Raw genomic sequence first — 72,089 nt, forward strand, 5'->3', positions numbered from 1 at the left:
GCACTCTGCTAGCTTGTGAGAAACTCAGGTTCAATCCCTCCCTCTGACTGATGAGGAGAAGGGGTTTGATTTCTCACTTTACTGTAGGGTACCTGAGCCATTAGGCCAGGGGTAGGCAACCTATGGCATTCATGCCGAAGGTGGCATGCAAACTGATTTTCAGTGGCACTCACGGTGCCTGGGTCCTGGCCACCGGTCCAGGGAGCTCTGCATTTTAATTTAATTTTAAATGAAGCTTCTTAAAAATTTTGAAAACCTTATTTACTTTACAGACAACAATAGTTTAGTTATATATTATAGACTTATAGAAAAAGACCTTCTAAAAACTTTAAAATGTATTACTGGCATGCGAAACCTTAAATTAGAGTGAATAAATGAAGGTTCAGCACAGCACTTCTGAAAGCTGCTGACCCCTGCGCTAGGCTATGGCCTGTTCTGAAATCAGACTGTCTTAGTCTCTCCTGTTGAAGCTTCTCCACTTTTTATAAATAATTAGTCACTGGAGCAGGAACTTAAACTCTTCCAGACAACAGGTGAGTGCCCCAAGTACCATGCTGGAGAATCAGTCTCACTAGCGTTTGTTAGCCCAATGACTCTCTATTGTCACTCGCAGCAGTCATTGCTGATGGCAATGGAGAGTCACTGGGACAGAGGATGAGATACAGTCTGATGAAGTCATTAGAGGAGGGGACTGGGAGTCATTACACATCACTTTTGTTCCCAGCTCTGGGAGTGAGTTGAGTCCAGTGGGTAGAGCCAGAACTCCTGGCCAGGATTTTCAGCTCCGGGAGGGGTGTTGGATTTACTGGGTTAGTACAGGGAGCGAACTGGGAGTCAGGACTCCGGGATTCTTTTCCAAGCTCTGGGAGGGAGTTTAGTTGAGTGGTTAGAGAAGCAGAAAGGAACAAGAACGTCTGTCTCTCACAGTGAGCGTGGAAATCTGGCTGGAACAGGGGGTGGAGCATAAGAGCTCCTGGGCTGTATTCCTAACTCGAGTTTACCATATAATTATGACTGGGTTGGGTCACCTCCATGTGAAATGCTGCTCCAGTTTAGAGGAGTATAAAGTGGGAGTAATTCCATGGCATGCAATGAAATTATTCACATTTGCAGCAGTGCCCCTGACAGCAGAATATGGCCAGCCAGACCCCCAATTCCCCTCGATAAACTGAGGGTAGTAACATTTATATATTGTTATCTGGAGTTCGCCCACCTCTGAGTGACAGAGGTATACAAATACCTTGAAAGCAATTGTTCCTAATTTTTCTCTCTATCACCCTCGTGTAAATTAGGAGTAACTGCATTGAAGTCCATTGAGCTGATTCTACTTTCTCTGACCCCAGTGTAAATCAGGAGTAACTCCACTGGAGTCAGCGGGGCTGTTTTCCCCATCCTGAGAAAGAAAATGTCCAACCAAACCACCGTGACTGAGTTCCTTCTCCTGGGATTCTCTGAAGTTTGGGAGCTGCAGATTTTGCACTTTGTGGTGTTTCTAGTGATTTATCTGACAGCCCTGGTGGGGAATCGTCTCATCTTCATGGTTATAGTCTTTAACCACAACCTTCACACCCCCATGTACTTCTTCCTGATGAATCTGTCCATCGTAGACCTTGGCTCCATCTCTGTCACCATCCCCAAATCCATGACCAATTCCCACATGAACACCAAGTCCATTTCCTATGCTGGATGTGTTACTCAAGTCTTTTTCCTCATCTTCTTGCTCATTGCAGATTATTCCCTTCTTACCATCATGGCGTATGACCGGTATGTCACCATCTGCCAACCACTGCACTATGAGACAATGATGAACAGCAGAGCTTGTGTCCAAATGGCAGTTGGTGCCTGGATCAGTGGGATTCTCTACTCTATGCTACACACTGGGAACATGTTTGCATTGACCTTCTGTGGAGGCAACATGGTGGACAGTTCTTCTGTGAAATCCTGCAACTCATATATGAGTGAAGTTGGGGTTATTGCCTTTAGTATATGTTTAGTCTTAGGCTGTTTTATTTTTATCACTGTGTCGTATGTTCAGATCTTCAAATCAGTGTTGAGAATCCCCTTTGAGCAAGGCTGGCATAAAGCCTTCCTCACATCACTGTGGTCTCCTTTCTTGTTTGTAGTGTCGTCTTTGCCTACCTAAAACCCACCTCCAGCTTCCTATCTGCTCTGGGTCTTGTGATGGCTATTCTTTATTCTGTATTGCAACCAATCATGAATCCAATTATCTACAGCATGAGGAACAAGGAGATGAAAGCTGCCCTGAGGAGACTGACTGGGTGTAGATAATTCACCAATAATTAATTTTCTGTCTTTATCTAATAAAAGTTTGCTTATGTTGTATTTGTTCATTAATGTAGGTTATTTCCATGACCAAACAGCTTGCACACAATCAGATCTGATTCTGATCTCAGTTGCACCAATGCAAATCCATATTAACTTTGCTGATATCACTGCTGCTGGGGTGATTTTCACCAGTAGAAAATCTGGTCCAGTTGTGGAGTTAAATGGGTGTAAATTGTGTGCGCAAAAGGAATCAGACTTTCATTGTGTGTGAAAACAATACCCGTTACACTGCTTGGCCACTAGCATGTGTTCCATGGTCACTGAAAACAATGATTGGAGTTGTCTTGCTTGTGTGTAGAAATCAGGAGTGGCTTCATTGGAACCTGAGGAGTCAGACTGGTGTAACACTGGGGTAGGTGAGAGAAGACATTTGGGGTAGATCCTCAACACATCCGTGTAATTCCATTGACTTTGGTGGACGTAAAGCAATTTTCAGCATCCGTTGGTCTGAGCTACTGCTTCCAATGGAGCTGTATATCCATTCCCACCAGCTGGCAATTGGGCCCACTGTCTTATAAACCACCATTTGTGGCCTAACCATTAAAGGGGGACAAAGAGCCAGACTGTATCAGCCTGGCTTACATGTATATTTGGTCGTGTGAGTGATGGAGAGACTGGCTAGAAATTACAGGAAGGTTTCTATCCACCAGTGGGGCGAGGTTCTGGAGCAGCCTCCAAATAGAAGTTGTAGGGGGCAAGTGACCAAATTCATTTTAAGAGAGAGCTGGACACATGTCTGAGTGAGATTGTATGATGGGTCTGCTTGTGATGGTGGAGGGCAGAGCTCAGCAACCCTGGGTTCCACTTGCAGCATATGTCTTATCAGGAAGGGATTCCTCCCTCCAACCCAGTGTATTCTGGGAGCTTTTTTTTTTAACTCTCTGAAGCATTGTGTGGGATGTGCCAGGGCTCTGAGATGGCTCTGAGCCATTATCTCTCTCTCTCGGGTGGTTGGCTGGCTGGTTCATGCCAACATGATCAGCATCTAACTGATCATCATGTGTTGGTCAGGAAGAAATTTTTCCCTCGGTTAGATTGACAGGGACCTTGGAGGGGTTCGCTTTCCTCTCCAGCATGTGGTGCGGATAACCTGCCATGATTTTCTGGGTGTATTTCAATCATTTCCCTGCCATTGACAGATGCTGCTATGTTTTTAGCTGAGTTAAACAATCTGCCAATGGCTTGGAAAAATGTTACCCAACTCTGCCCACAACTAGGTTGGCCACTGATGCATTTCTAGAATACCGGACATTCTAGTACTTCTTGGAAAGCTGTGGCCCCATCCACCAGTGTGACCATGCATGACTCCCTAGTCCATGATACTGGACAAAACCACATCTGGTTTTCTCTCAGTACCAGACAGGGGACAAGCCCACAAAGAGGGGACTTGCGAAGGCCTGATGTAGATGAAAATGGAGGTGCTGTAGCCAATGGTAACCACAGTGAAATGAGATGCACAGGTGGAGATAGCTTTCTTCCTGCCCTTGGTAGATGGGATACGGATGATGGTGCCGATAATATACATGTAGGAGATGACCAGCAGCAGTAGGGAGTCTAGCTACACAAACAGCGAGATGATGAAGTCGATGAATTTCACCAGCCAGATGACTGCACAGGTGAGGTATAAAAAGTGGGCATGGTAGCAGAAGAAATGGTTAATGATGTTGAGGCCACAGCAGGGCAATTCAAGTTTGATTATGGTAGGGACCAAGATGGAGAAGAATCCCCGCATCCATGATCCCATCACCAACCAGATGCAGACCTTTCTATTCATGATAGTGCTATAGCTCAGTGGGTAACATATGGCCACCTATTGATTGCAGGACATCATGGCCAACTAGACATTCTCTGAAACGCCCAGCAGGAAATAGAAGTAAGACTGAGCCAGGCAGCCATAAAAGGAGATGGTATTCCTCTGATAGGAAGTTCTCCAGCCTAGGTTTCTTGGCTAGAACATTCTCCTTTCAGCAACTATGGGGCTGGGCGAGTCAGAAACTGCTCTGAACCAGCTCCTCCTTTTGCCATGCACATTCACAGTGTACTCTGTTTGGTGTGACTCCAAACGCTTCAAAGGCTGATGCGCCTAACTGAGAACCAAACACTGTGGTTGATAATGCTGTCACTTTATTTCCCCCAAGGGCGAGTAGGTGGACTGAACTCTACCGAGCTTTGGAGTCCCTGGTGTGAGGATCTGAGCCCCGGTTTGATCTCTTGCCATGCACAATAAATCAGCACCCAAATGTACCAACGGTAAGAAAAGTTAGAAATACTTCACTGCAGTCAACTGATTTCCCTTTCACTCATCCTGGTGTAAATCAGGAACAACTCCACTGGAGTCAATAGGGCTGTTTTCCCAGTCATTCATCTCAAGGTAAGTCCATGGTGTTACAGTGGTGTATGTTTGGTTTCAGAGAGAGGAGATTCAGGCCCTTTGACTCCAACCTCTGCCACATCCTCAACCCCTGAATGTTCTTACACTAGTCCCCAGGTGTCTCCTTCTCTCTGCCTCACACAGCTCAGACCTCCAAACAAAACCCCCAGCCCCTAATCTCCTTTCTCCCCTCTCACAGCCCTCAACCTCACAAATGCTCCTGGGCCCTGTTCTCTGAAATTCCCCCTCCCATGGCCCAGAACCAATTCTCCACCCAGAGTTCCTGACTCAGCTTCCTCAGAGAGGTAACTGGTCCTAACCTTTTTCTGCCTATCTGTTACTATCAACTGCTTTAACAGTGGCTGTTAACCTCAAGAAATGCTTTTGATTCAAATAAAGGTTTTATCCGACCCAAGTATGTTGGCCACAATGTGCTATAGAAAACCCAACAGTTCCCCCCGTACCTCATGTGGAGAAGATCTGTGAAGCTGGGTCTTCCACACTACAAAAGAGAGCCCTAATCTTTGGATTATGGGATGGTCTGGTGTAGGGCTCTTTCTCAGTCTTTGATGTTGAAGCTGCTCCACTATGTATAAATAATAAACAGAGACATGAACTTAGCTCTTCTACATCCTAGGTGAATGCTCAAAACACTAGATTTTAGAGTCATCCTCATGATCTTGTCCCTGGCCCAACGATTATTCATTGTCATTCATAGTGGCAATTCTTAGCCTATCTCACTTGCAGAGTCTGATCCAGTAGGAGTGCTCTGAAGTAGCCCAAATCCACAAAGGGGACAGCAGGGGACCTTTAGCTCAATTGTTAGGGTGCTCACCTGGGATGTGAGATGCCCTGGTTCAGATTCCCTCTCCGGGTCTCTAACGTCCCAGGTGAGTGTCCTAACAAGTGGGCTAAAAGCTATAAAGCCTTACTCCATCTCCCCCGGGGCATGTCTTGCAAAAAATGACATAGGTGCCTACCTCCAGCCCAGATTTAGGAGGTGAACTCCCTGAGAGGGGCAGGCTTAAGATACATCCCTCTCATCGGCATCTGGCTTTGGCTAATTTAAGCATCTCCCTGCCTAGCAAGATGGCTTTTGTGTATCCCATTCTTAGGTGCCTGTGTCTTCCCATTCATTGTCTAGGGAGCCTGGGTGCCTAATCAGGACTTGTGGATTCCATTGGCTGTCTTGGTGTCTTAAAATTAGGTGTTGCCACACATTGCAATGCCTTAGTCTGTTTGTGGGTCTGGGCCTTGGCCACCCAGTGAAAATCAGAAATAAGAGGTTAGGAACATAGGATCCCTCATCCCCCATGTGTGTCGTTACCCAGGGTTACAAGTTATGAGTAGAGTTGGCAGAATTGATTTATTAAAAAAGAGTAATTTTGAGCAATATTATTGATGTTTATTTTTAAGCCCTGCTCCCCCAATTTTTATTGATTTAAGATTTTAGAGTTTTGCAAAATCAGCGGTTTTAAGCTCCCCCCATCACCAAAATGTTTATCTTTTTAAATTTTCACAGTTGCAGGAAATTATGGTGGAGGGGATCATACAATAATTATTTAATGACAGTAGATGCTGACTTTCAAAAGGTTAAAGCTTTATAAAATGTTATAATACACATTGTCAACATCACATGTGAAAATATACAAAGTAAGTGTCCTTAAATCAAACTGTAATAAGTTCTCAGGTAGCATTTTTCTTACTTTGTCTATCTGTCAGTTTTGATTATCGATGGCAATATTTTTTCATTGGTTTGTGAGTGTTTGGTGAAATCGACATTTACTAATATTCACCAAGAAAAATTGAATCCCTCCTAGCCTATTTATGAGGGAAATCCTCCTTCCTCCTTCCACTGTTTTGTGTGGATTTCGGCATGCTCAGAACCCACCTACCAGATCAAGTTCCACAGGAGAAAGAAGTGCAGCAATGCCTATGTTCACTTGGTTTGAGGATCCAGCTCGGACTCAGACTTGAGAGGCAACCAGGCATCTCAAGTGAGGCAGCAGTGTGCATTCCTAGAAGCAGAAACATAAGCACTTAGGGGACTTTTGCAGCAAAACTTTTTTAGGCATTGAGTGAATTAAGGTACTTACAGGGTTAGGCAACAGCTAAGTGGGGGCTTTGAGGATCTCAGTGCTGCCTAAATTTTGAACGTAGGTGTCGAAAGTAGTAGTGTTGTATTAATTAAGATGGAATATGTGGGCCCAAAAAGTCAAAGGTGTTACCATAATCCTGTCACTGTCCAACATCAAACAATGTTAAACAAGGTTCAGGGTATGACACACAGGCCTCAGCCTGCTTAATCCCATGACAAACACACCATTAACATCCTTTTAACCTTTTATTAAAGATAAAGAAAAGAAGAAAGCACAGTTAAAGCATTTGAAAGGTAAGGAATTAAATAAGGTTTTCATGTTAACAACTTCCTTCGCTCCCTGTCCCTTTAGCTGAAAAGAGTTTTAGAAGGGAAAAAAAAACAACTACACTCATCTGTCAGTCTCTTAGATGGCATCAAAGATGGTAAAAACTATCCTTTGGAGGGAAAGTGAAGAAATTAGTTGAGATGGGCTGGAGCTGTTATTGTTAAAGTCCCTCCAATCCTATTTCATTTGAGGCAGTGGTTGGGAATTAACCTGTTTATAACATTTATTAGTGAATTTTCCATAGTTAATTCACAAGCAGGCAAAAATGATGGGCCCAATTCTCACAGCAGTAGTTAGGCACCTAAATGCTTTTCTGGATCTGAGTCTTAGTGCTAAAGCATCTGCCTTGAGCAAATACAATACATATAATTAGAAGTGAGCATCTCCTGTTTCCCAGACCAGTGCATAACCCACTGGACTATGCTGTGTACCAAAGAAGTGTAAGGAACACAATAATTATATGGTAGGAGGCACATGAAATGAATTAAGTTGCACATTAAAGGTCTCTGCCATCACAAGTGAGTCTATGACATATGGGCAAAGGCTAAAATATTCTGAAAGGTACCAGTAGTTGGGTTCACAGATGGTAACCTAGTTAAAATTTCTTGGAAAGTGTCATGATTTTTTATCTTTCCATGTACATCTCAAAAAGTGGCTCTGAGTTTCTCCAGTGAGTGGATCCCCTGGGGTACCTGTGATCATTAAAACTAATCAGCCTCACCCAGTTGAGGCAGACCTACTTCATAGAGAATGGCAAGTAGATTGTGAGACCAGAAGAACTAGAGTCAACATATGAAAGTACAATTCGCTTAGATGTGACAACACCGTTGGACAAGTCAAAAGACCCTGATGTTGCAGATGCTATTTGAGGGCTTCTCACGGCTTGACATGAAGGGAAAAATCAGAATGATTACTACTTTTCAGTCTTTGAAGCAGTTCAGAATAAACTACTTAGTATTTAATCCAAAAAAGAAGGGACTAGAATTTAAAAAATTACTCTACAAGAATTTGTTTTACAGTAGTTGGTGAGGACTGAGGCACAGGGCACAATCTGTGTGTAGCCGGCTTGGCCTTATGGTATCTTCCTAACATCACAAACCTAGACTAACGTGAGTAGCTGTTCTGCTCCCATTTCTGTTTATTTATTTCCTTTTCTTGTTTTTCTTTTCCCTCTTCTCTTTCCTTTTTTAAATATCTTTTACCTCCGTTTTGAGAACTTCTTTTCTTATATTTTCCTTTTCCCTTTCTCTTTTCTCTCCTTTCTTTTCTTTCATTCATCTTCTTTAACTCTTTTTTGTTTTTTCTTTTTTTCTTTTTTTTTTTAGTTCCTACATTTTTCTCCTTTCCTTTTTATTCTCTTTCTTCATTTCTCTCATTTCATTTTCACCCTCTCCTTTCCTTTATTGCTTTTCTCTGTTCCTTTATTTTAATTTTACTTCTTCCTTCTTTTAGACTCATAGACTTAAGGTCAGACGGGACCATTATGGTCATCTAGTCTGACCTTCTGCACAACGCAAGCCACAGAATCTCACCCACTCACTCCTATTACTTTTTTTTTCTTTCCTTATTTTTAAGGCTAGTCCAAATATTTCTATCAAAACTGTTTTTTGACAAAAAAATTAATGGGTTTTCAATTAAACTAAAACCTTTGTAGTAAGTGTCTGCTTTCTGTGGACAATTTTTGACTTTTCATTAAGAAAATAAAAACCAGAAATTTTGAAGTTTTCAGCTGAAAACTTTTCTTTTTTCTTTTTTCTTCCTCTCTCTCCCCTACATCCCAAAAAATAAAAAAAAATTGCCCAGGGAAACAATTCCATCCAGCTCTGCTCTTCTTTATTTTTGGGGCTTTTCTCTCCTCCACTTTTCTTTCCACTTCTGTTTGTCATATGTTTCCTCTTCTCATTGTCTTCCCTTCCCTGCTCACATTGACTTGTTGTTCTTCCCATCTCACCCATTGCCCACAGGGTAAATTTTTATATGAGGTATTGTTCTTTTGTCTTCTTCACTTTTCTTGTTTCAGCCTTGCTTTCCTCCTCTACAGTTTATCATTTTTTTCTTCTTTATTTCTCTTCCTTTTCCTTTTATGTTCTCCTCTGATCTTTTCTTTCCTCTTGTCTACTCTTCTGTTTTTCTACTTTTCTTTTCTCCTGTTCATCTGACACATTATTCCCTATTCCCTCGGTTCTCTCTCTACCCCTGACAGATAGATCCAATGTAGCCATGCGGAACCAAACCACCATAACCAAATTCATCCTCATTGGCTTCCTCTACCTCCGTCATCTGGAATGCCTCATTGCTGAAGGCCTTCCTGGCCTCTTACTTGCTGAATTTGTCTGCCAATACCATGATCATCACCATCATCCTCTTAGACAGTCACCTCCATAACCCCATGAACTTCTTCCTCTGGAACCTCTCCTGTTTGGAGATCCTTTTTACATCTTCTGTCCTACCCAAGGTGATAGCCAGCTTTCTGACGGATGACAGGTCCATTTCCTACCTGGCTTGTATCACTCAGTGCTACTTCTACTCCCTTCTGGACTGCAGTGAGTTTGTCCTGCTGGCCATTATGTCCTATAACTGCTATGTGGCCATCTGCAACCCACTGCGCTAAACCATGGTCATGAATGCTCAGCTCTGCTTCCAGCTCGTGGTGGGGTCGTAGGCAACGGGGTTCCTGGCCACCATCATCCTCACCATCCTGGTCATCACCCTGCCCTTCTGCAATGCCAGCCAGATTGACCACTTCTTCTGCAACGGCTTGGCCTTGGTCAAGCTGTCCTGTGTGGACACGAGCTTTGTGGAGCTGCTGAGTTTCATGACCTCCTCCGCCATCCTGCTGGGCTTCTTGATCCTGACAGTGGTGTCCTACACTTATATTGTTGCCACCATCTTCAGGATAACATCCCACTCAGGACGCAACAAGGCTTTCTCCACCTGCTCCTCCCACTTCATCATCATCACAGCTGCATCTTCATGTATGTCCAGCCTTCGGGCAGTAACATCTCGCTCAACAAGCTGGTGGCCCTGCTCAACACAGTGGTGACCCCTCTCATGAGCCCCTTCATCTTCAGCATGAGGAACCAGCAGATGAAAGATTCCCTGACGGCAGCCTTGAAGAGCAGCATGAACTTCTCAAGGAAGCATATTAACTTCTGAATGGGTTTTGTGAGGGGAAAAGAAGGGGAAATTAAACAAGAGTAATAGTTATAGTACTCTTCTAAGTTATAGTACTCTCCTAAGAAGTGGTAGTTCCCTGTTCAAATCCCTCTTCTCCTAAGGCAGAGGGGGAAATTGAAGCTGGATCTTTCGCCTCCTAGTTGAGTACCCAAATGGCTGAGCTCAGAGTGATGAATGAGGCATCCTTCTCACTCCCCAGGCCTCTTGCGAAAAACACCTTTGGTGCCTTACCCCAGGAAAGTGTTCATAACTGACAGATAAGCACCTCCTTGGAATCTCCCATTGGCTAGCCTACATGAGGAACCCCTGAGCATGCTGGCTTTTGTGAATCCCATTTTTAGGTGCCTATCTTACCCAGAAACTGTGAGGTTAATTTATTTGCATTGATTTTTGAGCTACTTTTTTAAATTTATATAATAAACACAGATAAATTTCCAGGAAATGTTTAACAATATATATTTTTTTAAATGAAAACAAAGGGCCTTGCACGTACACCACCAAATAAAACAATCATTCCCTGGTTCACACACCTCACTTCACCTGTCCTTCCACTGAAACATGTGAGGTCATTTATTTCCCCACCCATATATTCCCATTAATTCACATATGTAATTTTACGATTTAATTTTCCATTCAATTTAATTTAAAGACTGTCAAGTGTAAACGTATGTGCATCAACGGAATTCCTCCTGATTTATGTCAAGCAGTCTCAGTTCCCATATTTTCAATGTATCTCACCAGAACTTGAGCAGGTGTAAACCAGAATAAATTAATTCACTTCCCCATTCCTCACCCACTGCTGGCCTTAATGCCCATTATATGATATAGCCCCTCTTTTCTCATCCACTAGGACTCACTGCTCCATTCCCACTGCTGAGGAGGTGCCTTTACATGACAGCAGCACCCATGGTACAAATATCACATGTCACACAGCTGTATGAAGGTTCAGGGCCCTCAGACCGGTAAATGATATGTTTTCTTGGGCAAAGAAGTGTCACTTGCATTCCTCCCTTATTTCAGGGCCATAGGGGCAGAGTGTGCTGTCATCCGCTAGGCAAGGCTTGGGGTGGGCTCCACTCTGCTTGTTTATAAAGCCATTGGGCACTTACTGCAACTTCCAACACATGACAATGGCTTGAGATCAGATCCCTGTCTATAGGTCTGCCTATTTAGCTAACTCTGTTATTGTGGTGTCTGTTTCATTCTTACCTGATATGAGGTAGCCTTTATTCTGAAGTTCAAAGAACAGAGTAGGCATCAAGACAGATTCTCAAGGAGACCTGTAGCAGGATGCAGTCCTGCAGCACACCCTCTCATGGCGTGGCACTGAAGTCAACCTGCCTCAGTTTCCCTTCTGGGTTTTCAATGATTCTCTCGTCTTTTAGCACAGTTCAGTTACAGAGGTGACTCAGCCCTCAAGCTAAACCTTCTGTCCCATCGCTTCTGATGCAATCAAAGTCCAAAGAAAACACTAATCTTCCATCCTAAATCTGTGATGGGCCCACAACAGCCTTTGGCCCATCTCTTCCTGGTCTCAGCTTCCAACCCTCCTGGGTTCTGGTTAACCCCCTTTTCCTGCCCTTAATATCAGGGGCTGCTGCACCCTCTACAAGGGTGGTAGTATGAGGGAACCCACACCCACATGATAGGGGCACTGGCTGGACTCTGTTCAGGCTCTGAAAGCTTAAATCACTCAGGGATCTAGGCACACTGGCAGTGAGTGGCTGAAAGGGAGTGCTTGGCCCAATCTTCAACACTACCCTCTGCTATGGGCCCTGGTCCTGGGAAAGGAACTGTCTCCCACTGTAGCCACAAGCTGACCCAATTCTCCTCCCCAAGGCCTCTTCCTATATCTGCTGCCCTCCTTCTGGGTCCCTTGGGATAGGATGATCCCAATCTTATGTCCTAGGACTATGCTTCGCTTCTGTCAGACCTTACCCCAGTGCCCAGCTTCCCTTGGGAGAGGACTCCACAGCCCTCCTTCATAGTCCTGTGCCATGGTCCTCACCGACTTCCTGAGCTAACCCTCCAACAGCTTTCAGGTTCTGCCCCAGACAGCCTCCCTCCCAGCTTCCCCAGACTATAAGCTCCCCTTCACTGAGCTCCACACAGTGTTATGTGGTGGGATTTGTAGTCACCTAGCTAAAATACCCTAGTGCACATCCTCCGTTGTGTTGGGGAACAATTATATCAAAGAATCATGGAATCATAGAATATAATGGTTGGAAGGGACCTCAGGAGGTCATCTAGTCCAACCCCTGGCTCAAAAGCAGGACCAACCCCCAACTAAATCATCCCAGCCAAGGCTTTGTCAAGCCTGACCTTAAAAACCTCTAAGGAAGGCAATTCCACCACCTCCCTAAGGAACCCATTCCAGTGCTTCACAACTCTCTGAGTGAAAAAAGTTTTTTCATAATATCCAACCTAAACCTCCCCCACTGCAACTTGAGACCATTACTCCTTTTTCTGTCATCTGGTACCATTGAAAATAGTCTAGATCCATCCTCTTTGTAATCCCCTTTCAGGTAGTTGAAAGCAGCTCTCAAATCCCCCATCATTCTTCTCTTCTGCAGATTAAAAAACCTAGTTCCCTTAGCCTCTCCTCATAAGTCATGTGCTCCAGCCCTCTAATCATTTTTGTTGCCCTCTGCTGGCCTCTTTCCAATTTTTCCATGTCCTTCTTGTAGTCTGGTGTCCAAAACTGGACACAGGACTCCAGATGAAGCCTCAACAATGCCAATCAGAGGGGAATGATCACTTCCCTCAATCTGCTGGCAATGGCCCTACTTATACAGCCCAAAATGCTGTTAGCCTTCTTGGCAACAAGGGCACACTGTTGACTCATATCCAGATTCTCATCCACTGTAACCCCAGGTCCTTTTCTGCAGAACTACTGCCTAGCCATTCAGTCCCTAGTCTGTAGCAGTGCCTGGGATTCTTCTGTCCTAAGTGCAGGACTCTGCACTTGTCCTTTTTGAACCTCATCAGACTTCTTTTGGCCCAATCCTCTAATTTGTCTAGGTTCCTCTGTATCCTATCCCTATCTTCCAGGGTATCTACCACTCCTCCCAGTTTATTGTCATCTGCAAACTTGCTGAAGGTGCAGTCCATGCCATCCTCTAGATCATTAATGAATATATTGAACAAAACTGGCCCCAAGACTGACCCTTGGGGCAGTCTGCTTGATATGGGCTCCCAACAAGACATGGAACTATTGATCACTACCCGCTGAGCCCGATGATCTAGCCAGCTTTCTATCCACCTTATAGTCCTTTCATACAGTCCATACTTCTTTAATTGGCTAGCAAGAATACCATGGGAGACTGTATCAAAGGCTTTGCTAAAGTCAAGGAATAACATGTCCACTGCTCTCACCTCATCCACAGAGCCAGTTATCTTGTCATATAAGGCAATTAGATTAGTCAGGCAAGACTTGCCCGTGGTGAATCCATGCTGACTGTTCCTGATCACTTTTCTCTCCTCTAAGTGTCTTCAGAATTGATTCTTTGAGGACCTGCTTCATGATTTTTCCAGGGACTGAGGTGAGGCTGACTGGCCTGTAGTTCCCCAGATCTTCCATATTCCCTTTTTTAAAGATGGGCACTACATTAGCCTTTTTCCAGTCATCTGGAAACTCCCCCAATTGCTATAAGTTTTCAAAGATAATGGTCAATGGATCTGCAATCACATCTGCCAACTCTTTTAGCATCCTCGGATGCAGTGTATCCGGCCCCATTGACTTGTGCTCATCCAGCTTTTCTAAATAGGCCTGAACCACTTCTTTCTCCACAGAGGCTGGTGACCTCCTCCCCATGCTGTGTTACCCATTGCAGTAGTCTGGGACCTGACTTTGTTCGTGAAGACAGAGGCAAAAAAATCATTGAGTACATTAGCTTTTTCCATATCTTCTGTCATTAGGTTGCCTCCTTCATTCAGTAAGGGGCCCACACTTTCCTTGACTTTCTTCTTGTTGCTAACATACCTATAGAAATTCTTCTTGTTACTCTTAATATCCCTTGCTAGCTGCAACTCCAATTGTGATGTGGCCTTCCTGATTTCATTCCTGCATGTCTGAGCAATACTTTTATGCTTCTCCCTGGTCATTTGTCCAATCTTCCACTTCTTGTAAGCTTTCTTTTTGTGTTTAAGATCAGCAAGGATTTCACTGTTAAGCCAAGCTGGTCACCTGCCATATTTACTATTCTTTCTACACATCAGGATGGTTTGTTCCTGCAACCTCAATAAGAATTCTTTAAAATACAGCCAGCTCTCCTGGAATCCTTTCCCCCTCATATTATTCTCCCAGGGGATTCTGCCCATCAGTTCCCTGAGGGAGTCAAAGTCCATCCACTTTTGCTTCCCCTACTAATTCTTTCTGGTTTGTGAGCAGCAGATCAAGAAGAACTCTGCCCCTAGTTGGTTCTTCCAGCACTTGCACTAGGAAATTGTCCCCTACACTTTCCAATTTTAACACAGTTTCCAGTGCCTCACTGTGACCCCATTGAAATCAAAGGCCCTGATGCGGCTCTCACTCAGTTGGTGTAAGTGAGGAGGTGAATGGTGTTTTGGATGTGCTGGATCAGGCTGGCCAGATAAAATACACTTGCTTGACTTAAACTTTATATTCATCCACAGGACATATATAGTGTGAGCAGCCTCTTAGATATGTTCTAGGAATTATTTTGGAGAAGTTATGTGGCCTCTGTTATACAGGGGGTCAGACTAGATTAGCACAGTGGTCCTTTCTGGCATTAGAATCTATTAATCAAAGCACTGCATTCTTGCCCAGATCTTTATCCAGGTGGAAAAAAGAGGGTTAATGGGTTACAGATTGTTGTAATAAGCCATACATCCAGTATCTTTACTAAGTCCATGATTTTTAGTTTCTAGCAAAGTTATGAATTTAATCTCCCAAACTCATCATTTGAGGGTGTTATTCAGGTTTCCTTTGAGGACAAGGACTATGAGGTCAGATATGGAGTGACTGTTTTGTGACAAGTATTCACCTATGAGTGATAGGGTGTTTTTTCTGTCTTTGTCATGCAGCTGCTGGACCAGTAGGTGTAGAGCAAGCTCCATCTTCATCCACCAGAGCTTTGATCTATCACATGAAAGGTAAATATTCCCAGTTGGAAATAGAGTTGTGGTGCAATGATTCAATGTTGTTTACACTGTGCAGACATTGGGCTGCTGCTAGAAATTCCCTGATGGATAATAGTTAATAAAACAAACCAGCTAAATAGGGCCTGTCCACAGTCTTCAGTTCTGCTACTCCCTGCAGATAAAGGCAACCGCTGACACTGACGTTCTTTACTTTGTGCATCTACACAGTATGAAATCACTGCAAAAAGCATGAGGTCATTTGTTGAAATAACTGTATATGCACATAGAAAACAGTGAGTAGTGTTAGATCCGCATAAGACAATTTTGGCTGCTGAATTTCTGAGAAGAGTTAAATGATGCATTCTGGTCACAGCACTTTTGAAGGTACAATATGATCATTTTTAGTTAAGAGTAAACCACTTCATTTTCTATTCTTTTCATACCACACCAATTGCCATAATACTTAGCGTCTCTGTGTAACTGGGTTAAGCATTTATAGGTATAGAAAATATGGGATTTGTGAATTGAAATACTGTTTTTATTATTAAGATACTTAGTAATGAAAGCAAAGTTCTAGATTCTTATATTACATAACAGATCTATAAATCTGAAATAACTCCCTCTAAAGTCCACAGTATAGCTGGTCAAAATATTTTAAACATATTTTTCCCCCTTTGCCCAAAAAACGGCTTTGTATCAAAATTGAAATTTTACCATGGGAAATTGAAAAAAATATGCAAAATTATATTGAAACAAAAATATATTTTAAAAAATCAGTACAAATATTGAAAATAGGGAAAAAATGAGTGAAATAAAGACAACTTCAGAATTTTGTTTCCAGAAAATAGGTTGTTTTTTTTTTATTAAAAGTCAATGAGATCTAGATTTTGTCTAGACAGGGGAAATTGACTGGCATAACTATTCTGGACTAATTTAGCTATCATGGAATAACACCCCCATGTAGACACTGTATTCAGAATAAAAGTGATTTTAGTCTTGAAAAATCTCTCTGCTTTGTAAGCAGAGTAATTATTCTGTAATAAAGTATTTTTTATTCTGGAATAGAGTGTTTACATGAGGAGTGATTCTGGAATAGCTGTTGCAGACAGCTTATTCCACAATAGCTATGCTGGTTGATTTAAGTCCCATTTAGGCAAGGATTTCAACCCCTAAGAGCCTAAGTTACTTTTAAAAATAGGACTTAGTCTCCTAAAGAACCTCTTGTCTTGATTATGAAATGAATCAGCTGTGTATGTCTCAAAACCTTGCATCAGGCAGCATTTCAAAGTTTTCCCTTTTTGTATTAAGCTGTGTTGTCCCTGTCGTTTGCACAGAAAGGTTTGCCATTTTTTGCGTGTTGAATTGGTTTTCTTAAACATATGCAAGACAAGATCCTTAACACTTTCAAATTGGCCAAACTCCATTGAAGACACTATGTAAGATTTGCACGAGTTTGACTTTGCAGTCTTAACTAACAGAAGTTCCCACTGAATGTGATGAGACTTTTCAGTGGATATGGACTTGAAAATTAGCCCCTAAGATTTCTACAATTAAAAACATGCTTACTGCTTACTATGGGGAGCATCCATTCACATGAATTCCACATCTTCAGCTGGTGCAAATTGGCATAATTCTATTGAAGTTTTTTGTAGTTATTGAAGGATTTCTGGTCGTTTTTTAACTTTGCCTACCTATACATTTCAATTAGTATAGATGGAAATATTTCCCCTCAATCTGTATGTGTACTGTGACATCGACATTTACCAACATTTGCCAATAAAATTTAATTCTTCAAAGCTGACCTATATGTCATAGGGTTTGCAGAATCAGTAGAGTTCCTCAAAAAATGGAATTTGCATCTGGTAGGAAATTTTGTTACTGCAACATTTGTTTTCATACCAAATTGGGGCAAATTATTGAAATATTTTAGAAATTGTCAAACAAAAATTTCTGTATTTTAAATTGAAAAAATATTTTTGATCTACATGAAACATTTTATTTTGAAATGATGTCAAAATGAAAAAAATGAAATGTCAAAATGAAATGAAAAATGTATTTTGACATTGATATTTTGACTTAAGTGACATTTTAAGTTGAAATGTAAGTCTAACACTATTTTTCATGAAAATAAAAAAAAATCTTGCAGTTGTTGTTTTCCTTTCAATTTCTATTAAATTACATTTTAAAATGGGAAAATTTTTGTTCAACCAATTTTGACCATGTCTAAGAATTACTCGCTATTGTGTGCAATCATATACAGATATTAGCAATGCTGGTTTACATTTATCATGTCTACCACCACCTTTTTCCCTTAAAAAAGAAGATGGTCTGTGTGGACCAGAGGAGTTCATTTAAAATAAAAATATTTCTCAGGTTTGGTCAATATGAACTATAACCATGTTTCCTTACTCTGTACACTTGACACCATGATGGGTGAAAAAAAGGAAAATATCAAACGTGTCTTTACAAATCAGTGTAAGCTAATATGGGTCTGCAAAGCTTCAATTTTGCCCTTTAGTTTCAACATGCCAAAACTGTATAATTAAAATTAAGTTTTCTACTAGAGGAAAAACTCTTATGTATGAAGAATAAGGAGGGGAGAGGGGAACAGCAATAATTAGGACCAGTCAAAAAATTCCATCAAAACATTTTTTCTTCAGAAAACTGAGCTTTTGACAAAATGAAAATTATAGAGGAAAGTGTCTGCTCCTCTAAACAAACAACATCCCCCAAAGAAAAAAAATAATAATCCTGACCCATTATTTTTAATTTGAAAATCAAGCACTATCAGTTTTTGGTCAAAATGTTTAAATTTTTAGCAGTTTTCAGCAGAAAATATTCAGGTTTTCACTAAAAAAAAAATCGGCTTCAGCTAAAAATCTGCAGTTTTTCAATGAAAGTTCTCAAAAATGTTGCAGAGAAAAAAAGATATGACCAGGTTTACTAATAATTCATAAAAGTAAAACCGGTAACTTTATGCTTTCTCCAGTGCTGTCCCACAAACCTACTTCATTATCCACCTTCTATTCCCTCCTCAAGACACTTCCTCATCATGATATCTACAAAAAACTTGACAATGGTTAGGCTGTTGGTATGCAGAGACCAATGCCCATCAACTGAACATGAGCTTCCAGTGTGAGGCTGTGGTCAAAAGGGTTAATGCAATCCTGGTATGCATAAACAGTAGGCACAGAGAGGTTATTTTACCTCCGTATTTGGCACTGGTGTGACTATTGATGGAATTCAGTGTCCAGTGCTGGTGTCCACAGGTCAAGAAGAATGTTGATAAATTGGAGAGGGTTCATAGAAGAGCCATGAGAATGATTAAAGGAATTGAGAACATGTGTTATAATAAAAGACTCAAGGAGTTCAACCTATTTGCCTAACAAAGAAAAGAATAAGGGATGACTTGACAACAGTCTATAAGTACCTTCATGGGGAACAAATATTTGATAATGGGTTCTCCAGTCTAGCAGAGATAGGCCTAACATGGTCCAGTGGCTGGAAGTTGAAGCTAGACAAATTCAGACTGGAAATAAGGTGTCAATTTTTAACAATGAGAGCAATTAATCATTGGAACCATTTAACAAGGGTCATGTTGGATTCTTCATCACTGACCATTTTTAAATCCAGACTGGATGTTTTTTTCTAACAGATCTGCTTTAGGAAATATTTTGAAGAACTTCTCTGGCCTGTGTTATACCGTAGGTCAGACTAGATGATCACAATGGTCCCTTCCAGCCTTGGAATCAAAGAATATAATCTCAGTGTTTCCTTGTACTCTCCCGTATGTATGTCTCCATCTGTTGTCCCTAGTCTGATAATTAGACTGTAAAATCCTTGGACAGAAACTGCCCTTTTATTCTGTGTTTGCACAGCATCTGGTACAATTGGGTCCTGGTCCAGTACTGATACTTTTAAGTAATATGGTAATAAAATAAATAGTAATTAATAATTATTATTAATAAAGCCCTGTTCTCAGAGCTAACAATATTCTTCTGACTTTCTTTTTCTCTCTGTGAAGACATGCCTGATGTAGAGGGGGAAAACCAAATGACCATCACAGAGTTCATTCTCCTGGGATTCGGTGACCTTCATGAGCTGAAGATCCCTGTATTCATGGTGTTCCTGGCTATCTACATAGTAATACTCAGTAGGAATATCCTGATCATTGTGATGGTATCATACAACTACAGCCTGCACAACCCCATGTACTTTTTCCTGGGTAACCTGTCTATCCTGGAAGTCTTCTACACGACCAGCATCGCCCCCAAGATGCTGAAAACCCTTCTAGTGGTGCAAGAAGACATTTTCTTCTCTGCTTGTCTCCTGCAGTTCTACATCTTCGGATCTCTGGTGGTTCCTGCTTGCTGTCATATCCTATGGCCGTTACTTGGACATATGCAAACCACTGCATTATGCCTCCACCATGAGCTTCCAGCTTTACTTTTAGTTGGCAGTGGGGTCATGGGTCATTGGGTTCCTTTCACTGGTGGTCACCATGCCCATGGTTTCTAAGTTACCTTTCTGTGCTTCCAAGGAGATCGACCATTTCTTCTGTGACCTGACACCCATCATTAAACTCTCCTGTGGGGATACCTATATGGTCAGGATACCGGCTTTCATCATAGCCCCCCTTGTGTCCTTCTTGCCTTTCCTTCTAACCCTACTGTCCTACTACAAAATAATTTCCACCATCCTGAAGATCCCTTCCACCTCTGGGAAGCAGAAAGCCTTCTCCACCTGCTCATCTCACCACATTGTGATGTCTGTGTTCTATGGCACACTTATGGTGGTCTACGTGGCTCCCATAGCTAACCAGTGGCCAAACTTAAACAAGATCTTTTCCATGCTATACACAGTGGTGACACCACTGATCAACCCCATCATATACAGCCTGAGGAACACGGAGGTCAAAGAGACATTGAGAAAGCTTTTCAGTAAAAATCCATGCTAAGTGCATGACTGGGGGCTCTGTCTTATCTTGATTGCTAAATCCTTTCTCACCTAATGCACACAAGTAGCCCAAAGTCCAAGCTTTGTCAAAGCTGATAAAGGGATTTGGATGCCCTATACCTATACTACTTAATATCAAATGAAGGATGTGCCAGTAGCTAGGACACTAGCTTGGAAGTTGGGAAAATTACTTTCAGTTCCCTGCTCAAGTACATGTTTCCTGCGTGAGCTTGGCTAAATTCTCAGACTGCAAGGCCAGAAGGGACCATTGTGATCATCTAGTCCAATCTCCTGTATAACACAGGCCATAGAATAATCCCCAATATAATTCCTAGTTCAGATCTTTAGGAAAAAAACAAAATCCAGGCTTGATTTTAAAATGGTCAGTGATGGAGAATCCACTACAACCCTTGGTAAACTGTTCAGAACAGAGGAGAGAGCTATGCTGTGCTTACACCTGGATTGGCACCCAGGAGGCAAATTATGTATTTAGCAGCAGAGGGGAGATGCAGATATTGTATGTCCTGCCCCTTGTGGGCAGTGCCGGTAGTGATTAGACATGGGGAATACTACATCCAAATATTGCCAGCAGAGCCTCAGCCATGTGCCCACATGCCTCGCCACTGACCTCAGCTAGGTTCCATATGAATGCAGGTGTACACATAAACAAAGCAATTTATAGAACAAGGGCCTTAGTTTCCTATTTGCCACAAACAGTAGCCTTACTTTCCTACACTCCAATATTTGATATTACATTCAGCAGCCACAGATAAACACATATGCAAAAATGACCAGCAATGACATTAACATTGTGATCATTATGTTTTAGATTTAACACCCCAAGGAGATGAGATAAACCCACAGAGTTTGATGTTTCTGCAAAAATGACATTGCTGGTATGTAATTCGAGATCATGAGGTCTCAGAGATTACACCTCATTAAGATGAATGAGGGAAGAGCACACTATTCTTAGAGATATTGGTCTTGATTATGCCTGGCCTTCCCCCTTGTGCATTGTCCCTTTGTAATGTCAATACAATGTAAAACTCTAGCAAAACAGAACTAGGGATTGCCATTTTATGTTTCTTTGTACAGCATCTAGCACAATGGGAATGTGTTGTTGTTGGCTTCTAGGAGCTTTGACAATATCAATGTTTAATTCATGGGTTTTAAGGTAAGAAGGGACCATTACAATCATCTCAGCTCTCTCTCGTGTAATACAAACCAGAGAGAGCAGCAAAGAGTCCTGTGGCACCTTATAGACTAACAGACGTATTGGAGCATGAGCTTTCGTGGGTGAATACCCACTTCGTCGGTACCCACGAAAGTCCATGCTCCAATATGTCTGTTAGTCTATAAGGTGCCACAAGACTCTTTGCTGCTTTTACAGATCCAGACTAACATGGCTACCCCTCTGATACTTGAAACCAGAGAGAGCCACCCAGTCATTCCTACATCAATCCCATACACTGTGGTTGAGCTAGAGTTTATCTTTTTAGAAAGAGATGTGCAATCATGATTTAAATGTTTCTAACCATCAGAGGAGTGAAGTTCTGGAACAGCCTTCCATGGGGAGCTGTGAGGACTCTTATTGTATATATGTGGGGTTTCTGTTTTTTTGTTTTCAGAAAACCAGTGTCATTTTCACTGAAAATACTGGATAACACACTCAGCTCAGCCTACATCAGCAATGAACAGGGCCGGCTCTAGGCACCAGCAAAACAAGCAGGTGCTTTGGGCAGCACATTTCCAGGGGGCAGCATTTTGGCCATCCTTTTATTTTTTTAACTCACTTCCTCCCCTCTCACAACCCTGGAGAAGTGGAGCCATGGAGCAGCTGGGGACTCAGCATGGGAGCTGAGAATGCACGGGACCCTGGGAGCTGTAGTTCGTTGCCTTGCTCCCTGCCTATTGAGCCAGCCCTGGAGCATGGAAAGAACTATATTTCCCAGTAATCCCTTGGCTGCTATCAACAGGAAAGGGAGGGGTAGGGAGTGAAGTAGCTGAGCCATGCTGCGAGTCAAAAGGAGTGGCACTGTGAGTGGGGAAGAAGTGTGCTCAAGGAGTAAAAGGCTTTGCTACAGATATCCCCTTCAGAAGACTTCCCCAGACTGCATTAGGGATACTGGTGTGACCTCAGATTGCAGCCCACAAAGAAAGCAGTGGGTGGTCTAAATGGACGGTGCACCTATCTGAAGCCGAGCAAGGGAGGTATATGGATCCCACCTGAACCGGGGTAGGCAACCTATGGCACACGTGCTGAAGGCGGCACGTGAGCTTATTTTCAGTGGAACTCACGCTGCCCAGGTCCTGGCCACTGGTCTGAGGGGCTCTGCATTTTAATTTAATTTGAAATGAAGCTTCTTAAACATTTTAAAATCCTTATTTACTTTACATACAACAATATTTTGGTTATATATTATAGACTTATAGAAAGAGACCTTCTTAAAATGTTATAATGTGTTACTGGCACGCAAAACCTTAAATTAGAGTGAATAAGTGAAGACTCGGGACAGCACTTCTGAAAGGTTGCCAAACCCTGCACTAGAATTTAAAATGAAAAGTAAGGGAGGGGAGGCTCTGCTAGGGGACTTCGGCAGCTTTAGACACAGTACCAGGCACGTAGGAGTATTTCCACTTTTGAGCCATGGAAGCAGAAATTGACTTTTCTTTTCCAGATTTAGCTAATATTCAGAAAGGGAATCTAGCACCTACCTTCCAGATTTGAACACCCTGAAAATTCAGGAGTGCTCAAGCTCAATTTGGGCAGGTGTTACTTCGTTTCTCCCAAATCAAATATACTGATCCACTGTAATTTGCTGTAGAAAAAGTAGGATAAGAAATGAAGAAGCAAGAAATGCTTCCCAGTGGTTTTTAGGACCAAATTCCCCATAGAAACAAAGAGTGGAACAAAAGAATAATAAAGGCATCTCAGCTTTTTGTAGGGCAGTCTTATAATATGCATCCAGATATCCTCCAATCACACAAGCTGAAAATTGTTCCCCTTTACTGCAGTCCTGTAACCATATGGGAACCAGTCCTATGTGTGTTCTGTGCACATCCAAAATTCCTGCTGAATGACCCACCCTGGGAGGGAGTTACCAGTGACACAGGGTTGGGACGGCAGGAGGGTGCAGGTTGCATGGGAGAGCCCAGGGCTGGGGTGGCAGGGGATTGTGGGTGTGTGGGGAGAGTCTAGGGCTGGAGCAGCAGGGGAGTGCAGGGGGGAGCCCAAGGCTCGAGTGAGGGGCAGCCAAAAAATTTTTTGCATAGCGCGGCAAAAAACCTATATCCGGCCCTGGCAATGAAGATTTATCCTTGTTGTTAGAGAGCTCAAGTTTGGGATTTTAAAGGTTTGGAAGGGAGCTAGGTGCTTAAATCCTATTAATTCTCCAATTGACTTTAAAACCCTAAACTAGAACAAGTCTACTAGTTCTCTTTACTTGAATGTAAACCCCCAGATGTTCAGAACCCAGATCTGCAGAGCTACCAAGCAGTTAATAGCTCCAGGGTGCCTCTCAACAGCAACTATAACCAGCTTGCATTCCACTTCCCATGACCCTCTGTCTACACAGATCATAGGAAGTTCCATCTCCAGGGTTTGACAGATGGCAGCCCAATGATTCCTCATTGGCTCTCTGCCCTACGTAAACCCAAGGGGCACTCCAGGAAGCGTCCAAACAACAATGTGGATCTCTGTAGCTGTTATGACTGTTTTTGTTCTATGCTCTTGAACTTCTGTCTTGAGCTTGGACTTTATCTCCTGACTCGGACCCTGAAACCTGACTTGGATTTTAACACTCAATACCGACCCAGGCCTGGAACTGACCACAAACTCCTTGGCTACTCCTAGCCTCAGGTTTGCCCTGCTTTTACCCTTGGCCCTGACTGCCCTTGTTGAGATCCTGACATTGATAGTTTTTCAAATATCACTGTGGACCGGGCAGGTTGTGTAGAGTGATCTGGGTGTATTCTGTGAGGTGTAGTCAAAATTTATATGTGATGAAGTGGAGGTTTTCTGTAATAGTTTGAAAAATGACATGCATGGCAGTGACTTACTTGCTTAGGCATTGCTAGCAGGTGGATGTAAAAGGGTTAAAAGGCTCTTGGGGCTTAACTCTAGTCACTCTCTTGGAGGGGGAGGTCATTAAGGAACATCTGGAACTGACCTATTTCAGTGGAGGATCCAGAAAGACAATGAGAGCCCCAAGGACTGAACAATTTACACCTGCCCATGAACAACTCTGGGCAGGCGGGACATGTTAAATCAGCATGGGTCTGCAGGAGGAGGAGGATGGGCCAAGAGGTGTCAGGTGGCTGGGTTAAGGGCGGCTCAGCAACCCTCACCTAGCACTGACAGAGAAAGAGAGAGAGGAATGGATTCCATGGCATCTTGGCTGGGTGGAGCGCTGGCTTAGCCAGGATGGACTGCTAGCTGTGCTTCTCTATGCCAACACAAGGATTCCCCGGTGCTGTGTTCCAGTTGAAAAGGCTTCCTGGTGTCACTGTGAATGTTTGCTGAGGCGCATGGGTCCCTGAAGAGTGTAACAGCCTGTGTGACCAGGAGTCTCTCTCAACTGGACGTGCTGTGTAGAACTCATGGGGTGAAAGGTCACAAGGACTTAAAGAAAAGTGGGACCCTGTGGGGTTCTGGAACACTGAAGGGGTTCCATAAAGGTGAACATTAAAATAGGTGGCAGCCTACTTTAACTTACCCCATTTTATACCCTCCTGGTAGGCCGACCTACCTTCCCACTCACCCTGTTGATATCTACCAGTCTAAATACATAGACACTGGCTGGGATTTTTCAAGAAGCCTAAGGGAGTTAGTTGACAGTCAATGGGATTTGAGTACTTAACTCCCTTAAGCTCCATTTAAAATATAAGACCACATCCAACTTGTCTCCCTTAGACTCAGACTTTAAATAGTCTCCTTAATTTCTTTGCATTGCTCTCTGTAAAGTTTTCTCAAATAGAATCATGCCTTCCTCCCCCTGAGCCTTCTAACCTATAGGCCAGTTGTCTTCCAACATTTTTTCATCTCCACTTTGAGAGAGAGAGAGACTTCTTCAAATACTTCAGTCTCCCCAGTTCTTGGTTTTCAAAATATGAATCTTCATGAACAAGATTCCTGTCCAATGTACTTTTTAATACCAAAATCCTTAGACTCATAGACTCATAGACTCTAGGACTCGAAGGTAATTATCTGTGTCTTCAGTCACCTAAATTCCTTTTAAAAATCTGGCCCATGGAGCTTTGGAGGACAATGAATCACTGTTTGAGATCAGCTGTGCAGGACTATAGATTCTGATCTCTTCCTTGACTGATGAATCTTCATGAACAAGATTCCTATCCGATGTACTTTTTAATACCGAAATCCTTAGGTTTGATCTCACTTTTTTACTCAGGCCTTATTCCCTGTAAAACTCCCACTGATGGAGTGAAAATTGCATTTCAATGCAAGTTGTGTGCCTAAATCCCATCGGCTCTTTTGAAAAATCCCAGCCTCCATTGCTTTACACACACAAATCACAATCACACTCTTCTCAGGAGGACCTTAAGGCAAACAACAAAACAAGGAAAAACGAAGTCAAGTTGCCTGAGAGCACCATGAGTGTTTCCCCAATACAACAAACTACAGCATTTTCCCTCATGAAATGGAAACTGCGAGTGGCATTGCCAGAAGCACCTGAATTATGTAGAGCACAAGTCAATGGGTCTTGGTTGACCAAAATGTCTGAAAGAGGAGGTGGTGCTCCTTCTTCCAACCATAGCCCAGTGTTAATTACTGGTGTTCTGGAAGATGTGGGTTCACTTCCTCATTCTACCACCTGTAGAGCAGGGAACGAAACTTCTACCTCTGAGCTGAAGGCTCTAACCACCAGTATATAGGTACACTGGAGTGGAGTTTTCTCAAGATTTCCTATCGAAGCTGTCATTGGGCTAGAAGGCTTGAGGAAAATTACACTGAAGCTCAGTGTTAGGGGACTCCTTTGGTAGGTTCAACTCTGTGATCCACTGAGTATTTTATTAAATTATTTATACAGTATGGAACAGCTTCGATACTCTAGAATACCTTATAGCCCAGAAATTAAGGCACTTTCCTCAGAGATGGGAGATCTCTGCCCCCCAAACAGGTAGCCATGGGAAGAGAACCATGGTCCCCCACATGCCAAGAGAGTAACCTAACCAATGGACTGAAGTTACAAGAAAAGCAGCAGCAGAAGGACTCCGCTTCCTTCTGCTATTTTGTGAATTTAGCCCAATATTTATTTTTTCTGGTTGAAACAATTCAGTAAAATTTCTGGTAAAACCATGAATAATTTGGGGTTGACCAAAACTTCCTTTTTGGTGAATAAATGATTCATCTAAAAAACGTACAATTTATCTCCTCTGTTTCAACAGCTGATTACTGTCATCATATAGTCTATTTACTCCTTTTCCCCATTCCCTAGCCTGTGTCTATTTATTAGGGAAGTTTAAGGCTATCTGTCTATGTTATCGTCTTGTGGTAATTATATATTATGGTTGGAGCTTCAAAGGAGTATAGGGGAGATGAAATGATTTGCTATTAGGATGTCTAGCTCCTTAGACTCTTTTGAAAATAGGAGCCTAAATACCTGTCTTTTTTATTGACTGTTGCTGAGATTGGGTACCTAAATCCTTTGATAATCCAAGCCTAATTACTCTCATTTTTAGGCACTACAGAGCATTGCTTAAGTACTGACCCAACCCAGTGTTACTGGGAGCTTGTTACAGAGATTGAACTTCAGGGAACTTTCCCAGGGGGAACAAAACAGCATTTAAATAGTTCTCAGGAAATTAGCTTTTAGTCTTGGAGTCAGCTCAGGAAAGGCTGTTTGCTCCACTCCCACAGATAACCCTACACACCTTCAGTGCTTTCACTCCTCCGAGTGAAAGGCCACAGGACCACGTCCATAGAACTAATGGATGTCTTGAGATGCTGTATTCCAGACACAGACAGACAGACGAGATAGCCAAATCAATAAGTAGCTAGGTAGACTAAGAAAACAGAAAGAGAAAATCACAGGTCAGAAGGATCTCACCATATTTATGATCCATGTTTAATAGGCAGATGAGTTGACTCATAATTTTAATCCTTTTAATCTCTTTATTCTTTCAATTTGAAAGGACCAGATTCTGCCCCACTTATCTAGGGGTGGGTCTCTCTGTGGAGTCCCACTGACTTCTGCCTGGATGCAGCAGTCTGCTCACATAGAGTCAGTTACAGCACAGGGGCCATGGCTGGCAACCCAGCTACTATTTGAATCACCAGCTCTCTCTCTCTCATGCAGGACTGCACTGAGATAAATGAGGTGTGTGTGTGTGTGTGTGTTATGGACATTCTCTGGAGAAGGAGTTTAGCTCTGGAATTCACTTTGCACAGAATTTGCCTATGTTGACATTCAGATTCTAGTACAAGATCTCTTCACTTGGGCATTTGTCTGATTAGCTGCGGGGGAAAGGATTTAATTTCTCTCTCGGGAGACATACAGGATTAAACATAGATTTGACATTGGACAGAAAGCTAGCTTTGTTCCCATTGCCACTAAAAATCAATGTGATAATAGCCACTCACTTCCAAGAGGGCAAGAGAGATTCTCTTATGTATGAGCAGCTTGATATTCAGATGTTCAGGACACTGAGTCTAAAGTCCCACTAGATCAGATTTTCAAAGGAACTTTAAAGTGATTTTTAGGCATGAAAGTCCTGTTCATTTTCAGTTAGACCCCTTATTTTCAAATCATGTCAGTGTGCCTTGAGTTTTCTGGGAACATTAATTTATTATGAGCATTATTAATGTCCCTCAGTATTACACAAGGTAGATTTTTAAAAAAAAGAAATAGCTTTCACAACATATTAAATCTTTAAGCTTAAAAAGAAGAAAGCTGCTGTCTAAAATGTATCCCCATGAGTCACCAATAAATCCTGGCTCACGGAACTCTGTAGGTTTGTGTGGTCAGGAGTTTTGTTAAAACCTTTACAGAATTCCTTTGTATTTTAGTACTCAAATTCATTCATTGTCATTGTCATTTGACTTTCCTGCACATTCTCACAGTGCCTAAGAGAGCTGTCTGCTGGAAGTCACTGACCATGATATCTTGCAGTCCTAGAATTTGTTATCCCTAGGGATTGTACCACGTGCTTCAATTACTGCTGGGATTGTCTTTGTTTTAGTTTTCCATAATTGCTTCCCTTCAAGGCAACATTCTTCATACATCCTCATTCTCTCTCCTTGTTTTTTGTTTTGTTTGTTTTTTTGTTATGTTTCTGTCTGCTGGCACGGCAACATCAATTAACATGGGCTTGTTTGTTGTCTTTTCTACAACTATGTCTGACCGCACCATTCGGTCTGTGACAATTGCCAGAGCCCATAAATCTTAACCTCTTCATTCTCTAGAGCACATAGATTGTGGCACACTTGGACACTTGGCAACCTCACTGTGTCTGTTCATATATTCTCTCCCAGATAGGCTCTAGCAGTTGCTCAACACATGCTCCATCATCTCTTCCTTTCTTGAACACATTCTGCAGCTCAGGGAACAGTTGTCGGTCAATTTTACTTCTTAAATAATTAAGCCCCATAAGGAATTTTCTTGTCCACTCATACTGAGGCTCTGTCTCTTTTTTTGAGGGATCCTTCTACAAGTCATGAGTTTGTCAATCTTCTATCACCAGTAGGTTTGATCTCTTTCCACCACTGTCCGTGTATTGATCTCTATGTAAATCTATTAAATCTTTTTTGGCAGTTTGCTTTTTCTTTTCTTTCATTCTTTCTTAGCTTGCATGCAGCTCAGTCATTGCTTGTTATCGTGAACAGACACTCTTTATATATTTTGATATTATAGTCTTCATTATCAATTTCTTCCTCCACAGATAGCGGAGGTTTTCCTTCATCATGTCATGGGATGTACGTCCTGTCTATGACTTGATTGCTATCTAATACTCTATGCTTCACCAGCAGCTGTCTGTCTTCTTTGGATGTCAATTTTTTTCCTTCTCCTCTTCATTCCACTTGATCACTCCAGCAATATTCTGTACTACCGGCATCCGCCACATATTAATGGTCAGATCAAATTCTTAGACTTGAGTTTTGTCCATAGAGTAGTTCTTGTACATCTGTAATATTCTTTCCTCAAGTATCAGAGGGTAGCCGTGTTAGTCTGGATCTGTAAAAGCAGCAAAGAATCCTGTGGCACCTTATAGACTAACAGACGTTTTGGAACATGAGCTTTCGTGGGTGAATACCCACTTCCTCAGATGCATGTAATGGAAATATCCAGGGGCAGGTATATATATGTGTGCTAGCAAGCAAGCTAGAGATAACGAGGTCAATTCAATCAGGGAGGATGAGGCCCTGTTCTAGCAGTTGAGGTGTGAAAACCAAGAGAGGAGAAACTGGTTCTGTAATTGGCAAGCCATTCACAGTCTTTGTTCAATCCTGAGCTGATGGTGTCAAATTTGCAGATGAACTGAAGCTCAGCAGTTTCTTTTTGAAGTCTGGTCCTGAAGTTTTTTTGCTGCAGGATGGCCACCTTAAGGTCTGCTATAGTGTGGCCAGGGAGGTTGAAGTGCTCTCCTACAGGTTTTTGTATATTGCCATTCCTAATGTCTGATTTGTGTCCATTTATCCTTTTCCGTAGAGACTGTCCAGTTTGGCCGATGTACATAGCAGAGGGGCATTGCTGGCATATGATGGCGTATATTACATCCCACACACAGATGGAATACAAGCTGTCAGGAACACTATCCCTGATGATGCCACAGCACAACTGGCTGCTGAGCTCTGTGCCTTTATACTTACACACAACTATTTCAAATTTGATGACAATATAAATCTCCAGATCAGTGGCACTGCTATGGGCACCCGCATGGCCCCACAATATGCCAATATCTTCATGGCCGACCTGGAACAACGCTTCCTCAGCTCTCGTCCACTCACACCACTTCTCTATCTACGCTACATTGATGACATCTTCATCATCTGGACCCATGGGAAGGAGACTCTGGAAAAATTCCACCATGATTTCAACAGCTTCCACCCCACCATCAACCTCAGCCTGGACCAATCTACACAGGAGGTCCACTTTCTTGACACCACGGTGCAAATAAGTGATGGTCACATTAACACCACCCTATATCGAAAACCCACCGACCGCTATGCCTACCTTCATGCCTCCAGCTTCCATCCCGGGCACATCACACGATCCATTGTCTACAGCCAAGCACTGAGGTACAACCGCATCTGCTCTAACCCCTCAGACAGAGACCAACACCTACAAAATCTCCACCAAGCATTCTCAAAACTACAATACCCGCATGAGGAAATAAGGAAACAGATCAACAGAGCCAGACGTGTACCCAGAAGCCTCCTACTGCAAGACAAACCCAAGAGAGAAACCAGCAGGACTCCACTGGCCATCACATACAGCCCCCAGCTAAAACCCCTCCAACGCATCATCAAGGATCTACAACCCATCCTGGACGATGATCCCACACTTTCACAGGCCTTGGGTGGCAGGCCAATCCTTGCCCACAGACAACCTGCCAACCTGAAACATATTCTCACCAGTAACTACACACCACACCATAATAACTCTAACTCAGGAACCAATCCATGCAACAAACCTCGATGCCAACTCTGCCCACATATCTACACCAGCGACACCATCACAGGACCTAACCAGATCAGACACACCATCACTGGTTCATTCACCTGCACATCCACCAATGTAATATACGCCATCATATGCCAGCAATGCCCCTCTGCTATGTACATCGGCCAAACTGGACAGTCTCTACGGAAAAGGATAAATGGACACAAATCAGACATTAGGAATGGCAATATACAAAAACCTGTAGGAGAGCACTTCAACCTCCCTGGCCACACTATAGCAGACCTTAAGGTGGCCATCCTGCAGCAAAAAAACTTCAGGACCAGACTTCAAAGAGAAACTGCTGAGCTTCAGTTCATCTGCAAATTTGACACCATCAGCTCAGGATTGAACAAAGACTGTGAATGGCTTGCCAATTACAGAACCAGTTTCTCCTCTCTTGGTTTTCACACCTCAACTGCTAGAACAGGGCCTCATCCTCCCTGATTGAATTGACCTCGTTATCTCTAGCTTGCTTGCTAGCACACATATATATACCTGCCCCTGGATATTTCCATTACATGCATCTGAGGAAGTGGGTATTCACCCACGAAAGCTCATGCTCCAAAACGTCTGTTAATCTATAAGGTGCCACAGGATTCTTTGATTCTTTCCTCAATTCTTCTTTCGATTTCTTATTTTGTAGCTCTGACAGTTCCCTGATTCCAAGATATTTGTATGGGTCATGCTGAGATATGATGGATAGTTCCTTCATTAATTTGTATGTTATTAGATTGTACCAATCTGGCCATCTTTAGAGATGCTGACACACAGTTAGCCAAGCCAACGCATAGCTTTATATCTTCACCAAACTTTTCCACACGTCATCGATCTCTGTAGCTCCTTTTTTGTGACTGTTCATGTAGTTTCAGATTGCTGATGACTAACAAATTGTTAACTGGTTGTTGCTCTTTGCTGATATGGTAAATTGTGGTTATCTCAACAAGCATCCATGTCAGTGGCAGCATGGTTACCACAAACAGCACTGGTGTTAAGGAATCCCCTTGAAAGATTTCTCTTTTAATTTGAACCTCATCAATGAGTCCCTTCCTGGTTGAGTCGAGTGCTCCAGTTAAACATAGATTGCTGAAGAAAGGAAATGATCTGTGGATGAACCTTGGACATTTTCAATGTATCAGTGATACTTGATTGTGAAACGCTGTTGGATGCTCTCTGGTAGTCTGCCCACACAATCGCTAACTTTTTTCTTTGTTTGTTTTGCATCTTCTGTGATCCTCCTGTTTAGCCAGAGGTGGAATTTTGTTCCTTTCAGGTTTACTGTGCTGCCTTTTTGGTCAGGAACCAGCATTCCATTTGTGAGCTAGCCCTATCCAGATCTTCTTTGCCAGAATGATTGTTAGAAGTGTCCATATAGTTGGTAAACACGTGGTCAGTCTATAATTCATAGGATCACTGCAACCTGCTTCTTTCATTCTTTTTTTTCCACTGAATGAGAAGAGTTGTCCCTGTCACCATCCATTTTGGAAATCCATTCTTCAAACATTTATTAAGTTGTTCAAATAAACAATTATGGAGTATTGTAAGGTGTTTCAGCTAGAATCCACGCATCCAGTCTGGTCCAGCTGATTTCCATTTTTTCATATATCTTAGTACCTCATTTCTTTCTTTGGTCTTTCTGTGTATTCCTCTGTGGTGTGTTTTGTGAACTTTTTCTTTTATTTCTAATCCGGTTCGCTCTCTGCTCATGTTGTACAGCCTCAGACCAGATTTCCTTCCAGGAACAGTGTAACTCTCCAACATCATTTATTGGCTCTCTATTTTTGCCTATTCTTTTTTTCAATATCAATCAGATGAAAGAATCTCCTACAGTCTCTGGTGAAGTGGCTGTTCTCTTGATACTAATAACTTTGTGTCAAGTCCATGACACTAAGCAATCAGCTTCTTTTTATGTTGTTACTTCATAGCTCTCACATCCTTTATTCAGCTGATATTTCATTTCCAAGGCTGTTTGCTGCTTTTTTCTCTTCACATGATTTTTCTCATATTCAACCAGTAGGCTGGTATCTCAATGAAAAACCATACTCTTCTGTTTTAACATTCATTTTCATGGAGGTTCTTGAAGATAGGAAGTTTTCCAATGGTTCATATGTTCAGATGTCTTTATGCTAAACCAAAGAGCTGCTATTGTAACTGTAGCATAAATTATGTAATTGTACTGGCTAATCCTTGTTGTTTTTTCTCCAGTTTCCTTGACCATTTCATTAAGTGCTTTCATTGTATCTTCCAGTGTGTGATGGCCATACAAATTTCACAGCTGGTAGGGCTGATGCTCAGTGCCTCTTAGGCTTTGCATGATCTTGATCAACAAATCCTTCAGATTTTCTGAACTTTCTTCAGGTGCTTTTTCACTCATATTTGTCCTCACATTTACTTCCATTTCTGGCTTCTGTTTATCCTATGTCACTGCTCCCACCAAAATGTTTGTACATAGTTCTACGTGACTAATCTCCGTTTTCAGGCTTTCAATCTTCATTTGTGTAAATTCTCCTCTTTGGAATAAAGCTCTCAGTTGTGCAGTGAGTCTATGCTCGGTCATTTCTTTCTCGGTGTTGTTGTTTCTCTCCTTCCAGTGTTGGAGCATTTGTTTGCTCCAGACTCTCTCTTCTGGTTTTGTCAAAAAACAACCACAGATCACTTCTTGGTTTATAAGACAAATCCTTTTCACTCTGTTGTCACAAATGATCTCTGGTTGTTTGGACAGTTGCATGATACATGAGGTTGCCCACCTCCACAGAAAACACTCTGCTGGGGAGGACGCTGTCATCCAGATACGGTCTTCTGAGGCCCACTTTATAAGTAATTGATAATTATTATGAATGCCATATTTTCCATACTGGTTTGAGTTGACAGGCTATATACTATGTTGGATAGAAAACCAAGAATTTCTAGACCTCACAGATTTCTTCCTCTTCTTCTGGAATTCTAGAGATTTTAATAGGGATCAATCCAATAAGATACTACAAATACTATATTCTGTAGTTTCTGTACAATATTTTTAGAATTGAGCGGAGTTTCTGTGAGTACCAGTGGGGACTGATCCTGGGATTTAGAGGACTAAAGTGGTAGTTTGGCACCAAAGTCCTTTTCTGCATCTAGTCCATTTTTGTCTATTTTAAACACACATTTTATAGGATGTAGTAGGCCTCTTTACATTCATCCTACTGATCAGATGATCTCCACAGGACATTTCAATTTACTTGTGTGTTAATTTTATTTTTTCCAGTCTGACAGGTCTGTTTTCCTGATTAAGGATCCATGGGAAATCAAACCGAAGTGACTGAATTTATTATCCTGTGACTTTCCAATGACCCACAGATGCACATTTTCCTCTTCCTGGTGTTTTTAGTTGTCTACCTAATCACGCTTTTGGCAAATATGGTGATCATGCTGGTGATAAGGGCTGATCCTCACCTTCACACCCCAATGTACTTCTTCCTGTCTCATTTATCCTTTGTTGATATCTCATTTATCCTATTCCTCAGCCATTGTCCCTAAGATGTTGGTGCATTTCTTAGCAGAGCACAAAACCATATATGTTAATAGCTGCATTATATCGATGTTCTTCATTTTCCTGCTAGCTGTTACAGAAGGTTGTATTCTCTTAGCAATGGCTTATGACCGCTACGCTGCCATCTGTGACCCATTACATTACTTAGATACAATGAGCAAAGGGATCTGTTTTCAGCTGGTGAGTGGTGCATGGGCGATAGGCTTCATAGATGCCCTGTTTAACACTGTTTTTGCCCTCAAGCTGCATTTCTGTGGGGCCCAATCAAATCGACCATTTCAGCTGTGAGCTCCCTAGTCTATTACGTCTGTCCTGCACTGAGACCCTCATCAATCAAGTGATGCTTTTTACTCCTGTTGTCATACTTGGATCAAGCTCCTTTCTCTTCACCCTGATCTCCTACATTCATATCATCTCCACCATCCTGAGGATACGCTCTGCAGAGGGCAGGCGTAAAGCCTTCTCCACCTGCAGCTCCCACCTTATTGTGGTTGGTTTGTTGTACTTGACAGCTTTTTTCCAACACACCAAACCCAACTCAGTCTCATCTGTGGTTCTGGATGAAATGTTCTCCATCCAGTACAGCATCTTGACTCCCATGTTAAACCCCCTCATCTACAGCCTGAAAAACAAGGATGTGAAAACAGCTATAGGGAAAATGTTGGGGGAATACAAATTTTTCAAGTAGTGTCGATCTTATTTAAAAACAAACAAACAACCAAAACAAAGAGCATAGAAATGTGGATAACTTGTGTTTGGCATCTGGCACTGGCATCTGACACTTTGGGCCAAAGCCTCAGTTGGTCTGAATCAGTGTGTCTCCATTAAACTTAGGAGGCCATATCCCCATTGGGTAGAAGAGACACTGGAGCCAAGGGAATGAGATTCTGGGTCTCCATCTAGGGTGAGTGACAGAATCACCAGGATCTAGAGCCATTCATGTGCTCTCTTTCTCTCTTTGGGCCAATATCTCTTTCAGTCTGACCCACTGTCTTCAATGGAGCTATGGCCAATTTATATCACATGAGGATCTGGCCAGTTCTATGAAAAGAACTTCTTTGTCTATTGCATTCTGTAGTTCTTCCAGAGTATTTTGTTGAAAACCCTATTTAATATCTGTAGTATTTTATAGGATTCCTCCCTATTAATATCTCTGTCTCCAACAATAATTAATAATGAGTGTAATCCCCTAGCTGGGCCAAGATGCACAAAGGAATTAACGCTCTGTTAGGAGACATTGAGACATAGATTAGGTATCCCATATCGCAGTGGTTAGGGCACCCACATGGGAGGAAGCAGATCCCTTTTTAAAACCTTTCTCCTTACCAAGCATTTGAAGAGGGTCTGTTACATCCCTAACTACTAGGATAAAAGCTGAGGGGTTTTCTCCATCTAATTCCTCCTTCTTCTCTCCCCGCTCTCTCACCATGGTTTCTTGCCACCTTAGGTGGGGTTAGAGACTTCCCAGCTGAGAATCCCAAGGCGAAGGAGGTGTGCTCCCGCTGAGAAGATAGGAACTGAACTCCTGTGACAGCTGAGGGATTTAGAATACAACCCTCTGCTTGGCCTTTCCCATTGGCTAAGGAACCCTCTATCATGTTTTAAAATCTCATACTTAGGTGCCTATATCTCCCCTTTCACTGTCTGGTTTTTCCCATGTTTGGAAAACAAAATCTGAAAATGTTGTTTGAATGTGAATTTGGAAGAAAAATATTTATTTATTTATTTGTTGCAAGGGGGAAGATTCCATTTCAATTTGAGATCTCAAAATGAAATGAAAGTTTTTTGTTTCAAAATGTCCAATTGAAATGAGAACATGCATTTTGAATTGATATTTTCACTTAAATTGACTCATCTCAAGCTCATTGTAAATAAGAATATTCATTCAACATGAAAGATTTCATTGAAATGGACACTTCAAGAGGAAATGTTTTGTTACAGTCAAATTTTAAAATGAAATGTTTAGACATTTCTGCATCTGTTTAGATATTCTGCAAGAGATTTCATCTTTTTGGCCCCTGTTGAGATTAAATGAAATGTCAAAATATGGAGCTTCCTGTGTGATGGAAATTTCTGTATTTCTAATATTCGTACACTGCCAAGCATAACAGGGAAGTGATTTCACAACTTAAAAGGCCAGAAGGGACCACTGTAATCCCCTAGTTTGACCTAGGCCAGATTATATATTTATATATAGATAACAAAAACGTGGTTTCTCCAGTGTCTCAGTCTATAATATTTAGGGCTCTCTGGGTTATAGAAACTCTTTTATTTCATTTTAAGCACACCTACTAGTATTTTGTTGGTGTTTAACAGATGATTGATGGTAATAACCTTCTGTAATTTGGGGAAAAGAACCTCACAGATGGACTGCAGATTGTTGTAGTAATTCAACCTATAAATTGACTCTCATTGTGAGTTCAAGTCTAAAAAGTATGTGACAGGTCATAAGATGTCACAGTAGCCTACAATAGCAAATGGTGGTGGAAAAAAATCACTAAAAGGAGGGAGAAAGAGAGACTGAATTAGTCCAGAGGAAAAGGTCTTCTGATAGAATTTACAAACATTATGCCTCATAAAAAAATGTGAGACTGAAAAATCGGTGAACCAAAATCAGCGTATCAAACTAGTCCTAATTGGTGAGCAAAGTAATTAGGGAATGGGCTATTGCACCCAGCAGTCCTTTTAAGGGTTCTTAAGGACAGAGACTTATTGTAGAAAAGTTGGCTACTGGAGTGAGAGTCACCATCATGGCTGACACCTCAACAATTTCCTGAGGCCCCAGAACTTCTTCATCCTAATCCTGAGAGCTGTCCTGATCAGACTGGTCCAGAGGAGGGGGAGGAAGATGACACCATCACTGCCTCCTGCTAAATCTCAAATACCACCTGAAATGTGAGACTTTCTCTTACTCTGCCTTCCTCCTCTTCACCCCGCGTCCTTTTCCTTCACCACTTTATTTCTTCTCTTTCCTACCCCTCCCCTTTTCCCTTCTGTCTAATGGCTTAGCAGGACAAGGCTGTATACTTAGCAGCACTGCTGTGACCCTGTGACCAGAAAGAGGCCACTGAAAGGAATTCCCTAAACAGCTGGATGCTGGTACAAGGTTGCCAGGTCTCTAAATGGCTTATAAGACTGTGGGCAGTGCCTGTATTTCTCCAGCCATGAGGTTGCAAATGAGAGTCAACCCCAGGGACTGAAGCTGCATTTTCTATCTTTGCTGTTCCTTTCTCTCCCGTTGTGTGTGTGTGTGTTTCTCTTGTTTTGTCTTCTAGGAAATGAGATCAGATTTAAACAAGAACAGCACTGATAGCTCCCGCCCAGCACTACTAACTTCTTCTCTTTCCTCCAAAAGAACAGTCATTACCATCTTTAATGCCATCTAAAAGTCTGACAAACAAGATTTTTTTTTCCTTCAGAAAACTTGCGTCAGCTAAAGCGGGGGGGAATAATGGATGATGTTAAAATGAAAGTCTTGTTTAACACTTTCCTTTTCAAAGGTTTTAATTGTTTCTCCTTCTGTTCTGTGTCTTTAATAAAAGCTAAAAAGGATGTTTAATGGTGTGTTTGTCATGGTAACAAGTAGGCTGAACTCTCTGTATACCAAATTTTGAAGCTTGTTTAACACTGTTTATTGCTGGACAGTGATGGGGTTATGTTAATACCTTTGGGGCCACATATTCCATCTAAATTAATAGAACATATGATATGCATGACGTTCTTTGAGATCTTTGGATAAAGGAAGCTGCAGAAGAAAATTGCTCACCTCTTGTACTGCCATTGTCTGTATCAGGGAACATAAGAATTGCCCTGTTGAGTGAGACCTGCCATCTAGTCTCGAATCCTCTTTCTGGCAGTGACCAGAACCATCTGTTCAGAAGAAGAGTCAATAACCTGACAGTACATAGATGTGGGATAATCTGCCCCCTATAGCAGAGCCTCTAATTGTTGGAGTTTGGATTAAGCCCTGAAGCTTGATATTTAATATTCCTTCCAAAAATCTTATCATAAAGAATTATGAAAGCTCTGAGTATTCTTCTGCAATCCCTTACTGATTCTTCCTACATTTCTGGTCTCTATATCTCTCTGTGCAAGGAGTTCCACAGTTTATTTTGGTGTTTTATTTGTCCATAGAACATCCTCCCAACAGTGGTTCACCAAACAGACACCCTCACCTTATGTGAATCCTATGGAAAGAAAGAAAGTATAACTTGGCTGAATGGGCTTTTTCATTCATCTATAAAGTTTATGTGCATCTCTTCTTCCCTATAGACATGATGTTGCATGCACTTGAGTGTTCAGACTAAATGGTTGTATCCCTACAGCCTAATATAAATGGAGGCTAACAGGACTTCCTCTTTTAGACTTTCTGAGGGATTGAGCCCAATCCTGTGTATGATCCCAATCCTGCAGACAGATTATGAATAATAGTAGTGGTCAATAGTCACACTTAACTGAAATATGATTATTCATGTGTTCATCCTATGCACTGGATGGTAATTAGATCTGCCTTTTTGCAGGGCTCTGAATTCTGGGCACTGAGGAAGAAACAGGAGGAAATCTTGAATACAGTGGAAATGAAAATATTAAATGGGTGGTTGGCATTAGAAAGATGGCCCATGTTCAGAAAAAAACAAAGTAGGGGAACTGTGACGGTGGTACCAATTAAGAACAAAAAACACTGAAGGAATCCAGCTTTAGATGGTTTGGCTATGAAAAAAGAAAATTGGGAGAACATATAGGAAAGAGGGAGTTAAATTTAGAAGTTCAGGGTAAGAGAAATGTTGGAAGACCCAAAATTAGATGGATGGATGTCATAGTAAAGGATTTAGTTAGCTTCTCAGTTTCAGAGGAAATATATACAAGATGGACTACAATGGATAGGAAGAACTTGAAGACCCAACCGCATACAGATGAGAGTAAGGCTAGAAGATTTGAATTGAGTAAGTGCAGCCAGGGGTTCAGACACTATATTGCAAGATTGTCATCGTGACAGAAATGACAATATCCTGGAAAAAACCTTACTGAATTAAGTCTAACATCTTTGGACTTTGTTATATTAAAATACAAATGTTTATGTACTGTTGTAGGACTGCATGGAGATTCTTTAAGAGGAAGTCATGAATAATGAAATCTCTGGGAGCTATTAGGAACTTCAAAGGATTATTGGGTACAATACGAATGAAGTGGATGTCCTAGGACATTTTGTAGGGAGGAAGGGAATGCAAATGCATGCCCAGATTTAGGGGCACATGACCCAGGGCTTGGGCGGGGGGGCGCAGCACTCAGGGTATTGTTTTGTTGTTTGCGACAAAATACAGTTTTAAAAATCATAGTGTGCAAATTTATTTTCTTCTATGACAGGGATAAATCATGCACGCAAATTGTGCACCAAAGTCATGAAATGTGATACAAATGCAATAAAAAATAAGATAGTCAAACATTTAGCAAATGTCAAACATTTAGCAACCATTAAGATGCTTCTCGCCTGGCGTGCCATTTGGTCTAGGGCCAACCCTGTGCAAATGACTCACCTGGAAACCCTTCTTTTGAAGCTGCACTTTGGGCGGAGATTGTCTGGCTGTTTACATGTGCAAGGTCTCTTCAAGAGACAAACTCGATAAATGAGTCACTCACAGAGTCAGGCATTGTTCTTGTTCTGAGGTGAGGGTGTGAAGGACATGAATCCACAGGAAAATCCCTGAGTGGGGTTGAAGGACAGCTCTTACCAAAGCCCACGTTGCAGTCGGGGAGATCTCTGCTAAGCTTGTTGTATAGGTTTCTTTTATTTATTTATTTTTATTTTTTTTTCCTGGATAGCGATTTAACTTAAGACTGAAAGACACTTGCTTAGAAAGAGCCGTGTGGTAACTTACAAGCATAGCAATTACACTGTGTACTGTCTCGAAAACAAGTCTTTTTCAGTAATAAAAGTGGTCCAATTTGTCAGAGAGAGAGAGAGATGCTGATGGAACGATAAACGATACACTGAGGTATAAAGAGAAATAATGCTGATAGTCTATCATGATGTAACACATTACACAATTAATAAAAATGCATACTATTCACATCAGAAAATGTTCAGAAATGTAGGGGACTGTATCTGATCTCTTGGAAAAAGCATAGATACATATCAGTGGTTTTCATTAGTCAGTCAAATGTTAGCTGCGAATGTTGGCCTTGGTTTGTAACCTTGATTTATTTGTGAACTCATTCTGATTTCGCTGAATGCTATGACAAATAATTTGGATATGCAATTTCTTTTGCCCGAGGTTATTTATGACCTGCTGACGGAGCATGTAACTGGGAACATTATTGCATGGGTGAATAGTTTTATGTATCTGGGTAGTCAGTTGACAGCAGGAGGTTCTATATCTGAAGAAGACACAGGTCTGATGGGTCTTGTGTCAATGGCATTTCCATATCATTCAAAGGCCCCTGTTTGAGTAGCAGGATGTCTATGTGACAACTAAGAAACAAGTTTTAGATCTTGTGATGACATCTCTCTTATATGCAGAAGAATCATATCCATTAAAAACAGCTGAGGAGAGGAAGCTAAACAGTTTTCAGTGTCAAAGTTACAGTGTATTCTTCACTTCTATTTGTTTGATTTGTCACAAATGAGGAGATACTTACAAGATCCCAGCAAGTTGCAGTCTGGCATCAGTTGAGAAGATGACTACAATGGTGGAGTCATGTTCAACTTGCAGAAGTTGTTATGCTTTTACTGAAGCTTTTTATATCTGGGGTCAAAGGAAATAGAGCACGAGGCTGACTAAGAAAAAGACTGGAAGATGCAATTTTGGGGATTGAGGAAATCTTTATGCTTCCATAGGTCGTGTACGAGTGTCTCCCACATTCCAGGTGATGAGTCCCCTAACCAATGTGTTAAAGGTACCAGAAGTAAATGAGGTTGCCTGTGCCTCTTTAGCCATTTTTTCCCCTTTGCCTAGGATGAAACTATTTGGCAAGCTTGTTTCAAATTCACAAACATATCAGGTCAATCAAAACAACATTTTTCCATGAATCAGCTGTTTGTCTGAAAAATGTCGCCCAGCTCTATACAATATAGCTTTTCCTTTGTCTCATCTCCTATTCTTTCCTGCCATCTTACAGTCTATTTGCTCCCTTTTCATTCCTTAAACTACCTATCGATCTAATGGTGATGTTTAAGGATGACTGGCCAATTCCCATGCTTTCACGTCTACTGCCCTCTTCTGGTAATTATAAATTATGGCTCTCATCTTGAAAGGAGTCTAGGAAGATGAAAAAGCAGCAAAGAATCCTGTGGCACCTTATAGACTTACAGATGTTTTGGAGCATGAGCTTTTGTGGGTGAATATTCACCCATGAAAGCTCATGCTCCAAAATGTCTGTTAGTCTATAAGGTGCCACAGGATTCTTTGCTACTTTTATAGATCTAGACTAACACAGCTACCCCTCTGATACTAGGAAGATGAAATGATTTGCTATGTGGATGTCTAACTCCTTAGCTTTCTTTTGAGAATCTGAGCCTAAATACATGCCTTTTTAATTGATCGTCCCTGAGATTGAAAATGTAGAGCACCTAAACCTATGATCTCACCATATTTATGATCCACATTAAAAAGGCAGGTTAGTTGACTCATATTTTTATTCATTATAATCTTTTATTTTCCTTTTAATTTCAACAGACCAAGTTCTGCCCCCATTATCTAGGGTTGGGTCTCTCTGCAGAGTCCCTTTGATTTCAGCCTGGATACAGCAGTCTGCTCACATACAGTCAGTAGCAGTGTAGGGATCATGGCTGGCAACCCAGCCATCTCTCTTTTTGTGTATTTCTCCAGGCAGCACTGAGAAAACTGAGATCAGCTGGTACAGGATAACAGTAGTTTCTGCTTCTGGAGTCTGTGTGTTGGGGGCGGGGGTGTCATAAACAGATAGCTAAGGGTTAATGTCTCTTTCACCTGAAGCACCTGACCAGAGGACCAATCAGGAAACCGGATTTTTTCAACTTTGGGTGGAGGGAATTTTGTGTCTGAGGTCTTTGTCTGTCTGCCTGCTTTCTCTGAGCTTTGGAGAAGTAGTTTCTGCTTTCTAATCTTCTGTTTCTAAGTGTAAGGACAAAGAGATCAGATAGTAAGTTATATGGTTTCTTTTCTTTGGTATTTGCATGAATATAAGTGCTGGAGTGCTTTGATTTGTATTCTTTTTGAATAAGGCTGTTTATTCAATATTCTTTTAAGCAATTGACCCTGTATTTTGTCACCTTAATACAGAGAGACCATTTGTATGTATTTTTTCTTTCTTTTTTATATAAAGCTTTCTTTTAAGACCTGTTGGAGTTTTCTTTTCTGGGAAATTTCAGGGAAATTGAGTCTGTACTCACCAGGGAATTGATGGGAGGAAGAAATCAGGGGGAGATCTGTGTGAGTTGGATTTGCTAGCCTGATTTTGCATTCCCTCTGGGTGAAGAGGAAAGTGCTTTTGTTTCCAGGACTGGGAACGGAGAGGGGGAGTCACTCTGTTTGGATTCACAGAGCTTGTGTCTGTGTATCTCTCCAGGAGCACCTGGAGGGGGGAAGGGAAAAAGGATTATTTCCCTTTGTTGTGAGACTCAAGGAATTTGGGTCTTGGGGTCCCAGGGAAGGTTTTTCAGGGGGACCAGAGTGCCCCAAAACACTCTAATTTTTTGGGTGGTGGCAGCAAGTACCAGGTCCAAGCTGGTAACTAAGCTTGGAGGTTTTCATGCTAACCCCCATATTTTGGACGCTAAGGTTCAAATCTGGGACTAAAGGTATGACATGGTGGCAGCGGTTACGGGATAGACAGAATCCAGAAGCCAGTAGAAATATTTTATTTTTCTTTTCTCTGCTAGGGGCTTGATACAGCAGTCTGCTCACATACAGTCAGTAGCAGTGTAGGGGTCATGGCTGGCAACCCAGCCATCTCTCTCTTTGTGTATTTCTCCAGGCAACACTGAGAAAACTGAGATCAGCTGGTATAGGATAACAGTAGTTTCTGCTTCCGGAGTCTGTGTGTTGGGGGCAGGAGGTGAGTAGATTAGGGGCAGAGCATTCTCTAGAGAAGTCACTTAGCTTTTGGTATCACTGTGCACAGTGCCTTTGTTACCATTCAGGCAAGGTCCATCTCTTTGCTTTGGTATTTGTCTGATTAGCAGATAATTGGGAAAAGATGTATTTTCTCTCTGGCATACATATGGGATAAACATAGATTTAACACTGGAGAGAACGTTGGCTTCCTTCCCATTTCCACTACAAATCAATGTCAATTCCCTGAGGGCAGGAGAGATTCTCTTATGTAGGAACAGCCTGATATTCAGATGTGCAGGATCCTGAGTCAAAAGTCCCATTGGGTTGAATTTTCAGAGCGGTTACATGATTTAGGAATAAAACTCCCATTAACTTACAATCAGACCTCTTTTTTTTAAATCATGTCATCATGCCTAGAGAGTGTTTGTTGGGTACATTCATTTATTATGATCATTATTATTGTCCCTTAGTATTACAGAATGGGGATTTTTTAAAACAAATAGCTTTCACAATATACAAGATCTTTATGCGTAAAAAGGGTAAAGTTAATGTCTAAAATTTATCCCCATGAGTCACCAGTAAATCCTGCCCTGGACTGACTCTGTAGGTTTGGGTACTCAGGAGTTTTAATCCTAAGCCTTTGCACATTCCTACATTTTCGATGCTCAAATACTCTTTCCTTTGACTTTCCTTAAAGTTTTCTCAGTGTCTGAGATCTCTGTCTGCCTGAAGTCACTGACCATGATGTCTTAGCCTCTTTACGTGTTGTTCAGCTGCTCAGTCAGACCCTTAGAGATCACTCTTAAGTATTCCAATAATTGCTGCAATCATCTTTGTTCTATTTTTCCATAACCGATCTACTTTGTGGAAGTGTTCTTCATACTTTGCAATCTTGTCTTCTTGTTTGTTTTTTATTTTTTGACCCTGTCTGCTGGTAGGGTGACATCTAGTAACATTTGGCATGTTTCTTCTGCACTGCTCAGTCTGTCACAATTGCCAGATCCCATAAAATCTTAGTCCCTTCATTCTCGAGAGTGCTTTTGATTTGGTGGTTGTGTTAACACATGATTTGTTTAAATCTGCACTTCTACAGAGACTCCAGTGCAGGAACTTGGTGGCCTCATGTGTGTGTTCTCACCTAGCAAGGGTCAGCAGGCGCTCCACAGTCTCTTCCTTTTCAGAACACAATGTGCCGTTCAGGGAGCAGGTTTGTTGGCTGATATTAATTTTATGTAAATAATCCTTAAGGACTCCTCTTGTGCACTCATACTGAGGCTCTCTGTCTCTTTTCTAATATCCTTCTAGATGCTATTAGTTTATGCATCTTCTATCCCTAATGGGTTTGATCTCTCTCCACCACTGTCTATGCACTCATTTCTGTGTAAAACATTGGAGTCGTTCTGCGGGGATTTCCTTTCTATTATCTTTCATTATTTCTTGGGCTGGAATGCACTCTCGGTCATTGCTATTTATCAACACCAGATGATCTTTTTGTCTCTCATTTTTAATATGTTTTCATGTTGTATTCTTGATTATCAACTTCCTCCTCCACAGATAGACCTTTTCCTTTATCACACTCTCGGACGTCCTGTCTGTGTTTTGATTGCTATTCAAAACTTGTTGCATCACTAGCAGCTGTTTTGTTTGGATATCAAATTTTTACTTATTCTCTTGATTCCACTTGATCACCCCGGCAGTGTGTCACTCTACTGTTGATCCTGTGTCATTACTTCTACCAAAATGTTTGCATGTGAGTCAACATGACTAATCTCCCTTTTCAGGCTTTCAGGCTCCATTTGAGTAAATCCACTTTCCTATGAAACTCTCAGTTGCCCAGTGAGTCTATGCTCAGTTGTTTCTTTCTCGGTGTTGTCATTTCTCTCCTTCACGTCTTGGAGCATTCATGTCCTCCAACCTCTCTCTTCCAGTTTTGCCAAAATCCAGCCTTAGGTCACTTCTTGGTTTGCACTATGAGTCCTTTCCACTGTTTGGCTGAAAATGATCTCTGGGTTTCTTGAATTGTTTGGACAGTTTCATGAGATCAACCTGGGGCTACCCACTTCGACACACACATCTTGGCAGTGGAGGAACCTGTCATACAGCTAAGCACTTCTGAGGCCCTCTTTACGGCAGTTGTAATATTTATTAATTTGCCTGTATTCTCTGTATTTGATTGGGTTGTTTATCTATGCCCAAACCAGTATTTCTAGGTCTTGGGGGTTTATTTTTGTTATTATTTTATTATTATAGAAATCCTAGATATTTTAATAGGGACAAATCCAATAATATATTATAGATATTAAATACTCTACAACAGTGGTTTTGAACGTCTGGACCACAAACCACTGGGGGGCCTTAGACCATGTCTAAGATTTGCAAAGGGATCTGCACTTCCATTCAAAATGTTTTAGGGGTCTGCAAATGAAAAGGCCAAAAACCACTGGCTACAAAAATTATAAAATGTAATAGATGAAGAGGTACTTATAGAATTGGCCAGATTCCCAGTGGGTGTGACTCAACCATAGCGCCACTGGAGTAAAGGAGCCAGATCCCCAGCTGGTGTTAGAGGGACAGATGAAAGCGTTATTAGTCCAGAGAGAAACAGCAAGTGAGTCAATGACTTTATAGTCTGGTGGTTAGGGCCCTTATCTTGGATGCAGGAGATCCAGTATCTAGTCCCCTTTCTCCAATGCCTCTTTAATTATTTAACCACAGTGGAACAGATTCAACAGAAGAGGAGAAACAATGCCCACATCAGACTGTCCCATAGTCACAGCTGGGCAGAGATTCTGTGAATACCTGTGGGGCCTGATTCTGCGATTTTGGTGCTTAAAGTGACACTTGAGGCCTAAGTCTTGTTGTGTATCTGGCCCATTTTGTCTTTGTAGAACACACAAATTCCAACCAGCTTATTATTTTAAAGGATAGAATAGAGCTCCCTTTATAATCATCCTACTGAAGAGATGATCTCTACATGTCATGTCAATTCATTTTTATGATATGTGTTAATTTTATTAATTTGTCTTACAGGTCACGCTCTTGCTGAAAAAATATCAATGGAAAATCAAACCATGGGGACCAAGTTTATTATCCTGGGACTTTCCACTGACCCACAGATGCAGATTTTCCTCTTCTCAGTGTTTTTTTTTAATTTATCTAATCATTCTGGGTGGTAACACAGTGATCATGGTGGTGATAAGAGCTGATTCTCACCTTCACACCCCTATTTACTGATTGGGAAAGCAGCCACTGCTGTAGGTGGCTTAATAAGGGCCCAACTGGCCCTTATAAGAGGGCAGTGGGCCAGGAGCAGGCAGGCTCTGTCTAGCTGAGGAGGGAGATGGACCCAGCTGCCTGAGTGCTAAAGGGTAGTGGAGTGAAGCGGGGCTGGGGAAAGGCCAGAGGAGCTGGGAAGCTCTGGGCCAGCAACTCCCCAGGCTGCACGGCCTTGTACAAGACTCCTGGAGGTACTGGGTTGCAGGGAAAGGCAACAGGTCAACCCCCTCCTTACCTATGAGGAGTGGCTTTTACACGGCAGTCTGGCCAGTGAACAGGGGCTAGATAGTGACTGGCCATAACCCATGACTGAGCCAAGGTGGGGATAGAGGGTTGGGGGTTCCACTGGGTGGGGAGACCCTGAGACTGCGGGGGTATTGCCAAGGGGAAGCACTCCAAAGACAAGGGGCACCAGATCCTGGGAGGGACACGGGCCAGGAGCAGCAGGACACCGGCCTGCAGAGGGTGCTCTGGAGGCTGGAAATGCTAATTCCCGGAGAAAACCAGCAGGTGGCACCGCAGGAGTGAGTCCCACACCACGACAGATTTCTAAATCCTTTAGGCTCTTTTGAAAATCCAAGTATCATTGCTCTCATTCTTACACATGATAGAGCGGTGCTTAAGGGCTGAACCAACACAGTGTTACTGGTAGCTTGTTACAGAGAGCGAACTTCAGGGATCTTGTCCCAGAGGAACAAGCCAACTCTTTTAAACAGCTGTCAAGAATCAGATCTTAGTCTTGGAGTCAGCTAAGGAACAGCTCTTTGCTCAATTCCTACTACACATCTTGAGGAGTTTCACTGCTCTGGATAAAGAACATTGGATCTCCTTAGATGCTGTATTCCAAAGGTAGATAGAGAGATTAGTAGACAAATCAGTAAGTAGGTATATAAACAGACTAAGAAAACAGAAAGCGAAAACTACAGGTCAGAATGATCTCACCATATTTAAGATCCATATTAAGAAGTCAGGTGAGTTGATCTAAATTTTTATTTTTTTATATATTTTTATCCTTTCCATTTCAAAGGACCGATTCTAACCCCCCCATACACCTCATCTTGGGATGGGTCTCTCTGTCGCCTCCCATTGAATTCTGCTGGGAATCAGCAGTCTGCTCACACAGAGTCAGTCGCAGCATAGGGGCCATAATTAGCAGCCCAGCAACTACTTGAATCAAACAGCTCGCTTTCTCACTATTTCTCAAGGCAGGGCAACTAAGACAGTTGGTGAATGTTAGCAGTAATTTCTATTTTTGGAGTGCGTGTGTGGGAGGGGGGCATTGGTATAGGTTGGGAGTAGGACATTTACATTTCTAATTTCGCTTTGCACACAATCTGCCTGTGTTGACATTCAAATCCTAGTACAAGGTTCACCTCTTTGCTTAGGTATTTGTCTCATAAGTTGATAATGAAAGAAAAGTTTTTTTTTCTCAGTGTTGTCGTTTCTCTTCTTCAAGTCTTGGAGCATTCATGGACTCCAGCCTCTTTCTTCTGCTTTTGCCAAAATCCAATCTTTATTCACTTCTTGGTTTGCACTATGAGTCCTTTTCACTCTTTGGCTGAAAATGATCACTGGTTTTCTTGAATTGTTTGCACAGTTGCATGATATCAACCTGGGGTTACCCACTTCCACACAGACACTTTGGCAGTGGAGAAGCCTGTCATACAGATAAGACTCTCTTCATGGCAATTGTCATATTTATCAATTTGCCTATATTGTCTGTATTTGATTGGGTTGTCAGCCTGTGCCAAAACCAGTACTTCTAATTTTCGGGAGTTTGTTATTATTTTGTTATAGAAATCCTAGATATTTTAATAGGGATGAATCCAATAAGGTACTATAGTTATTAAATACTCTACAACAGTGGTTTTCCTCTTGTGGTTTGCAGATCCCTGGGGGTCCGTACACCATGTCTAAGATTTCCAAAGGGGTCTGCATCTCCATTTAATTTTTTTTTAGGGGTCCACAAATGAGAAAAAGGTTGAAAACCAGTAGCCTACAGAAATTATAAAATGTAATAGAAAAATATACTTCTTATAGCATTGGCCAAATTTCTCTTTGCACACAATCTGCCTGTGTTTACATTCAGAATCTAGTACAAGGTCCACCTCTATGCTTAGGTATTTGTCTCATGAGTTGATAATGAAAGAGAGGTTATTTTTTCTCTGATATCATATGAGGATGGATATAGATTGGACATTGGAGAGAACATTGGCTTCATTCCCATTCCTCCTGAAAACTGATGTCAAAATAACCACTGACTTCCATGGGGGCAGGATGGATTCTCTACTATATGTAGAGCCTCATATTCTGATGTGCAGACCAAGGAAACAAAAGCCTCATTCAGTTAGAGTTTAAATGACTTAGGAACAGAAGTCCCATTAATTTTCTATAAGGCCCCTCTTTTCAAAATTATGTCACTGTGCCGAGGGAATGTTTGCTTGTCACATTCATTTCTCCTTCTTCTTGAAAAATCCTAATGATTTTAATAGGTAAGAATCCAATTATATACTACAGGGATTAAATCGTGTTTCCAACAAAATAGTCAAGAACAAGTGACAGAAAGTAATAGAGAAAGAGATGTTTTTTATACTTTTGTCCACATGCCCAGCTATTGTAAATTGGCCATAGTTGTTTCGTTGGAGTGAATCTGTCAATTCCCAGGCTGGTGTACCTCAGTTGTAGCTCTGCTGAAGTCATAAAGCCGGATTAAAGAAACATTAGAGGAGAGAGAGAGAGAGAGAGAGACTGTATAGCCTGGTGGTTAGAGACCTATCCCGGATGCAGAAGACCAAGTATCCAGTAACCCTGCTGTGCTTCCTCTCTAATATTTGAGCTAGATTGCATCAGATTAAAGAGGAGAGACTTGAGGAGCCTGACATCAGTCTGTCTGCAAGTCCCAGCTGAACACGGCTTTTGTGAACACCAAATTCTGTGGTTTAGGCAGCTAAAGTGGCAGTTAGGTGCCCAAGTCCTTTTGTGTATCCAGCATGTTTTGTCTATTTAAAATACGCAAAATCTATCCAGCTTCTCTCTTTCTCTGTCACTGAATTTACTATACTTAAAATACACATTGTACAGCTTGGAATAGGGCTCTCTTTACGTTCATGCTACTGATCAGATTAACTTCACATGCCATTTAAATTTACTTTAATCATAAGTATTAATTTGTTTTCTCTCGTCTTCCAGGTCAACAGATTTCCTGAATAAATTTCAATGAAAAATCAAACCACAGTGACTGAATTTATTCTCCTGGGACTTTCCAGTGACCCACAGATGCAGATTTTCCTCTTCTTGGTGTTTTTAGTTATATACCTAATCACTCTGAGTGGTAACATAGTGATCATGGTGGTGATAAGAGCTAATTCTCACCTTCACACTCCTATGTACTTCTTCCTCTTCCATTTATCCTTTGTTGATATCTGCTATTCCTCGGTCACGGTGCCTAACGCACTGAGGAACTTCCTAGTGGTGCACAAAACTATTTCTGTCAATGGCTGCATTGCTCAGATGTTCTTCATCCTCCTCTCAGCTGGTGCTGAAGTTCTCATTCTCTCAGCCATGGCTTATGACCGCTACGCTGCCATATGTGACCCATTGCATTACGTGGAGAGAATGAGCAAAGGGATCTGTGTTCAGCTGGTGAGTGGGGCATGGGCAATAAGTTTCTTCCATGCCCTGCTTAACACTGTTTTTACTTTCAATTTGCATTTCTGTGGGCCCAGTCAAATCAGCCATTTCAGCTGTGAACTCTCTCCTCTATTACAACTGTCCTGCACTGACAACCTCACCAATCAAGTGGTGCTTATTACTTCTGTTGTGATATTTGCATCAAGTGCCTTCCTCCTCACCCTGATCTCCTACATTAATATCATCTCCACCATCCTGAAGATTCGCTCTGCGGAGGGCAGGCGTAAAGCCTTCTCCACCTGCAGCTCCCACCTTATCGTGGTTGGCTTATTCTACACGACAGGTTTTCTCCAGTACACAAAACCCAGGTCGGTCTCCTCTGTGGTGCTGGATGAAATATTCTCAATTGAGTACAGTATCTTGACCCCTGTGTTAAATCCCATCATCTACAGCCTGAAAAACAAGGAGGTGAAAACAGCTGTAGGGAAAATGTTAGGGAAATTCAAATTTCTCAAGTAGTGTCAATCTTATTTAAAACAACAACAGCAACAAAAGTACACAGAACTGTGGATAACTTGTGTTTGAGAGATTCTCTGTTCAGTTATCTGACACTTTGGGCCAAAGCCTTAATTGTTCTAAATTAGTGTGACTCCATTAAACTCAGCAGGCCATATCCTCACTGGGTAGGAGAGACACTGGATCAAAGGGGACGGGATCCTGGGTCTCTATCTAGGGTGAGTGCAGGAAGCACCAGGCTCTAGATCCATTCATATGCTTTCTCACTGTCTTTGTCTTTGAGCCCATATCTCTTTTAATCTGACCCACTGACTTCAATAGATCTATGGCCAATTAATCCCACTTGAGGATCTGGTCAGTTCTATGGAAAGAATATCTTTGTGTATTGCATTATGTAGTTCTAGAGTATTTTGTTGAAAACCCTATTTAATATTTGTAGTATCTTATAGGATTCATCGCTATTAATGTATCTGTCTCCAATAATAATAATTAATGAGTGTTATCCCCACCTAGGCCAAGATGCACAAAGGAATTAAGGCTGTATTAGGAGAGATTGAGACACAGATCAGGTATCTCATATCCCATTGGTTAGCGCACTCACATGGGAGAAAGCAGATCCCTTTTTAAAATCTTTCTCCTTACCAGGCATTTGAAGAGGGTCTGAAACATCCCTAACTACTAAGATAAAAGTTGAGGGTTTCTTCCACCTAATTCCTTCTTCTTCTCTCCCCTCTCTCATCATGGTTTCTTGCTACCTTAGGGGGGGTTAGAGACTTCCCAGCTGAGAATCCCAAGGCAAAGGAGGTGCATTCCTGCAGAGGAGATGAGGACTGAACTCCTGTGATAGCTGCGGGATTTATAACACAACCCTCTGCTTGGCCTTTCCCAAAGTGGTTTCTCCAGTGTCTCAGTCTGGATCATAGACTCTTTTTTATTTCATTTTAAGCACAGAGACCAGTATTTTGTTGGTGCTTAACAGGTGATTGATGATAATAAGCTTCTGTAATTTGGGGAAAAGAACCTTACAGATGGACTGCAGAGTTTAATACATGTTGTTATAATTTGGCCTACAAACTTATCCTCATTTTGAGCTCACCTGTAAAAAGTATGTGACAGTTCATCAGATGTCACCTTAGCCTCAAATAGCAAAAGTCGGTTACTGAAGTTAGCATCACCATCATGGCTGACATGCCCACCGTTTCCTGGGACCCCAGAACTTCTTCATCCTAATCCTGAGAGATGTCCTGACCAGACTGGTCCAGAGAGAGGGAGGAAGATGACACCAACACTGCCTCCGTTTAAATCCCAAATACCGCCTGAGATGTGAGACTTTCTCTCACTTCATCTTCGTCCCTTTATCCTGCCTTCTTTTCCTTCGCCACTTTATTTCTTTTCTTTCCTATCCCTCTCCTTTTCCCTTCTGTCTAATGAGAGTCTGACTTAGCAAGACAAGGCTGTATACTCAGCAACACTGCTGCGAGCCTGTGACCAGAAAGAGGCCACTGAAAGTAATGCCCAAAACAGCTGGAGCTGGTAAAAGCTTGCCAGGTCTCTAAGTGGCTAATAAGACTGTGGGCTGTGCCTGTGTTTCTCCGGCCGTGAGGCTGCAAAAGAGAGACAATCCCAGAGACTGAAACTACATTTTCTATCTTTGCTGTTCCTTTCTCTGCTCTTGTGTGTGTTTTTCTGTTGTTTTGCTACCACCCAGCTCTACTATTTCTCTTCTCAAAAGAACAGTTATTACCATCTTTAATGCCATCTAAAAGTCTGTCAAACAAGGTTCCCCCCCCTTCATAAAACTTGCTTCAGCTAAAGCAGAGGGAAATAACAGATGTTGTTAAAATAAAAGCCTTATTTAACACTTTCCTTTTCAAAGGTTATAATTGTTTCTCCTTCTTTTGTGTCTTTAATAAAAGCTAAAAATGATGTTTAATGGTGTGATTGCCATGGTAATAAGTAGGCTGAGTTTTCTGTATACGAAATTCTGAAGCTTGTTTAACACAGTTTAATGCTGGACAGTTACTGTGTTATGTTAACAACTTTGGGGCCATATATTCCATCTAAATTAGTAGAACATACAGTGATTCACATGACGTTCTTTGAGATCTTTGGATAAAGGAAGCTGCAGAAGAAAATAGCTCGCCTCTTTTACTACCATTGTCTGTGTCATGGGAACATAAGAATTGACATATTGAGTGATGCCTGCCATCTAGTCTAGAATCCTCTTTCTGGCAGTGACCAAAACCATCTATTTAGTGGAAGACTCAATAATCTGACAGTACATAGTTGTGGGATAATCTGCCCTCATAGCAAAGTCTCTAATTGTTAGAGTTTGGTGTAAGTCCTGAAACTTGATATTTAATATTCCTTCCAAAAATCTTATCAAAAATAATTATACCAGCTCTGCTATTTTACTTTTACATTCCCTTTCTGATTCTTCCTATGTTTCTGGTCTCTATGTCTCCCTGTGGCAAGGAGTTCCACAGTTTAATTATGTGTCTTATTTGTGCATAGAACACACTGCCAACAGTGGTTCACCAAACAGACATCCTTACCTTACAGAAATCCTATAGAAAGAAAGTATAACATAGCTGAATGGGCTTTTTCATTCAACCGTTATGTATATGTGCATCTCTTCTTCTCCATAGACATGATATTGCATGCACTTGAGTGTTTAGACTAAATGGTTGTATTCCCCACTTCCACCATGCTTCATGGTGGATCAAAGATATGAGGAGGCAGAAGGGAACAGCTCAGACTTGCAGATGGAAGCAAGACCAAAGAACTCTGAGGGGAGACTGCTGGGTGAGGAAAGTGGACAGTCGAAGCACGCGACTAAGAGAACCAGGCAGAGGAAAAGACAGGCTAGTAAAGGAGAAATAGAGCTCAGGAACAGGTTTGCGGAGTTGGAAAATGTAGATGGGGCACAGTAGGTGGTAGCTGAAGGTGAGAGGGCAAGGAAGAGGAGAGGAGCAGCTAGTACTATAGGAAGAAGGGAAGAGTAAATGGAGATAACATCACCAAATATGAGGCCCGGGAGGATATGGGATGAGTTGCAGAGGATTGCAAGGGACAATAGGAATCAAGAGGACTTGCAGCCAGAGGGAACAGGGGATAGACCAGAGAATCACACCATCACCAGGAAAAGACAGGTCTACGTGATTGGGGACTCCTTACTGAGAAGAATAGACAGGCCTTTAACTAGAGTTGATCCGGAGAACAGAAGGGTGTGCTGTCTGCCGGGTGCTAAGATACAGGATGTGGACCTGAGGTGGATCCTAATGGGAGTGGGAAAATATCTGCTGATTGTCCTTCATGTGGGAACAAATGATACGACCATATTCTTGCAGGAATGTATCAAGGGAGATTATGCCAGGCTGGGGAAGACACTTAAGGAAATGGAGGCTCAGGTGATCTTCAGTGGAATTCTGTCTGTTCCTAGAGAAGGAAAACAAAGGTATGACAAGATTATGGTGATCAACAGATATCTCAGGCAGTGGTGCTATAAGGAGGGCTTTAGAATGCATGGCCACTGGGAAGCGTTCATGGACATAGGACTGTTCTGTTGAGGATGGATTTCACCTGAGTAAAGAGGGAAATAGACTTCTAAGATGGAGGCTGGCACAACTGATTAAGAGAGCTTTAAATTAGGAATTTGGGGGAGATGGTTGGGAGATGTCCAGGTAATCTCCATGCCAGAATTTAACATTGAGAGGGAAGAAAATGAAGTAAGAAAGGATACAGCCGTGGGTATGTGAATGGACATAATGAGAAAGGGTCATGTAGATATCATTCTAATAGGTGATAATGGTGGTGGAATGTCTGTGCCTAATCACGTAAAGAATGTCAGTGAAGTCAACCGGCAAAAATTGAGATGTTTGTACACTAATGCAAGGAGCCTAGGTAACAAAATGGAGGAACTAGAGCTACAGGTGCAGGAAGTGAAACCGGATATTATAGATTTCACAGAAATATGGTGGAGTAGTAGTCATGACTGAAGTACAGGTATTGAAGGGTATGTGCTGTTTAGAAAAGACAGAAATAAAGCCAAAGGTGGTGGAGTAGCATTGTATATCAATGACGAGATAGACAGTAAAGAAATAAGAAGTGATGGAATGGATAAGACAGAGTCTGTCTGGGCAAAAATCACATTGGGAAAGAAACCTACTAGATTCTACCCTAGGTAATGCTTGGGGTGTGCTACAGACTACCAGGATCCGATTTGGATATGGATAGAGACCTCTTCAATGTTTTGAATGAAGTAAACCCTAATGGGACTTGTGTGATCATGGGAGACTTCAACTTCCCAGATATAGCCTGGAGGACAAGTGCTAGTAATAATGACACTTCTCTTATTTTCCTGGATGCGATAGCTGATGGATTCCTTCACCAAGTAGTTAAAGAACCAACAAGAGGGGATGCCACTTTAGATTTGGTTTTGGTGAATAATGAAGACCTCATAGAAGAAATGGTTGTAGAGTACAACCTTGCTTCGAGTGATCATGAGCTAATTCAGTTTAAACTAGATGGAAGGATAAACAAAATTAGATCTGGGACTAGGGTTTTTTATTTCAAAAGGGTTAACTTTAAAGAATTAAGGAAATTAGTTAGGGAAATGGATTGACCTGAAGAACTCATGGATCTAAAGGCGGAGGAGGCCTGGAACTACTTCAAGTCAAAGCTGAAGAAACTATCAGAAGCTGGATGAGTGAGCATCTTAAAGAGGTGATTAAGAAAAAGCAGAAAGCCTACAAGGAGTGGAAGATGGGAGGGATTAGAAAGAAAAGCTACCTTATTGAGGTCAGAACATGTAGGGATAAAGTGAGAAAGGCCAAACAATATATAGAGTTGGACCTTGCAAAGGGCATTAAAACCAATAGGAAAAGGTTCTATAGTCATATAAATAAGAAGAAAACAAAGAAAGAAGTGGGACTGCTAAACACTGAGGATGGAGTGGAGGTCAAGAATAATCTAGGCATGGCCCAATATCTAAACAAATACGTTGCCTCGGTCTTTAATGAGGCTAATGAGGAGCTTAGGGATAATGGTAGGATAACAAATGGGAATGTGGATATGGAGGTAGATATTACCATCTCCGAGGTAGAAGCCAAACTCAAACAGCTTAATGGGACTAAATCAGGGGGCCCAGATAATCTTCATCCAAGAATATTAAAGGAACTACACATGGAAGCCCATTATCAAGAAGTTTTAATCGATCTGTAAACTCAGGGGTTGTACCGTATGAGTGGAGAATTGCTAACATAATTCCTATTTTTAAAAAGTGGGGGTGGGGTGGAAAGTGATCCTGGTAACGATAGGCCTGTTAGTTTGCAAGGTATTGGAAAAATTTTTGAAGGAGAAAGTAGTTAAAGACACTGAGGTCAATGGTAATTGGGACAAAATACAACATGGTTTTACAAAAGGTAGATCGTGCCAAACCAACCTGATCTCCTTCTTTGAGAAGATAACAGATATTTTTGAGACAAAGGAAAGGTAGTAGATCTAATTTACCTTGATTTCAGTAAGGCATTTGATACAGTTCCACCTGGGGAATTATTAACTAAATTGGAAAAGATGGGAATCAATATGAAAATTGAAAGGTGGATACGGTATTGGTAAAAGGGGAGACTACAACAGGTTATACTGAAATGTGAACTGTTAGACTGGAAGGAGGTTACTAGTGAGTTTCTCAGGGATCGATTTTGGAACCAATCTTGTTTAATCTTTTTATTACTGACCTTGGCACAAAAAGTGGGAATGTGCTAATAATGTTTGCGGATGAGCCAAAGCTGGGAGGTATTGCTAATACAGAGAAGGACTGGGATATCATACAGAAAGATCTGGATGACCTTGTAAACTGGAGTAATAGTAATAGGATGAAATTTAATAGTGAAAAGTGCAAGATCATGAATTTAGAGAATTAATAACAAGAATTTTAGTTATAAATTGGGGAGGCATCAGTTGGAAGTAACAGAGGAGGAGAAGGACCTTCGGGTATTGGTTGATCACAGGATGACTATGAGCCACCAATATGATATGGCTGTTAAAAAATGCTAAAGTGATCTTGAGATGCATCAGGCGAGGTATTTCCAGTAAAGATAAAGAGGTGTTAGTACCGTTACACAAGACACTGGTGAGATCTTACCTGGAATATTGTGTGCAGTTTTGGTCTCCTGTGTTTAAGAAGGATGAATTCAAACTGGAACAGGTACAGAAAAGGACTAGGATGATCCGAGGAATGGAAAACCTGTCTTATGAAAGGAGACTTAAAGAGCTTGGCTTTTTTAGCCTAACCAAAAGACGGCCAAGGGGAGATATGATTTCTCATCATAAATATATCAGAGGAATAAATCCCAGGGAGGGAGAGGAATTATTTAAGCTCAGAACCAATGTGGACACAAGAACAGCAGGATATAAATTGGACATTAGGAAGTTTTGACTTGAAATTAGATGAAGATTTCTAACCATCAGAGAAGTGAAGTTCTGGAAGAGCCTTCCAAGGGGAGTAATGGGGTCAAAAGACATATCTGGCTTTAAGACTAAGCTTGATAAGTTTATGGAGGGGATGGTATGATGGGAGAGCCTAATTTTGGAAATTAATTGATCTTTGATTATTAGCAGTAAATATGCCCAATGGCCTGTGATGGGTTGTTAGATGGGATGGGATCTGAATTACTACAGAGAATTTTTTCCTGCGTTTCTGGCTGTTGAGTCTTGGTCACATGCTCAGGGTTTAGCTGATTGCCATATTTGGGGTCGAGAAGGAATTTTCCTCCAGGACTGATTGGCAGAGGCCATGGAGGTTTCTCGCCTTCCTCTGCAGCATGAGGCACAGGTCACTTGCTGGAGGATTTTCTGCACATCATGGTCTTTAAATCACGATATGAAGACTTCAGTAAGTCAGACATAGGTTAGGGGTTTGTTACAGGAGGGGGTGGGTGAGACTCTGTGGCCTGCAATGTGCAGGAGGTCAGACTAGATGATCATCACGGTCCCTTCTGACCTTAAAGTCTATGAGTCTTTCTCATTTCTTAACCTGCATATCCATTTGTTGGTAATGTTTAAGAATGGCTGGCAAATTCCCATGCTTTCACATCTACTGCCCTCTTGTGGTAATTATACATTATGGCTATCATCTTCAAAGGAGTCTAGGGTGAGGAAAATATTTGCTATTTGAATGTCTAACTCCTTAGCTTGCTTGGAAGAATTTGAGCCGAAATACATGCCCTATTAATTGACTGTACCTGAGATTGGAAACCTAAATCTCTTGGGCTCTTTTCATAATCTAAGCCTCCGTACCCTCATGCTTATGAACCCTACATGATTGCTTAAGGGTTGACCCAACGCAGTGTTATTAGTACCTTGTCACAGAGAGTGAACTTCAGGGATCTTGTCCCAGGGGAACAGGACAACATTTAATCAGCTCTCAAGAAATCAGCTCGTTGTCTTGGAGTCTGCTAAGGAAAGGGTCTTTGCTTCATTCGCACTGATAAGCCGTGAAGACTCTCACTACTCCTGGTTAAAAAAAAAAACAAAAAAAATCCAACCAACCAACCAACCAACCAACCAAAAAGACGTCCTTAGATGCTGTTTCCAAGAGGTAGATAGAGAGATTAGACAGACAAATCAATAATTTAGTAGATAGACTAAGAAAACAAAAAAAGAGGAACTCACAGGTCAGAATGATCTCACCACATTTATGATCCACATTAAAAAGGCAGGTGAGTTGGTTCATGTTTTTATTCATTACAATTGTTTATTTTCTTTTTAATTTCAAAGGACCAAGTTCTTCCCCCCTCCCCCGCCATCTAGAGGTGGGTCTCTCTGCAGAGTCCCTTTGATTTCTGCCTGAATGCAGCTGTCCACTCACACAGAGTCAGTAGCACCATCGGGGTAATAGCTGGCAACCCAGCCATCTCTCTCTTTGTGTGTTTCTCAAGGCAGCACTGAGAAAACTGAGACATCTGGTACAGTATAACAGTAGTTTCTACTTTTGGAGTCTGTGTGTTGAGGGGTGAGTAGATTAGGGGCAGGGCATTCTCTAGAAAAGGCATTTAGCTTTTGGGATCACTGTGAATAGTGCCTTTGTTACCACTTAGGCAAGGCCCATCTCTTTGCTTGGGTATTTATTTGATTAAATGATCTTATGTAAGAACAGCCTGATATTCAGATGTGCAGGATCCTGAGTCAAAAGTCCCATTGGGTTGAATTTTCAGAGAAATTTAAGTGATTTAGGAATAAAACTTCCATTAACTTACAATCCGACCCCTCTTTTTAAAGTCATGTCTGCGTGCCTAAAGAGTGTTTGCTGGACACATTCATTTAGTGTGATCATTATTACTGTCCCTCAGTATTACATAAGGGAGAATTTTAACAAATAGCTTTCACAATATACAAGGTCTTTATGCATAAAAAGGGTAAAGTTAATGTCTAAAATTTAAGTCACCAATGAACCAGGCTCTGTACCAACACTATAAGTTTGAGTAGTCAGGAGTTTCGTTAAACCCTCTACAGAATTCATGCATTTTAGATGCTCAAATGCTCTCATTTTCCTTTGATTTTCTCTCACATTCTCACAGCGCCTAAGAGCGCTGTCTGCTGGAAGTCACTGACCATGATGTCTTGCACTCGTCATGTGTTGTTCAGCTTCTCAATCATACCCTTAGGGATCACTCTAACTATTCCAATAATCGCTGGGGTCATCTGTGTTCTATGTTTCAATAATCAATCTACTTTGTGGAAGTGTTCTTCATACTTTGCAATCTTGTCTTCTTGTTTCTTTTTTAAGACACTGGCTGCTGGTATGGCACAATCTATTAACATTTAGCCTATTTTTCTTCACTCCTCAGTCTGTGACAATTGCCGGATCCCATAAAATCTTAGCCTCTTCATTCTCTAGAGTGCTTTTGATTTGGTGGTTGTAATAAAACAAAATTCATTTAAATATGCACTTCCACAAAGACTCCAGTGCAGGAACTTGGTGGCCTCATGAGTCTTCTTCTCTCCTAGCCAGGCTCAGCAGGCGCTCCACAGTCTCTTCCTTTTCAGAACACATTCTGCAGTTCAGGGAACAGTTACGTTTGGTTGATCTTTCTTCTGTGTAAATAACCTTAAGGACTTGTGCACTCATATTGAGGCTCTCTGTCTCTCTTTTCCGATATCCTTGTAGAAGCCATGAATTTATTCATTGTCTATCCCTAATAGGTTTGATCTCTCTCCACCACCGTCCATGCACTCATTTCTGTGTAAATCTTTGGAATCTTTCTGGGGGGATTTCCTTTCTACTGTCTGACATGGGCTGGAATGCACTCGCAGTCATTGGTTTTTATCACCACAAGACCACCTCTTTCTCAGTCCCACTTTTAATATGTTTTGATGTTTTATTCTTGATTATCAACTTCTTCCTCCATGGATAGCAGATCTTTTCCTGTATCACACTGTTAGACTTCTTGTCTGTGTTTTTATTGCTATTCAATACTCATTGCATCACTAGCAGCTGTCTTGTTTGGATGTCAAATTTTTACTTATCCCCTTGATTCCACTTGATCACCCCAGCAGTGTGCCACACTACTGTTGATCCTGTGTCATTGCTTCTACCAAAATGTTTGCATGTGGGTCAACATGACCAGGGCCGGCTCTACTATTTTTGCCTCCCCAAGCAGCATGCTGAATTGCCACCGGGCGGCGGGGGTAGTCCGTGGGCCATTAGGGCGGCACGAGCGTTTCCATTGTGGCGACAATTCGGCGGCAGCTTCTGTCTCCAGCCAGAAGACACAAGCTGCACCGCCACCAACAGCTGAACATAAAAGCTGCCACCAAATTGCCACTGCCGTAGAAATGCATGTGCCGCCCTAACGGCACATGGACTGCCCCTGACGCCCGGCAGCAATTCAGCACGTTGCTTGGGGGCAAAAACACAGGGACTGCCGCCCCTTGCAGTTTGCCACCCCAAGAACCTGCTTGGAATGCTGGTGCCTGGAGCCGGCCCTGAACATGACTAATCTCCCTTTTCAAGCCTTCAGTCTCCATTTGCGTAAATAATTCCATTTTGCTATGAAACTCTCAGTTGCCCAGTGAGTCTATGCTCAGTTGTTTCTTTCTAGGTGTTATCATTTCTCTCCTTCATGTCTTGGAGCATTCATGTCCTCCAATCTCTCTCTTCTGCTTTTGCCAAAATCCAACCTTAGATCACTTCTTGGTTTGCAGTATAAGTCCTTTTCACTCTTTGGCTGAAAAATGATCTCTGGATTTCTTGAATTGTTTGGAAAGTTGCATGATATCAACCGTGGGTTACCCACTTCCACACATACACCTTGGCAGTGGAGGAGCCTATCATACAGCTAAGCACTTCTGAGGCCCTCTTAATAGCATTTGTAATATTTACTAATTTGCCTGTGTCCGCTGTATTTGATTGGGTTGTCAGCTTATGCCGAAACCAGTATTTCTAGGTCTTGGTGGTTTATTATTTTTATTCTTATTTATTATTATTTTATTATTATTGAAATCCTAGATATTTTAATAGGTATAAATCAAATAAGATACTATAGATATTAAATACTCTACAGGGGTGGTTTCCAACCTGTGGTCTGCAGATCCCTAGGAGTCCACAGATGAGGGGTTCGCACCTCCATTGTACTTTTTTTATGGGTACGCAAAAGAAAAAAAGCCTCAAAACCACTGCTCTACAAAAAATACAAAATGTAATAGATGAAGAGGTACTTATAGAATTGGCCAGATCCCCAGTGGGTGTGACTCAGCCATAGCTTCCCTGGCGTAAATGGGCCAGATCCCCAGGTGAAGTAAAAACAGTTGTATCTCTGTTGATGTTAGAGGGACAGATGAAAGAGTTTTAAGGCTGGAGAGAAACAGCAAGTGAGAGAATTGCTTTATGTACAGGTGGTTAGGGCCCTCACCTTAAATGCAGGAGATCCAGTATCAAGACCCCTTTTCTACAATGCCTCTTTAATTATTTAACCACAGTGGAACCGATTCAAGAGGAGAGACAAAGTGAGGCACACATCAGACTGTCCCGTAGTCCCAGCAGGGTACGGTTTTTTGTCATTACCTATGGGGCCTAATTCTGCAATTTAGGTGCTTAAAGTGGCAGTTAGGGGCCTAAGTCCTGTTGTGCATCTGGCCCATTTTGTCTCTGTACAACACACAAATTCCAGCCAGCTTATCACTGTTGCTTTCTCTAAGTCTTGTTTATTTAAAAAATATATATTTTACAGGATACAATAGGGCTCTCTTTCTATTCATCCAACTGAAGAGATTATCACTATATGCCACTTCAATTCACTTTTATGATACTACTTAATTTTATTTTATTTAAAATACACTTTGTACAGCCTGAAATAGGGTTCTCTTTACATTCATGCTACAGAGAGATTAACTTCACATGCTGTTTCAATTTACTTTTATTAAAAGTTTTAATTTCATTTGTTTTCTCTCATCTTTCAGGTCACAGTTTTCCTGAATAAATGCCAATGAAAAATCAAACCACAGTGACTGAATTTATTCTCCTGGGACTTTCCAGTGAACCACAGATGCAGATTTTCCTCTTCTCAGTGTTTTTAGTTATTTACCTAATCACTCTGGTTGGTAATATAGTGATCATGGTGGTGATAAGAGCTCATTTTCACCTTCACACCCCTATGTATTTCTTCCTTTTCCATTTATCCTTTGTTGATATCTGCTATTCCTCGGTCACGGTGCCTAATGGGCTGAGGAACTTCCTAGCAGAGCACAAAACTATTTCGGTCAATGGCTGCATTGCTCAGATGTTCTTCATTCTCCTCTCAGGTGCAGCTGAAAGTTTCATTCTCTCAGCCATGGCATATGACCGCTACGCTGCCATCTGTGACCCATTGCGTTACATGGAGATAATGAGGAAAGGGATCTGTGTTCAGCTGGTGAGTGGGGCATGGACAATAGGCTTCATTTATGCCCTTCTTAACACTATTTTTACTCTGAAGTTGCATTTCTGTGGCTCCAACCAAATCCATCATTTCAGCTGTGAGCTTCCTCCTCTGTTACAACTGGCCTGTACTGAGACCCTCACCAATCAAGTGGTGCTTCTTACTTCTGTTGTGATATTTGGCTCAATCTCCTTCCTCCTCACGCTGATCTCCTACATTTACATCATCTCCACGATACTGAGGATACGCTCTGCAGAGGGAAGGCATAAAGCCTTCTCCACCTGCAGCTCCCACCTTATTGTGGTTGGTTTGTTGTACCTGACAGGTTTTCTCCAGTACACAAAACCCAGCTCTGTCTCTTCTGTGCTGCTGGATGAAATATTCTCCATCCAGTACAGTGTCTTGACCCCCATGTTAAACCCCATCATCTACAGCCTGAAAAACAAGGAGGTGAAAACAGCCCTAAGGAAAACATTGGGAAAATTAAAGTTTATCAGGTAACGTTGATGATCTTAAATAAATTAAATTACATATTTTTACATCAGAGAGCATAGAACTGTGGATAACTGGTGCTTGGGAAATTCTCAGCTCAGGTAACTGATGGACACGTTGGGACAAAACCTCGGTTGGTCTAAATGAGTGTGGCTCAATTGATGCCACTGAGCCAGATTCCCAGTTGTACAAGAGTCACTGGAACACGGCGACTGGATCTTTGGTCTCCTGAATCCAGAGTGTGTGCTTTGAGCACTGGCCTGTAGAGTCAGTCACACATTTCTTCCTTTCCTCTATCTCCATATCTCTTTAATCTGGTCCACTGACGTCAGAGGATCTATGGCCAATTTATGCCAACTGAGATTCTGGACAATTCTATATATCTCTCCTCTTCCATTGTGGAGGGAGCCAGGGTGCCAAATTCTGGTTTTGTGAATCTCTGTGATTTTCCAGGCACTTCAAAGTTAGGAGATGTGATGCTGAGCATTGCAGAGCCTATGTCCCTTTGTGAACCTACTCCTTGGTGTAAATTGACATGGTGCTGTTAAGTCAATGTAGGTACATGGATTTACATCAAATGTGGCTCTGACCATAGTGTTCATATGCTAAAGTGATTTTGTTTTCTTCAAATTTCACTCATTGTCAAGTTGGAAAGCCCTGTGTATCGCTGAGTGTCCACTGACATCATAAACGTAGTAGGAAGTGGTGCAGCTACTCTGCACCCAAGGGAAATTCACCTTTAGATGCAGAACCCCAGCTGGTGAAAAGCAGCATAGCTCCATTGAAATAAACAGGGCTACTCCAATACATGCCAGCTGAGGATCTCATCTCAGGGAAAAAAGATATGACTTTGAATTCATCCATTGCCAATGTTTGAATTATAGAGATATGATCTGGGGTAAATGAAGAGTCGACCAATAGGCTGAGCTATTCATATGAGTGTAGGGGAGTCAGGTGCCCAACTCCTGTTGGATGGGAATAACTTAGTCCCAGCCTCTTGCACAAGGTCAGCCTGAAAATCTGTGGAGAGCAAGACATGGAATCCTGATCTCTTCATTCCCTGTCTAGTGAGTTCAGCCACAATTCCATACATGTGCCCACTTCCATCACTCTTCCCATCCCATCCTAGTACTGATGGCATGCATTGTCTGCTCCATTTATGAAAGACACCACCCTCTGCTCCCATTTTCACAGGGAGAATTTCTTCTTTCAGATTCTTCACACAAAATAAATAGAGCTAGTTGAACAATGGGAGTATTTACATGAAGAAAATCATATCCGTCTTTGTTATCCAAATTCAAAACTTTTGCAACCTGCTTACTAAGCATCGCTCTGTTGTACTCTCCATTCTTCATGGCAGCAATCATGGGTACTTTTAAGTTTGTTAGATCTGGTCAACATTTTTACTATGATTTTTTTCTCAATTTTCAAAGTGTGGTTTCACCATGATAGAATGTTTTTTTCCTGGAAAATCTGAATTTTAAAGTAAAATATTTCAATTTTTCATATGAAAAATCTAAACAAAAATTTCATTTCAATTTGACCTCTCAAAATGAAATCATAGATTTTCTTCCAAAATGTCAAGCTGAAATAAAAAAAAATTGAGTTGACATTTCAATTTAAAATGACAAAATTACTCATTTCAATGTAACTTAGATCAAAATATTGATTGAGAATGAAATTGACACTTCAAAAGGCTGGCTTGTTTCAAGAAAAATGGACAAAATGAAATGCTTAGATAGTTCTGCGTTTAAATATTTTATGATTTTTTCCTTTCACAAAAATGTTGACATTTCAACTTTCTGGCCTATGTTGGGTTTAAAACAAATGTTGAAATATGGAATTTTCTGGGTAACGAAAATTTCTTTTTCTGACCATCTATAACATCCATACAGAACGAAGCATGACAAGGCCTTAATCTCACCTAACTGTAATATAAAATAAATAATAATAAAAGAAGAAGTGGTATTTCCAGATTCTTTATTTGTTATATTTAAGTGCTTTGGGTCATGGTCTTTCTTTAATTTTATCTGAAGCACAAAGACTAGAAGTTGGTTGGTGTTTAACAGATGCTTGATAGTAATAATCACCTGTAATTTGAGGAAAGTAAATGGGCAGATGTATTGCAGAGGTTAATATATTAATGCACATACAATATTTTTGAGATCTCTGGGACAAGAATGCTACTGAAGAACACTGCTCTCTTGTAGTGCCATTTTCTGTGTCACAGAGTCATAAAAGTAGCCATGCTGAGACAGACGTGCCATCTAAATCCTCTATCCCATTTCTGACAGTGACCAGGAACAGATGTTCAGAGGAAGATTCAAGAACCTTACAATAGACATGATATTTAATATTCCTTTCAGTAATGTTATCGTAATTAATCATAACTCTGGATATTTTTTCATATTCTATTTCTTTTTAAATTTTTCTACATTTATGGTCTCAGCGTATCCCTGTGGCAAGGAGTTCCACAATCTAATCGTGTGTCTTCTTCATACCATCTGCACATGCATGGAAAACCATCTCAACACTACTGCACTCAATCATCCCCATCATCTTATATATCTTGAAAGAAAGAAAGAAAGAAAGAAAGAAAGAAAGACCTGACTGAATGGGTGTTTTCCATTGAGATCTTCTGGTTTTTGTGCATTTCTTCTTCTCTATAGACATGATACTGCATGCACTGGAGCATTTAGACTAAATGGACAGATCCCCACAGCCTTTCTGCATGTGGATATCCAGCTGAGGAGAGCAGGACTTTCACTTTTAGACCACTTGCAGGCTTGAGCCCAAACAACACTGTATATGATCCCAATCCTGCAGACAGATTCACAGTGATGGCAGTGGTCCATACTCACACTTAATTTGTTCTACCTGTTCACTGAAGTAAGCCTTTTGCAAGACTGGACACTAGGTGAATATTTATATGATCATCTGAGGTTTCATTAAGCCTATGGAAGTGAAAACTGGGATCTAGGGGTCGATAATTAAGCCTGCACTTTGGTAGGGCTCTGAATGCTGGGTACTGAGCAAGAGACAGGAACTGATCTTGAATACAGTGGAAAGAAAACCATTAAGATTGGTGCTTGAAGTTACAAAGATTGACCATGTTTGGAATGAAAAAAGTAGGGAAAGTGTGCAGGTGGTACCAGTTATAGAAAAGCTGAGGGAGGCCAGGCTTAGAGCATGAAAAGAAGATCGGATAACAAGGGGTTAAATTTAGAAGAGGAGGGTAGGTAGACCCAGAACTAGGTGGATGGTTGTCATAGTAAAGGATTTGATTAGCTACAGAGTTTCCGAGGAATAGCATTCAAGACAAACTGAAATGGATTAGAAAGACACAAAGAGCCAATCCTATATAGATGAGAGTAAGGCTGGAAGAAAGATTGAGTCCAGTAAGTGCAGTAACAGGTTGAGATACTATATTTCAAGAATGTCACTGTGACAGATATGAAAGTGTCCTGTAACATCCTGCACAAACCCTAATGAATTACCTTAAAGCTTATTGAATTAAAGTAAATGTCTTTGAAGTTGATTGTATTAAAAATACAAATATTTATGTACTCTTACAGTATTTTATGGAGCTCATTTAGGAGGAAGTTCTGATTAATGCAATCTCTGGGAGATATTAGGAACTTCAAAGGACATTTGGGGACAAGGCATGTGAAAGGGATTTTCAAGGAAATTCTAGGGGAGGGAAGAAGGGTATGTGACTGACTCCTCTGGAATCCTGCATTTTGAAGCTGCATTTTCTGCAGAGACCTACTGTCTGGCTGATTACATTTTCAAGGTCTCATCAAAGAGCTAAAGTGGATAAATGAGTCACTCACAGAGTCAGGAGTTGTTCTAGTTCTGAACTGAGGATGTGATATACTTGAAACAGCAGGAAAAATCCTGGGTGGAGATTGAAGGAGAGCTTCTACCAGAGCCCCGGCTGCAGTTGGGGGTGATCACTAGTAAGCTTATTAGCATATGTATAGATTCTCTTATTATTTTTAATACATTTTCTCTGTAGTGCTTTTACCTTATGAACAAAACATGCTTGCTTAGAAAGAGCTGTGTGGTAACTTACAAATATAGCAAATACACTCTTTAGCATCTGTGAGGAGAGAAGTGAAGATGGTCTGTTAGGCAGGCTATCCTTTACTGGAAATAATAAATTGAAGTCTGAGAACAGGTTATCCTCAAAATACCTCCCCAATTGGGAGAGAGATGCGGGTCTCCTCTTAAGAAAGGCAATGGCTGGAGAGTTGAAAGCCTGAAAATCTGTGCTGTGGCTGGACCATAGAGGGGGAATACAGATGCAGTTGGTCTGAACTGTGACAGTCATTTTACAATGTGCCCCATTTAAGGAGCAAACTACATTCAGCAGATCCTGAGAGTTGACATCCAGTTTCTGGATCCCAGCCCCATGATTCCTTTCCTAGGGATAACAATGTCCTCCCAATGCACGTTTAGCTTCCTTGAGGTGCTGGCTGAATTCATTTCCACAAGATATGGAGTATCTGCCTTATAGAGGATGTCTTACCCATTGCACAGTGACCCGAAGAAAAATTCTGTGTAGCTCGAAAGGTTTCCTCTTTCACCAATAGAAGTGGCCCAATAAAAGATATTAGCTCACCTATCTTGTCACTCAGATAGATAGATAGATAGATAGATAGATAGATAGATAGATAGATAGATAGATTATGATGGAAGGATAAATGCCACACAGAGAGGAACAAAGAGAAATAATGCAGACAGTGTGCTGTGTCATAACATATTATAAAATCCAAAATTATGTATAGCAATCGCATGAGGAAATGCTCAGAAATATATGGGATAGTTTCTGATCTCTTGAAAAAGGCATAGACACATGTCATTCATTAGTCAGTCAAATGTTAGCAATGAATGTTGGCCTTGAGTCATTTGTGAACTCACCCTGATTTCTCTGAATGCTTTGACAAATAATTTGGATGGACAATTTCTTTTGCCATGGGGTTGCTCATGACCTGCTGATGCTGCATGTAGATGACAACCACATTGAATGGGTGAATAGGTTTTTCTATCTGGGTAGTTGTTTGACAGCACAAGTTTCTATATCTGAAGAAGTCACACATCTGATGGCTCTTGTGCCAATGACATTTCAGCATCTTCAAAAGCCGTCTGTTTGGGAGGCAAAATGTCTATGTGAAAACTAAGAGGTAAGTATTCAATATGGTAGTGATGACAACTCTGTTATATGGAGCAGAAACATGTTCATTAAAAACAGCTCAAGAGAGGAAATTAAACAGTTTTCAGTGTCAAAAGTTATGACATATCCTTGACATCCATAGATTTGTTTTTGCCACAAACAGAGAGATACTTAAATGATCCCAGCAAGTTGCAGTCTTGCATTGGTTGAGAAGAAAATGACTGCAATGGTTGGAGTATGTGCAATGTTCAGCAGGCTGTATGCTTTTACAGAAGGTTTAAAGAGTTGAGGTAGGAGGAAGTAGAGCGCCATTGCAACCATGAATGAGACCGAAGGATGCAATTTGTGGGATATAAGAAACCTAAATCATCCCATGCTGACTCTTGTGAAAGGAAGAAGACTTGGAATGGACCATTCAAGATAGAAACACATTCTACATGTCACCAGGGCTGCATTAGAGCCATGTGTTTCTGCTGCTGCTGAAGTGCTGCTGACTTTACTTAGCAAAACAGCTTCAGAGATACTGAGAAAGGTCAGCCCCAAAATACCTTATAGACTAAGTTGTTAGGCTGTGGAGAGTTGTTAAGGCTGCTCAGTGCTTGGATCTCTGGTGTCAGCTGCATGAGCAGGGAATGCAGCATACCGATTCAGCAGACCTCGATGTTATTCCTAAAGAAAGCCCACAGGCTCGGTTTGGTGGCTAAGGCCCTCGGCCAGGTTTATTGTCAGCAAAGCACAGTACTAGCTCCCTGTCCAATGGATCACAGGGACACTAAGACATGTATTTCTGTGACAAGCTGGGACATCAGGGTTTTGTCCCCTTGACCAATACAAGGATGCCCCTCATTGGACTTATCCTTTTATACATTGATACAAAAAAGTTATGTATTACACTATAGATGCTGTTAGTTACCACCCTTACCCTGGTACCTGCTAGTTAGAACAAAACATCCTTACCCATTATTCTGTGATGCCAATCTTATCTTATGAGGGGTCAGTGTGCTCTTGTACCATCTCTTAAGAATGTATTTACAAAGTTACTTGAGAGAACTGTGTGGTTTTGCACCGTCCTCTCTGATCAGGAATGGGTCTACCTGGTGCATTGCTATTCTGTCAAAGCCCGGCCTTCCATGGTTCCCAGCCTTTTATTAATATAGTTACTTAGGCTTAGGTTTCCAGCAAGGCCTACAGCACAGAGATTAAAGCACTTTCCTGAGAAACAAGAGACTTAACTTCAAATCTCTGCTCTACATCAGACAGAGAAGGAATTGCATGAGGATCTCCCAAGACCCAGGTGAGTTCCCTAACCACTAGCTTAAAGGTACTGGGGAGGCCCTAAGGAGTCCTGTGCTGCTTTGTGACATTACTTGTTTTTTTTTGTTTGTTTGTTTTGCCCTGGATGAAACAATTTGGCTTTTTTTTTTTTCTAATTCACAAATAATATTGGGTCAACCAAACTGCATTTTTCAGGTTTTTTTTTTACCCAGATGTATTCAGAAAAATTTTACCCAGATATATTCAGAAAAATCCCTCCTTTGTCTCATCTCCTGTTCTTTCCTGCCATCTTATATAGTCTATTGGCTCCTTTCTCATTCCTTAACCTATGTATCCAGCTATTGATGATTTTTCAAGGATGACTGGCCAGTCCCCATTCATTTTCCTCCACTACACTGGTAATTATTCATTAGATTAGGAGCTTCAAAGGAGTCTAAGGGAGAGGAAATGTGCTTCTATTTGAGCATCTAACTCCTTCAGCTGCTTTGAGAATCTGAGCCTAAACACATTCCTTTTTAATTGACTGTCACTGATATTGGGTACCTGAATCACTTGGATGCATACGATAACCTAAGTCTCAGTGCTCTCATTCTTAGGTACCATAGATCTTTACTCACTGACTGACGGAGCACAATGTAACTAGGAGCTTGTTACAGAGAGTGAACTCCAGGGATTGTCCCGGGGGGAACAAGACAGCATTTAAACAACTCTCAAGAATCATCTCCTAGTCTTGAAGTCAGCTAAAGACCAGCTCTTTTCTTCACTCCCACTGATAACCCAACACACCTTGAGGGGTTAGGTTTTAGTGCTCCAGGTAAAGAATATTGGATCTGTTTGGATACTGTATTCCAGAGACAGACATACTAGATAGACAAATCAATAAGGAGGTAGATAGACTAAGAAAAGAGAAAATCACGGGTCAGAACGATCTCACCATATTTATGGTCTGTGCTTAAAAGGCAGGTGAGTTGATTCATATTTTTATTCCTTTTTAATTTTTGTATCCTTTTCATTTCAAAGGACCAGATTGTGTCCCTCCTATCTAGGGGTAGGTCTCTGAAGAGTCCCATTGATTTCTGCCTGGCTGCAGCACTGAGTCACACAGACTCAGTTACAACACAGGGACCATGGCGGGTGAAACCGATTTACTTGAATCGCCCAGCTCTCTCTTTCTTAAGGCAGCACTGAGATAGCTGAGATCAGCTAGTGCAGTAGTTTGTATTCTGTGTGGCGCGGGGGAGGTCAGGGGAAGGGCATTCTCTGGAAAATGCCCTTGGAATAGAATTTCCCTGTCCACAGAATCTGCCTGTGTTGACATTCAGGTTCTAGTACAAGGTCCATCTCTTTGCTTTTGCATTTGTCTCACGAACTGATAATGGAGGAAAAGTTTAGTTTCTCTCTAGAGTTGTATGAGGACAAACATAATTTTGACATTGGACAGAACATTGATTTTATTCCCTTTTCCATTAATAAAGGATGTCATTCACTTCCAGAAGGGCAGCCTGATATTCAGACATTCAGAAAAAGGGAGTAAAAAATCCCACCGAGTCGGAGTTAAGTGACTTAGGAGGAAAAGTCCCATTAATTTTCTATCAGGCCCCTCGTCTCAAAATTATGTCACTGTGTTGAGATACTGTTTGATGGACATATTCATTTCTTCTTGATAGTGTCACATGGCCTTCTCATAAACCAGAGAAATAGAACCTAGATGGAGCTAGTATAAGGTGGGTGCATAGCTGGTTGGAAAACAGTTCCCAGAGAGAATTGGTCAATGATTCACAGTCATACTGGAAGGCATAATGAGTAGGATCCGGAAAGGATCAGTTCTTGGTCTGTTTCTGTTCAATATCTACATCAGTGATTTAGATAATGCATAGAGAGTACACATAATATTTGCGGATAATACCAAGCTGGGAGGGGTTGGAAGTGCTTTGAAGGATAGAATTATAATTCAAAATGATCTGGACTGACTGGAGAAATGGTCTGAAGTAAATAGGATGAAATTCATTAAGGACAAATGCAAAGTACTCCACTTCAGAATGAACAGTCAGTTGCACACATACAAAATGGGAAAGTACTGCCTAGGAAGGAGAACTGCAGAAAGGGATCTGGAGGTCAAAGTGGACCACAAGATAAATATGAGTCAACGGTATAACACTGTTGCAAAAAAAGCAAACATTGTTCTGGGAT

At 41.5% G+C, this 72,089-nt stretch overlaps 2 protein-coding genes and 3 pseudogenes across 2 annotated transcripts; 4 read left to right on the forward strand and 1 right to left on the reverse strand.

The window, feature by feature from the left end:
* Positions 1-3,655: 3,655 nt before the first annotated feature.
* Positions 3,656-9,365, reverse strand: LOC115643762 (annotated as a pseudogene).
* On the forward strand, positions 9,364-10,299 carry LOC115643771 (annotated as a pseudogene).
* A 24,032-nt stretch (positions 10,300-34,331) lies between these two features.
* On the forward strand, positions 34,332-35,272 carry LOC115643770 (annotated as a pseudogene).
* Positions 35,273-50,108: 14,836 nt separating this feature from the next.
* On the forward strand, positions 50,109-51,041 carry LOC115643772 (olfactory receptor 1009-like). Its single transcript, XM_030547754.1, has one exon. It carries the CDS (start codon positions 50,109-50,111, stop codon positions 51,039-51,041), a length of 933 nt encoding a protein of 310 aa, XP_030403614.1.
* An 11,477-nt stretch (positions 51,042-62,518) lies between these two features.
* On the forward strand, positions 62,519-63,457 carry LOC115643775 (olfactory receptor 5G3-like). The gene has a single exon (XM_030547759.1). It carries the CDS (start codon positions 62,519-62,521, stop codon positions 63,455-63,457), a length of 939 nt encoding a protein of 312 aa, XP_030403619.1.
* Positions 63,458-72,089: the final 8,632 nt, after the last annotated feature.

Source organism: Gopherus evgoodei, unplaced genomic scaffold (assembly GCF_007399415.2).
Source record: "Gopherus evgoodei ecotype Sinaloan lineage unplaced genomic scaffold, rGopEvg1_v1.p scaffold_70_arrow_ctg1, whole genome shotgun sequence".
Lineage (NCBI taxonomy): Eukaryota > Metazoa > Chordata > Testudines > Testudinidae > Gopherus > Gopherus evgoodei.

Bases quoted from the DNA above. Each gene is read 5' to 3' on its own strand.
- LOC115643772 (XM_030547754.1), top strand. From the start codon at position 50,109: ATGAAAAATCAAACCACAGTGACTGAATTTATTCTCCTGGGACTTTCC.
- LOC115643775 (XM_030547759.1), top strand. From the start codon at position 62,519: ATGCCAATGAAAAATCAAACCACAGTGACTGAATTTATTCTCCTGGGA.